The sequence below is a fragment of the Orbicella franksi genome, chromosome 12, assembly GCF_964199315.1.
Source record: "Orbicella franksi chromosome 12, jaOrbFran1.1, whole genome shotgun sequence".
Classification (NCBI taxonomy): Eukaryota; Metazoa; Cnidaria; class Anthozoa; order Scleractinia; family Merulinidae; genus Orbicella; species Orbicella franksi.
The window spans coordinates 23,819,868-23,888,844 of record NC_138156.1 but is presented as its reverse complement, the minus strand read 5'-3'; the positions used below and the strand labels follow the sequence as shown (position 1 = coordinate 23,888,844).

General features: G+C 38.9%; 8 protein-coding genes across 13 annotated transcripts in view; 5 read left to right on the top strand and 3 right to left on the bottom strand.

Moving 5' to 3' along the window:
- LOC145463649 (uncharacterized) overlaps positions 1-214 on the top strand; it is a 1,553-nt gene extending 1,339 nt beyond the window's left edge. Inside the window, exon 2 of the mRNA XM_081447401.1 lies at positions 1-214. This exon is cut by the window's left edge and continues 547 nt beyond it. Coding sequence (XP_081303527.1) covers positions 1-214 — 214 coding nt within the window.
- The window catches only part of LOC145462883 (DNA primase large subunit-like), a 10,321-nt gene extending 3,453 nt beyond the window's left edge, over positions 1-6,868 (top strand). The window contains exons 5-16 of the mRNA XM_081446528.1: positions 1,464-1,545; positions 1,717-1,812; positions 1,983-2,039; positions 2,162-2,242; positions 3,000-3,067; positions 3,227-3,302; positions 3,473-3,580; positions 4,028-4,102; positions 4,263-4,389; positions 4,894-4,976; positions 5,801-5,869; positions 6,250-6,868. Of these exons, the coding sequence (XP_081302654.1) occupies positions 1,464-1,545; positions 1,717-1,812; positions 1,983-2,039; positions 2,162-2,242; positions 3,000-3,067; positions 3,227-3,302; positions 3,473-3,580; positions 4,028-4,102; positions 4,263-4,389; positions 4,894-4,976; positions 5,801-5,869; positions 6,250-6,516 (1,189 nt within the window). The 3' untranslated portion in view covers positions 6,517-6,868. The remainder of the gene's footprint in view (positions 1-1,463; positions 1,546-1,716; positions 1,813-1,982; positions 2,040-2,161; positions 2,243-2,999; positions 3,068-3,226; positions 3,303-3,472; positions 3,581-4,027; positions 4,103-4,262; positions 4,390-4,893; positions 4,977-5,800; positions 5,870-6,249) is intronic.
- Positions 6,869-7,264: 396 nt separating this feature from the next.
- On the bottom strand, positions 7,265-13,850 carry LOC145462882 (putative lysosomal cobalamin transporter). Its single transcript, XM_081446527.1, has 15 exons — positions 13,687-13,850; positions 12,932-13,108; positions 12,303-12,366; positions 11,889-11,983; positions 11,367-11,434; positions 10,978-11,066; positions 10,730-10,803; positions 10,420-10,476; positions 9,975-10,261; positions 9,778-9,880; positions 9,569-9,673; positions 8,926-9,069; positions 8,644-8,767; positions 8,096-8,199; positions 7,265-7,540 (listed from the first exon to the last, which is right to left on the bottom strand). The coding sequence occupies exons 1-15, from the start codon at positions 13,744-13,746 to the stop codon at positions 7,433-7,435; spliced, it is 1,659 nt and encodes a 552-aa protein (XP_081302653.1). The 5' UTR covers positions 13,747-13,850; the 3' UTR covers positions 7,265-7,432.
- A 1,602-nt stretch (positions 13,851-15,452) lies between these two features.
- On the top strand, positions 15,453-19,309 carry LOC145463111 (uncharacterized). 2 transcript variants are annotated; one of them, XM_081446823.1, is made up of 5 exons: positions 15,453-15,554; positions 16,125-16,190; positions 16,335-16,379; positions 16,904-17,008; positions 17,808-19,309. In XM_081446823.1, exons 1-5 carry the CDS (start codon positions 15,494-15,496, stop codon positions 18,809-18,811), a joined length of 1,281 nt encoding a protein of 426 aa, XP_081302949.1. In that variant the 5' UTR covers positions 15,453-15,493; the 3' UTR covers positions 18,812-19,309. The 2 variants fall into 2 exon arrangements, with proteins under 2 accessions (XP_081302949.1, XP_081302948.1); XM_081446822.1 differs by having other exon boundaries at positions 16,311-16,379.
- Positions 19,310-20,045: 736 nt separating this feature from the next.
- On the top strand, positions 20,046-26,904 carry LOC145462584 (Golgi-associated plant pathogenesis-related protein 1-like). 2 transcript variants are annotated; one of them, XM_081446149.1, is made up of 6 exons: positions 20,046-20,786; positions 21,859-21,936; positions 22,486-22,521; positions 23,076-23,282; positions 23,971-24,086; positions 25,111-26,904. In XM_081446149.1, exons 2-6 carry the CDS (start codon positions 21,885-21,887, stop codon positions 25,396-25,398), a joined length of 699 nt encoding a protein of 232 aa, XP_081302275.1. In that variant the 5' UTR covers positions 20,046-20,786; positions 21,859-21,884; the 3' UTR covers positions 25,399-26,904. The 2 variants fall into 2 exon arrangements, with proteins under 2 accessions (XP_081302275.1, XP_081302274.1); XM_081446148.1 differs by having other exon boundaries at positions 23,064-23,282.
- Positions 26,901-31,988, bottom strand: LOC145462582 (uncharacterized). The gene has a single exon (XM_081446146.1). The coding sequence runs from the start codon at positions 31,962-31,964 to the stop codon at positions 28,206-28,208; it is 3,759 nt and encodes a 1,252-aa protein (XP_081302272.1). The 5' UTR covers positions 31,965-31,988; the 3' UTR covers positions 26,901-28,205.
- Positions 31,989-35,151: 3,163 nt separating this feature from the next.
- On the bottom strand, positions 35,152-43,837 carry LOC145462583 (solute carrier family 2, facilitated glucose transporter member 12-like). Its single transcript, XM_081446147.1, has 16 exons — positions 42,991-43,837; positions 42,221-42,308; positions 41,657-41,745; positions 40,752-40,868; positions 40,525-40,631; positions 40,288-40,371; positions 39,902-40,005; positions 39,556-39,664; positions 39,054-39,140; positions 38,573-38,659; positions 37,886-37,996; positions 37,736-37,778; positions 36,990-37,355; positions 35,961-36,083; positions 35,650-35,782; positions 35,152-35,290 (listed from the first exon to the last, which is right to left on the bottom strand). Exons 1-16 carry the CDS (start codon positions 43,043-43,045, stop codon positions 35,158-35,160), a joined length of 1,836 nt encoding a protein of 611 aa, XP_081302273.1. The 5' UTR covers positions 43,046-43,837; the 3' UTR covers positions 35,152-35,157.
- Positions 43,838-47,790: 3,953 nt separating this feature from the next.
- On the top strand, positions 47,791-63,911 carry LOC145462917 (substance-P receptor-like). 4 transcript variants are annotated; one of them, XM_081446588.1, is made up of 4 exons: positions 47,791-47,809; positions 55,692-55,813; positions 57,451-57,677; positions 58,326-63,911. In XM_081446588.1, exons 2-4 carry the CDS (start codon positions 55,786-55,788, stop codon positions 59,172-59,174), a joined length of 1,104 nt encoding a protein of 367 aa, XP_081302714.1. In that variant the 5' UTR covers positions 47,791-47,809; positions 55,692-55,785; the 3' UTR covers positions 59,175-63,911. The 4 variants fall into 4 exon arrangements, with proteins under 4 accessions (XP_081302714.1, XP_081302712.1, XP_081302713.1 ...); XM_081446586.1 differs by lacking the exon at positions 47,791-47,809 and adding an exon at positions 51,792-51,881 and having other exon boundaries at positions 58,326-63,845; XM_081446587.1 differs by lacking the exon at positions 47,791-47,809 and adding an exon at positions 52,803-53,112 and having other exon boundaries at positions 58,326-63,845.
- Positions 63,912-68,977: the final 5,066 nt, after the last annotated feature.

The window sequence follows — 68,977 nt, the reverse complement described above, 5'->3', positions numbered from 1 at the left end:
AAATACTAAACAATGTGCTAAAGGCTCCAATGTAGCAAAACATGCCTGGACCTTTGATCATACCATCGACTTTAACAATGCTGAGATAATTGACAAAGGCAACAGCCGCATTAGAAAGACACTGGAATCCTGGCACACAGCGAAAACGGTCGAGGCCGACAACAATTTGTGCCCTCTGCCGGGACAATATAACATTCTTTTAAACAAACACTAATTTTACACTTTTAGCATTCTCACATTCTTTCACACATATTCTATTTAATATATGCCATTCGCTTGTTATATTCAAAAACTTTTAGGTCTATTTTATCATTTCATTTTTGTCTGTCAAAGACAGCAGACTGGCTGTTGAAAGCTCACAACTTTACACAATTTTACCAGAGAACGTTTTTTACCTCCTTTATAATGAATCCTGGTATCGGATCTTCAATATTTTTACAAAGGTTTTTCATTTGAGTTTCACGCCAAAAATGAGTTGCGTGACTTGCAACTGGTGTCTCAGATTACCTTTGTGAGTCCTTGACTTGAATCGTGGAACATATTGATACCTTTAATAACTAAAATGTCCTGCAACTGTTGTTCTGAACAATCTCCTATGTAAGATGCTGAAATGCCACAGGAATTTAGGTTCGAGACCTGATCTTTCATGAGCGAAATCAGCAGAACCACATGCACCAAGACGACGGCATTGCTATTGCTACTGGTCTCTCCATTTAAACAATGAAATGCGTGTGGAGCTAGCTCTAAAGTTAAGCTCTTCCCAGTTCCGGTTGGGGCTGAAACTTGCCTCTTGGCAGGCTAGGCCGAAACAAACACATCTCTTCTGGACCAATACTGCACTTCCACTTTCTCTTCCTGGTAGTCACGCAATATAGAATATTCCGTGGCCTTTGAGGCTTCCTTGTTAATCACTTTCACAATCGACCCCAAGTTACGGCCACAAGTCACGTTTTGTTGACAGTTCTGTCCCCAGGGAATATACATGGCAACTCTGATTGGTCTAAGCGCAGCAACCTATTTTTGGGTCGCTAAAATTGGCGCCAATCAAGTATTAAAAGTCCTTCATGTGGTGGGTAATGAATAAACAAGATGAAGGACTTTTCTGAAAGTCTAGGGCAGAGCTTGCTTCCTCATACTGTATATACATGTAAGCTGTCCTAATGCACGTAGTTTGCTTTAGTTTTGGAAAGGGCAATGACACATACATGTGTAAGAGTATCAAACACAAATTTGTTATTGTCTTCATAAGATTCCATGTTGAATAAAGCATGTTTGTATTTGAATAAATTGAAGTTTCATGGTAATTCCTGACAGAGGAACCCCTATTAAGTAGCTACCTCTCATTTTCCCAAGGGTGGCTGGCTACTTGACAGGGGTTTGACTGTATGTTAATTTAAGGGCTTGAGTTTTAGCACTTTGCATGCATTGCATGCCTATTATACAATTTTCTTTTCTCATGTTAGATTTCGTCTCACAGAAGTGGCTAAAATTGACTCAAAGGAAGTGGATGATTTTCTTGAAGCCAATGGCTTGGACTACAAACCAGTATGCACAATAATATCACAAGTTATTTAAATTTTATTATTACTTTCAGAACTTGATATAAACAAATCTCTTTTTCTTTGAACGAGGGAGCTTGAATTGAGTATTCTTTATAGTAACGATACAAGTAGATGGGTGTCTTGTTTTTGTTTATGTTTTCTTTTTTGTGTGCAGATTGACCCTGCAGAAAGAGAAGAAAAGGAGTCAGAGCTGATGGATGCCGGCTTCAACCTCTCCCATCTTAAAGTTGTGGCTACTGACTATTTCAAAGTAAACATGTACTTCTTGTATTATTTGTCAATGTATGAACACTAGCTAGTGTAAAGACTGCTTTCCAGAGAACAACCACACTCACTTCCAAGTAAAGAGTTAAGATGTTGACTCTTCCGCATTGCAAATCTTCCACCACCTTCAAGAGTAATATGTTATTTTATTTCCAGGTTCCCTTTGTTGAAGCTCTTGATCTAGTAAGATCAAGAAAGGTTTATCTGGAAAATGTAAGTAACAAAAAAACGTGGCCTGTCAAAGTGATTTTGTACTTCTTATAATGATATAGCTTAGTTATTTAGTGATGTTCTCTGATTTGCTATATAACCTTTTTATCTTTGTGTTGTTGCAGGGTTTTGCATATGTCCCTAGAGATGATCTTGTATCCCTGGTAGCTAATGAATTTCGTATGCAATTGTCTCGGGCGCTTGCAGTAAGTGTCTTTTCACTTTACATCATCATTCTGATGGGTTTCTTGTTCCATTGTGTTATACAGTTGAACCTCCGGTTGGACCACCTCTCATCAGCGAACAGTTTTCCAAAATACCAAAAGTTTCCAAGTCAGATCATTATAATAAAACCTCTTGTTAGCGACCACAGTTGAACCTCCGGTTGGACCACCTCTCATCAGCGAACAGTTTTCCAAAATACCAAAAGTTTCCAAGTCAGATCATTATAATGAAACCTCTTGTTAGCGACCACCTCTCATAAGCGACCGCAATCACTTTTAGGGCTAAAAATTTGAAATTTTCTGTTTTTAACCTCATCATAAGCAACCACTTGACTGATAGTAGAGCAGAAATTGATAATAGGGTGTTGTAATATTATCACATTCCTGGGAAGTACCAGAGACAAAAAGTTCTTAATGGGAGTACCTTGTTTTTTCTCTCAAAATTGACCTTTCACATGAAAAAAAAACATTAGTTTATAAAACATTTAAAACTTTAAAGAAAAAAATGCACATACACTGCACTTTGTCAGTCTTAAAGGAGATGACCTTATATGTGTTATAATTACTGAAAATTAGAAGTGATATCCCTCTGCAGGTACCATATGAGACAAACTTTTAACGCAACGTCTGAGCTGCTCTCATAAGCGACCACCTGAGCTTGACATTTTAGGTGGTCACTTATGGGAGGTTAAACTGTACATTAACCAATGTGTAATGTACATACCGATGTTTCCTTTAGATGACTGCCAGGGCTTTGCCTTACTTAGAGGAAGATGAGAGGCTGCTACCAAAGTTGACAAACCTCAGGTAAAATGCAAGATAGTCGTTGTTAACTCAATATAGAACCCTGTGAATCAGACCATTGATGAGTCACTAAGATCTCACCATATTAGAAGAACCATTTCTAAATAATAGCATTTAAAATGTTATACAACACCGTAACATAAAGCAGCATATTTTATTTAGTCGACAGTATGTTGGACAGGACTACAGTCACAAAAAAACAGCAGCAGGAAAAGTTACCTTGGATCAGATAGATAGTGTAAGTGCATAATTTTTTTTTTTTTTTTTTTTTTTTTTTTTTGTACATTACTGTACCAATACCATGGAATACCAGAGAGTGATCAGTATCTTATTTCTCCAATGTTGTGACCCCTCATTCTTTCACTCCACTTAAATGAGAATATAAGCCTTATGATTCTTGACTTACAGTTGTCAAGAAGCTCCTTTCCTTTGTGTATGCGTCAGCTTCATACAGCACTGAAAGAAAATCACCACTTGAAGCACGGTGGCCGTCTTCAGTATGGTCTGTTCCTTAAGGTTAGTAATTTGTGCTCCTTTGATGAAACTCAGAGAAACTAAGAATGTTATAATAAATTATCATCCCAGGCTGTGCGATATTTTACGCTATAATCTATCAAATATTTTCACCTGTGCGTGATTGGTATAGGCACATCACATGACTGAATATTCCCCAGCTAGAACTGGGGAATTTCCAAGTGATATTCCCCAGTTTTCAAAACTGCACGTGTGGCAAAAATATTTGAAGGATAATAAACACAATAGCCTCCATTTGGTGTGAAAATATGCTGGGATATTTGTCCTTGGACATTATCTGTTCCTCAAAGCTCACAGTTTTCCTCGAGCTACGCTCAGAAAACTATGAGCTTTGAGGAACAGATAATGTCTGTAGAGAAATATCCCAGCATATTTTTGCACCACATGGAGGCTATTGTTTATATTTTATGTTTGCCTGTTTTATTGCAGGGTATTGGTCTCAGCCTGGAAGAAGCACTTATCTTCTGGAGAGCAGAGTTCACAAAACTTATGGATGTGGACAAGGTATTTTACAATAAACTTGCACCAAATTTTCATTCAAAGAAACGCCATCAGTTTAGAGAAAGATAATTTCTTGATCTCAAGACTAAAATTGGTCAACATATTTTAACGTGCTTGTGTTCATACTTAAACCAACAGCCAATAATCTGGTTTATATTTTTAGTTTGACAAGCAGTATGCATACAACATTCGTCACAACTACGGAAAGGAAGGCAAAAGAGCAGACTACACACCATACAGCTGTATGAAGATCATCATGTCAAATGCCCCTGGTCCTGGCGATCATCATGGTATTATACTTTTGAAGCATATTTTGGATCATTTTAAGATTTTTTTGCAAGATTTTACATCTTGCTTATTTATTTCCCACAACCACATTTTGTAAACACTGTATGGTTCCACAAAATGGTGAGTATCTACCCAACAGTAGGCTCGATTTCCAGCAGTTTTGGGAGTGCTTTTGTTAAATGGCTGGAAATCAAGCCTAACCCAACAGAGGATCAAGGGAAATGTTCAAGTGAAAAGGGCTTTCAAATACTTTTTTAAGGGAAGTATGATGCTTAACTGGAATGTCCAGAGCAGTGGAAGGAGATTCAAACTGAGAAAACTACCATGGGAAGTAGGGCTATTTTTTCTTCCAACACTGCCAATAATTAAGTTTCCTTTTGTTTGTTGTTGTTGTCGTTTTACTTGTTGTTGTTTCCAGGGTTTTTTTTCCCTATCTTTTTTTCCATTAAAATGAATGGTCAACTGAGGAATTGACAGACACATTTGTTATTACACTTTTTCCACAGGGTGCCCATTTAGACACACTGATGCTGATCTACTGCGCCAACGCTTAGCAGCATACAGAGTACCCAAGAAGGGTATTGACGAGGTAAATCAAAGTATCCTCTGAAACATGTAACTATGTTTTTTTTGCAAAACCTCAAATCATCTCAGATATACTCTGTATCCAAAACAACACAGCATACCCACTGGAACTGAACTTGTGTGGACTGTAACTTGTATTGAACAGTGATTTTCATTGCTACCATGAATGTCCATCAGGCATTTTTTTTGTTGTCATTGTGCAGTTCCAGAAAATATCCATACTCCCCCCACAGAAGGGATTGGAATTTCCTGGGGGGTGGGGGGATCTATGAGACCAAAAAAACTTAAAGAAATGTATGAAGCTTAACTGGAATTTCCAGAGGGGTGGGGAGGTGTTAGAAAAATCCCTTCCATGGGAGAGGTATGGATATTTTCTGGAACTACACATTACTTTTTCACAGCTTTGTTACAACCTTTTCCTGGTTTTTCAAACTCAAGGTCCAGGGAAGGAGCTAATATATGAAAGATTTTGCACATACATCATTTGCAGTACCAAACAATGGTTATAAATACAGTAGAACCTCATTATCTGGAGCTATTTTTTTGTTTGTTTCCCTTAAGAATTTGAGATAATAAATTGCAAGTTCTTACATGTAAGTATGCAAGTACCAACTTACATGTAACAATGTCGAAACTTTGTCTAGTGATGGCAACATAGTATGCTGCATCATAACAATTTCAAAATCTTGTGTACAACATTTTGGCATCACCTGGTCGCCATTAGATGACACAAAACATCCTGTACTAGCATTAATATTCCTTTTTAAATGTTTCTCTCTATCTTTTTTAATCACAATTCTTGTGTGTAATGATTTTTCTGGTTTGCAGATAATGGAGTTTGTGAAAGAGTCCCATTACCAGCTGGCCTGTACAAGATACTATGAGCTGACACATGGGGTATTATTTTCTCAAATATGTGATCCTTTACTTGAAGTATGCTTGAAAGTATAATAAAGGAGCTCAGTCATGGTATTTTGAGTTATTTTGGCCACATACAAAATTACCTTTAAATGGTAGGAAACCTGAAAATAACAGTTTAATAAGATAGAAAAACACCAAAGAGATAACGATAAACCATAAAGGAACAAAGATGGAGAAGATAACACAGATTGCAAACCATGAAATTGAGACTTACGTTTTCAATATGCGCAAACCGTGACCGAGTTCTTTTAATAGTGTCTACAGAGATTGACACTGAAAAATAATGTATTCATGTGGACATATTAATAATATAAGAGCCTCAAATTAAACGTTTTTCTAAAAAATTTTCCCAACAGGTAACAGCCAGTTCTGCTGTTCATCATCCCAACCAATACTTTGATGAGAGTCGTCAGTCACTACAGGATAGACAGGGTGGGGCATCACGGCTAGGAAGTGCTGCTCACAGCGGACTTGATCATGGGAAAGTTACTGTAAAGAATGAGATCAACAGTACCACAAATGTCCCTCAAACTGACACAGACAATGACCTGGGAGACATTCAAATGGATGATGATGATGACGACATTCTCGGAGAAATAGAAAAAATGGACACAATGGCATAGCTTGTGGATGAATCTTGTTCATATTTTAAATAACGAACTAATGGCACATTTGGACATTGTAACTTAACTGTAGCAAGAGAAGGAGTTGATACTATCTATTAGAGTTACATGGCCCAGTTAGCTGAGATTTATTCTGTGCTAAAAATAATGAGGACAGGAGATGTAACATACGCTGAATTATTTTATTTTTGTAACAACTATATCAGTGCTCTTACAAATTTGCTGTACAGAATATTACAATCTACTTTATAATGCACTTTGTTGTTGCATCTAGGTCTAATGTAAATTAACGTTTTTGCAAAGATTTATTTTTAAGTATTTGTTTAAATATTAAATATCTAACAACACATAACGTATACCTCCTTGAACAAAAAAAGGCAATCTAATACCTTTTTTGCATGTACAAACTTTCATAGATTGCTTTGTTTTGATTTCAAATTAGCATTTACTTGTAATCATCAAACAATTCTAGTTCTATATGTATTTCTGTCAATAATTGGGCAAAACACCTGAAATTTCTAATTCCCACCACAGATAGGTGCTACAAAGACAATTCAAGTGACCTTCGGTATTTCTCACACTTGGAATGATTTTTGCAAACTAAGTTAAAGGTTATTTTGATATGATTAATCTTATCTTTCACTTCACAATCACATTAAAACAAAAGCAATTTAAATGTGTGAAACTAAAATTTACTGCTGCTCATTTAGTTTTGCAAAAGATACCCTTGGCATATATACATGCCTATCTACAAGGTAGGTAGGTAGGTAAGACAAGTTGTTTGCAACACGTTCTTTTGCTACCTGACCAAATATCTTGAAATTGGAATGCATTTTGGTTGTTTTACTTGTGAGATGTGATTAAAACACAGCTCTGTCAAGATGTACTTGCACTAAAGTACAAATTAAACTGATATTTAAGCATTAACCAATTCCTCATCTGAGTCATCACTAGAATCCAGCTCCTCATCCACCACTGACTTGCGTTTTTTTGCTATTGACACCCCCAGGCCAATAATGTATATCTGTTGAAAAAAGAAAAATCACATCAATGCCTTTACTGAGTTCAATGCCACATCATCAAAATCTGATCCATCTGCTTATATTGACTTTGAAGTGTTACAGTTGAGGGCATCAAACACTTTTCAAAGGGTTTACAGCACTGGCGGGGGGGGGGGGGGGGGGTGGGCGGGGGAGTCTAGAGTTGAGTTCATATGTTAAACAAGGTGAAATCTTTTCAGCTAATTAAGAGTACTACAATATTGCAAGCTTCATGAGTCAGAGGCAAAAATTGAAATATACTAACTAAAGGTGTATTTCTGTAGTTTTGAGTTCAAACATTTACTTAAAGATTCCCAAATATGCTCAATGAAGAAATTCTTATTTATTTTCTCTAAAAAGAGATCGTCCACTTGATGTCCATCTGGCAGAAGCAAAACAATTATAAACACAAATAATTCCCATAAAATTATGTTGGTGGAGGAAATAATTCTGCACTCATATATTACTACTCAGTGTCAAAGGATTGTAACTTGGTATCTCCTGTTTGTAACATCTTCAGTAGTGTGTGAAGTACTTACTGCCAGAAAGAGCCATGTTCCCCAGTAATAGCAGGCACCAAAAAACCAAACTTTGTAGAAAAATCTGTTGAGTAACATGGCAGCTCGAGTCATGATGCATGTACCTAATAAAAAAAAATGACCACACTGGCTGTCAGCAAAATGTATCCTTGCACCTGCAACCAAAATTACTATTAAAAAATAAAATAATACAATGAAGACACTTAATCATCAACAATATAATGCATACAACAAAGATTTCAGGCAAGCAAGTTAAATGTCACCTTGTACTACGAAAGGAAAAAAGGTGTGCTCTAGTTTGAATCCTTTCCACTGAGGGTTATCGGCAACTTTCATCGCACAAGTTACCAGACAACATGTGGAGAATTGTCAAACCATGCACACATTTTGAAGTGGTCAGAGTCCTTTTATTTTGAATAATTTAGTGTTTTTACTATAAAATATACAAGTGTTTGCAGAAACAACATCCCAGTCAACTAATCTATGTACAGCAAGTGCTCAAAGATATATAGTCATTGTAAACAGTGAAAATACAGCTGTAAACAGACCTTCAGGGGCAGCAGTGGAGCAGACTTTTGTTTCAAATGTAGTAGTCACACTGCTATTTCCAGGCGCAGTGCCATTAGTATGAACTGTTGTGTTACTGCTGTGACCTGCAGTAGATGTTGTTGTCTGCAAAAGAAAGTATTTTAATTATGCTTACCGGTAAATACCTTTTAACCTATTGTAAGTAATTCCATATTCAGGAGCTAGATTCACTGAAAAGTGACGAGCTGGAAAAGAAAGATATCCAAAGCGCTATCAGTGATGTAACTGAAATATCAACTTACTCTGTAATGTTGGCTGCCATACATGACATACTGAGGAGCCAGTGTAAACAACATAATGTTTAAGAAAAGCATAGTCAACATCAACATCAGGACGAGAAACAGCAGAGCTTGCGGCATAGTCTTGCGGGAACGTATTTTGTAGAGCTTTAAACTGTGAGTTAAGGATGGACCTTACTGAAGGAGACATTGATATATGCACAATCTAAATGTATTGAATTTTACATCGTTAAGTAAACATTTTATCAAATCGGACTCTATGTTCATTTTATACATAGACGTTAAGTTTGTGGTTTCCTTAAAAAGGGGGATGTACATTGTATAAATACTTCACCAAAAGATGCTTGAAGGTCCACATGGATCGAAACCTTAAGATTTATGGATAAGGAACTAAAAAGGTTAAGTCTGCATCAAGCCAAACAGCTCGCACAGCCAGAGCTACACTAATCACTGCTTCTGAAGCATTTACCAAAGATTTTCTCCTTCCCTCGAGATGCTTTCCATCACAGGGAACCCACCAGCATGAAATTAGAAAGTCTTGCCAACAACAATGCCCAATTTTCCTGGCCAGAGCTTTTCCCCGGAGTCACCTCAAAAAGGGCAGGCACAAGTAAAATAAAAGTTTGTGGAAAAACTTGGAGGATACTCTAATCCAGCAGCAGCGTATGCTAATTGCTCTGATCCCAGACATGGTACAGTAAAGGAAGTAGAGAACAATGGCCACAAACAAGCAATAGTCCAGTGGAAAAACCTGAAAAATATATGAATGAAATGTGTAACAGATATCTTAAACCCAAGCAATAAAACGAAATGATACAAGAAGCTAAAAAAAAAATAAATAAAGGATAACAGCACCTTCTGTGCATAGACCATGACAATGTTGATAGGGTTAGGCAGCTGAGGTTTGGTAAGTACATAACCATACTTGTACCCCAGTGAATTCAGAGCCTTGTCCAAGCTAGAAATAGATATATTCCAGACGAACATTAATTTGTTAAATTTCTTTTTTAGTTGACTTTTAAAATGAAAAAAGAGTTTTTGCTGATAATTACCAAGTAAGAAAGAGTGAGACGATGATGAGCAGTCCAAGTAACAAGAACAAAACACCAAATACAACTTCAAATGGACGACAGCACTTGAGGCATTTGTTAAGCCAGCCAAGGTTTGCAGCCTGTAAATGTCTCTCCCTTCTAATGAGGAGTTTTTCCTCTCCCTCAAGGCGTGCAAGCATTCTTCGATCATGGCCAGTCATTGGACGCCCATCCATGTACTTGGCTCGGATCATGCGTGCACGCTCTTCAACTGATTCGCGTTCATGGCTGACCTCCAGATGTTCTTTCTAAATGCACATGATTATAAAAAATAAAAAATAAGAACAATCTAAAGACACACCGACTTCACATTCAAATCAGTTTTCATTTGTAGTTTAAAATGAAATTGGGCAATGACAAGTGCTTGAATGCATACTTCATGTATACTCATTACTCATATTAATACCTTTGAGTTCTTAAACCCTTTCAGCATGGAGAAGGGCAAGGACGTCATCCCATAAGCCTAAATAGAGAACAACGGATAACAAAATATTTAATTAAACTAAACATTAAGAAAAGTGCACTGATCACTAGTATTGCAAACTTGTTTTATTTTATGTCTTACATGTAAATGATGAATTCAGGAGGTTGAAAGTATAAAATAACCTATAACCTGATCATCTCTGAAAAATGGTGTTGACCGAAAACCATATTCTCCTAACTGGGACTGCATAAAGAAGACTTGAGAAATTAGTAAACCACCATAATGTACTCACTGTGTAGGTGATCATGATAACCATGCCAATGAAGGAAAGGAAACCCATAAGCAGTGACAGGGCAGTTTCACCATCTCATAAAGAAAAATAACAAATTAAAATACATTGCAATACAACACAAGGTAAACTTTAATTTACATTTTATTCTTTAATCTTTACTTTTGAGTCATAACAGATCAAAAATTGTATTTAACAAGGAATGACGTACTTATATTTCTGGAACATTAAGATTGGAATAAATTACTTACTATGAGCCTGCAATTCATCTTTTAAGAAGCTAATTTTCTTCTCCCATTGGGTTATATTCTTTGGAGGCTTTTTCAATGGTGCAAAGGCTCTGCAAATCAATTTTCGAATAATTCTTGAAATTTCTCATATGATTATTGGCTAACTATGGTGCAGTGGCCTCATGGTTAGTGCACTCGTTTCTAGATCAAGAGGTCTGGGTTCGAGTCCTGGCCAGGGACACAGTGTTGTGTTCTTGGGCAAGAACTGTGATGGACTAGCATCCCGTTCAGGGGGACTGAATGGAAATACTCCTAGCCGCTTCATGCTACAGAAATCGGGATAAGCTCCAGTAGCTATGAGCCAGTTGGCTCCAAGACTTCACTTATAGTGCTTATAGAATAATCCTTACCCAACAAGAAGAAGAACAATGGCAACTATCAAAAACCCAATGGTGTACTTCAAGGCACCACACATCCTCTGTAAACAATAAAGAAAATTTGTAGTTAGCACATGACAAGGAATATAATTCATGTTCCTTTGAGAAGAAAATTAACTGAAAGTCTGTCTTTTTCTGTCACATGAATCTTACAGACTTCTACCATCTCATTTTTTTCTACCAAAGAAATGCCTGGAATCTGCTGAGTTATATGTATGGGTTATTGACCAAGTGTGAGGTCAAGATGGCTGGACATTGGCCAAGTTCTTTTTTTGCGTGTTTATGAACCGAGACAGAGTCGAGGTCCATAAACTCGCAAAAAAAGAACAAGGCCAATATCAAGCCATCTTGACCGAACAAGCTTGGTCAATAAAGGATTTATTATATGGTTTTCGCGGAAATTTTTCTTGCGGGACATGGCAGGTAGTCCCGAGCAAGCAAGATAGCTCCATCTTGCCCGCTCATGGAGCTAGCCATATAATAAATTGTATTCACCTGTCTTGTTGTGGCATCCTCATCTTTTTCTTCATAGTAGAAGTACATGAATGGCATGAGTATGAATGCAAAGAATGCCACCAACGAGTACAGCACTGAAAAATAAAAACAGCATTGAACTTCACATTTGTTTAGTATACTTATTTGTTTCAAATTTTAAGATATTTCCAAAAAAGAAAAGAAATGAATGTTTTTAGCATCTCTGTGTAATCAAGTGGAAGCCCAGGTTACACAATAAATGCATAATACATTTTAGCAGGGTACTGTTTGATAAAGTTGGTGTTACGAAGACATACAATGCTCATGGTAACTTAGGGATAAATTTTATTTTTCTTCCATTTCTTAGCCTTGTGGAACCCGCTAAACAGAGCAACTCATAATTGATTTTATACAATAAAATATACCACACAATACCATAATATCCTACAGCAATTGTCTGCTCAAATTCATCTCTCATAGTCCCATTTGTGCTCCAATCCTGTCAAAAGAAAGAACAAAGAACTGTACTTTCCTTAACAAAAAAATGAACATCTTTTTTGTCAATAACCAGACATCCTACTCCCCCCCCCCCCCCCCTCACCCTCCACAAGGTAAAGGTAAAGTCTGCATATGAGTGAAGGGGTCCACCAGGCTGGAGCTTATCCTGGTTTCTGTAACATATAGCGACTAGGAATATTTCTACTCCCCCCTGGATGAAATGCTAGTCCATTGCAGGGTTACCCCCAGCATTAAAATTAATTTGCAGGTACCCATTTGTACACCTGGGTGGAGAGAGGTACTGTGAGAGTAAAGTGTCTTGCCCAAGAACACAACACAACATCCCCTGTCAGGGCTCGAACCAAGACCACTCAATCTGAAGTTAAGCACACTAACCATGAGGCCACCACGCCCCCACACGCAATGATACAACAGGCTTTGGAGAGATGGGAGGGGGGGCCAAATATGAGGGGTGGGGGTGAGGCAGATCATGCTTGAAGAGAAACATTTGTCTTTGGACAGTGCCTCAACTACTTTTCATTAGTAGCTTGGGGTACATAGCATACCTTCCAAGTTCCATCTGAATTTTTCATGTATGAAACTAAGAAGATGTCCACAGGAACAAGAGCAATAGTAAGCAATGTGATAGCCAGGGCCAGAATGCCAGTTAGTGTGGACGACACTTCAGACTGCGCATGATCTTGATAAAAACGGATGTAGAACCATGAAAAAATAAATGTTAACTGTTGGTAGAAAACAAAACAAAAAACATATTAGATATAGGGATAAGTTGGCATCTTGAAGTTATAATTTGCCACTCCAGTAAGACAGACTAGGGCAATGTCATCAAGTTTCAGTACACTAAGGAATAACCACTGTATTTTCTTTAGTTAGGAGCAATTGTTTAGTTGTAGTGTATTTTATGGTCTTTTGTATCACTTCTTTTGTAATGGCAGACCAGAACCCAAATTTTGCCGGGATTTTGGCACTTCTGCTACACAAATAATAATAACAGTAACCCTAACAAATCTTGTACACAGAATGGGCAACGCTGACTTAGTGTCAAGTAACTATCCAGTTTCCCGAGCTCAGAATCTTTAAACTTAGGTTTAGGCTTAAACCAGCTTCATGCCCAGCTTCAACTGCCAACTGGTGTCAACACTTAAGTTTATCGTACACGAAACCTCTTACTTCTAACCGTAACATATGACACAACAGTTGTAAACACGCTGGAAATTAAGTATTTAATATTACTTGTTTTGCTTGCTACTGATGGAAAACCCATCAAGAGTTTTCAATATTAATAACGTATTTAACTCACCACCACAACGACTGTAAATGGTATCCAACCATATGCTAACACCTCCTGAGGGATGGCCATCCCTTATTCTTTCAGAATGATTTAATTAAATTAATATCAAAGAACCCTACGACGTATTCCGCGTGTTCAATTCCTCAGACCTCAACTCTTGCACAAAAACAAAACGAAACAGAAACCACTTGAAGTGTATCCTGGTGCATTGTGGGAGTCTCACGGCTGGGATCGCTCGTTTCCAGTGCTTTTATTGTCTCGGTTGGTCACGGCCAGGGTACGAGAGGAAAGAATTATAAGCAGAGAAGCTACTACGATTATCAGTTGAGTAAGGCGGAACGAAAGTTTGGTCACCACGTTTTAACGTAAAAATCTTGTTGTTGTCACGAGCAACTGGCTTCGTATCTATTGGTAACTTGTCGGCCTTTGACGTCATTGGCAGCAAAGCGCGCGAAATTGTAGGCGACACGACAGGCGACCAACGGCCGTTGATATTGTTACCAATGGAAACGAGGTAAGTTGCCCGTGACAACACCATAATTTTAAGGCCAAAACTTCGTAACCAAACTTCCCTCGTGCCTTACTCAACTGATAATCGTAGTATCATATCATTGAAATTGTTTTGAACAAACGTAGCCTGGCATATCTTGAATATTTCAAAAAAAAAAAAAAAAAAAAAACAGCAGTCAGTGGTCGAAAATGCGTAGTCTCTTTACTGACCCTCTATTTTCTACAAAATCATCGACCAATGGGGCGGTTAAAATAAACCCCGCGGGGAATAGAACGAGCGCAAATGTATGATAATGGGAGTAGACTAAAACAGCGGAAAGTTCGAGATAAAGTTCAGCGGCACTATTAGCCGAAAGGAGTTGACGCATAGTTCATCAGGTCAAAATACCGATGGCGAGACAAAACGATGTGTCGCCGGAGTGTACCAAAAGAGACACGATTCGCTATCCACCTTAATTTTGAGCATTTATTGGAAATCCGGTCCTATCAAGTCAGTGACTTGATATCACAGAATACGAGGAAAGTCACAGGTCTCACAAGGCTTTTTATTGGCTAATTGTGGATTCGGGTATTGCAGTAAGGTAACAACTAATGGCAAACTAGACATCTGATTGGTTGAAAAGGTATAGACTACAGTTGATCGATAGAAGAACTCAGAACGCACCTCTTTCTGCATTTTGGCTAAGCTGGTGCTCAATATTCTCTACTGCCGCCTCGTTGTACCAAAAGAAGAATTTAGTACGTGAGAAATTAATTTGACGTGATTACTAGTGAGTAGTCTTTCAGTCGTCTCAATATTGTTTTCTTTGGCTTCGACAAAGTGAGCAATACTTAGGTTTAAACTAAACTGAATTAAATTTATTTACCTTAGATATTTTAACTGCTCAGACCTGAAGGGTGGTTTCTTGCTTTTTCTAAAAGGAACAACACTCCACTGAACCATTGAGGAATAGTAAACGAATTATGTAAAAGAGGGTGCGTTTCCCGGGTTACGTTTATCCTTAATCTTGCAAGTCGTGTTTTTTCACACGCGGCTTGCAGAGTGGCGGAGCATTTCAACCTAATAACCTGGAAAGCTGGTGGCAGCACGGTTTGTTATGACCGTATCAATGAACACTGAAACAAAAAGAAAACAGTAAACGAAGCGTGAAACTGGACTCCATTGATTAATTTTTAACGCGATCAGGTACTGTTCTCATTATATCATTATTGTTCAGCTTTGTTTGTTATGGACATCAATAAGTGATTCCAGCAGTTCGCGCCTTTTAAACATTTCCTTATTCTTTCTTTTTTTCGAAAAAGAAAGATGCGAAGGGGCTGGAAATTTGCTTTAGTGTTGGTATTAACAACTGTTCTTTGTCTCCAATGTAAGTATCCCACAAGCCACGTCTTGTAACAACACAAAAAGTAATTTGGTCAGTGTTCTAGCTTGTCAGGAGAAAGGAGGAGGAACTTGTTTTCACCTGTAAATTGCATTCCACATGAATCGACAAGTTGTGGGTGTTTTCGTTGTTAGTAGGCTGGTTATGCTGTTGGCTAAACATTGGAAAACCTTTTCATCTTACTTCGAGTGAATCAGAAGAAAGAGTTCAGCGGCATTAGCAATGTCTGTAAACTGATTAGCCGCTTCAGTCGGGAATGGTTACACAGAAATGTTCAGTACAGTACGCGTCCACGAAGAGTATTTAACACTGTCGCTTGAGAGACTGACTACTGCACGACGGCTAGTGTTGTATTAATAGATACGTCCGTTCAATATTGTTACAATTTATATGGGATTAAAACTACTTAGGAAACGTGAATTGTTTCACTGCTCGAGTTAGTCGACATTAACTGAGACGATATAGTCTCTTATTTTTACATTTAAAGTACAAGAACAGTCGTAACAAGATAGAAAGCCCCTTACTAACTAACTCTTGTTTCCTTTTTCATCGAAGGCGCGAAGTCCAAAAAGACGAAAACGAAGTTACTTAGAAAGTTATGGAATATTGGACATCCAAAAGGTCGGTGACCTCCAACATTTTTTGTACGTACACCTCTTTTACGACTATGCGTAAAACCATAATATGATATGGAATTAATGTAATTCTATAACATTCTGTCTCTTTGTTTCACCTTACAAGCCGCTCATCAAAAAACTCTTACAGGACAGAAGAAAAACGCTGTGCATCCGTCAATGGACCAAGTTGCTGGTACGAGACTTCTGTACCTGTGACAAATTTGAATTAATGTTTGACTAACTAGAGGATATAGAGGTTCATAAGAAAAAGTTTGTGTCATTTTCTGTGCTAATTTAAGGCCACTTTCTTTGGGATAACTGATTGCTTATTGTATTATCACAAGTTGAAGTCAACTTCGGCAAACAGTTGGGGACATGTTGCAGCGACAGTTTTCTTCGAGGGACAAATTGCGAAAAAGTTCTTTTGCGGTGACGAAATTTTTTCCCCCCGCAACAGGTTTGAATTCCGGGGACATAATAACCGCAATTTTCAATGTAGCATCGTGTGCACCGCTCTTGCAAACTGTCTCCGCTACAACAGAAATGAACCAATGTCCGCTTCGTGTGTACCAGCTTGCATTGCATTCTGTCCCTGCAACATACGTCCTAAGCGTGCACATGAAGGGAGTTGTCCCTGGTTAGCGTCCCTGTAACATGTCCCGTAGTGGCTGCCGGCTTTTAGAGTCTCGTAATTATATCGCAGTTCTCATTTTACAGTAATGCAAAACCCAGAGAGTTTACAACCCAGCGAGGCAGAAGAGCTGAACCAACTTCAGAACTATAACAAGCAGTATATTAACAACGAAATGGCAGCCGAGACAGGTAGTCAATAAATTACAATCTAGAACACAATAACTTTTGCTGAAATTGTGGTTGTTTATTCCGGAAAATCTTGATCAGAAAGTAAATGGTAAGACAATTTTGGCTAGACCGACCGGGAAATTTCCGAAAAAAGCGGTACGCCTTGAAAGGTAGTCCAAAATTTCCAACCGAAATTTCCGAGTGGAAAATGTGCCTATCATTTGCAACTCTTCACTGCCATTTTTGAATTAGGATTAGGTTGAATTTCGAACTCGCCCGAACGCAACTTAAGGCCATTATGCAATTTTGCTTACTATTTGCACAAACCGTTGGCGAGCCGGTTTTTCCGTCTCCGTGTAAATGGTAAACAACTTTTGTCACAAAACCGACAGCCCTGCCTAGCCACCAGTAACGATGCACTCTCAAAGCCGTCATTTATTTCGTGTAATGGTAAAGGGACATGCCTAATAGCAAAACTCATTCTAACTCTAGAAATGTACAAGTGAACGCTCGCCGGTGCCGTGAACGACACTGCCTTAGGGTTCAGTTAAGCTGATAGTAGTATTTCAGTCGGTTTTTTATGTTGCAATCAACCCAGCACTTTAAACGACAAAGATACGGTATGACCGCTCGCACAGCTTTATTTTTGAACTCTCGTCGACGGGAAGGTGGCGATCTTTGCCTTCAGATTTCTACTCCTATGGCCTTTAATTAATTATACGACAAAAATAAATTTAAGGTGACCCATCCCTCACGTATCTAACATGCTACATGGTTATAAACCAAAACCTCATTTATTTCTCTTTTTCCTGTTTTTGAGCTCTGCTGGCAGACCAAGGGATTGATGACGATTCAGCCTTAAAAATCTCAAACATGGCTGCTTTACCCAATGGAATGCCACCAGGAGCGAATCCTGCTATCAAAGCCAAAATCAGTAGTAGCAGTGCTGCTCATGCTCCAAAGGAGACGTCCACTGACCCCTCGCAGGCTTCACCTGGCGGCTACGATCCCAATGCGTACTTGTATGACGCAAACTCGTGGCCAGAGTACACCATCCATGATTCCGACTACAGCAACTTCCGGTCTGTCGAGATGAACAACATGAATGGTGAAAATACTGATATGCCAAATTATGAAAAGATTAATGGCAGACGTCCGGCCATGCCGGGTTATCAGAGTATGGAGAACGAGGGGGAAGAGGAATTTCAGGGACCGAAGTTCTCGCATGAAAAATCAGATTCTACTCAGTTCAACGACGAAGTCAAACAAGAACATGGAGATGAACCACAGAAAAAACCACCAAGCAAAGGAAACCAAGCAGATAAAGTTAATAATGAAGGTGCTGTGTCCGCCGCAGGCAAAGCAAAGACTGCTGCTGACAGTGGAACTAAGGGAGTAAGTAAATCTGACAGCAACTCAAAACCAGCACCAGGTTCCGCTCAGCAACCACCCCAGGCCCCAGCAGTGGTCAAGGCTGTAAACAATGCACCAGCAGCTAAAGATGCATCTTCCCAGAAACAGCCACAGTCAGCACCCAAGGCCGCCCCTGCAAAGCTTGACGCGTCTGTAGCTCAGATGGCAGCTTCCTTACCTCCCAAAGCTATTGCCTCCTTAGTGAGTCGTCTTGTAGGAAACGGAAAGGCTGTAGGAGCTGCACTAGGTCAAGTTCAGGGGCAACATCAAGGTCAAGGTCAAGGTCAAATCCAGAAGAACGTTGCCGGAACTGTGTCCCAGGCTCCCATTCCTCAAGATATCAACCCGGCGGAGGAGCTAAGCCAGGCAGCCACACAGCTACAGAAGGTCACCAAACCAAAGAAGCACTAAAAGAACAGTTATTGATTTCTTGTAGTCTGCATTTCATACACCGGAGAGAGAGACGACGGAGTGTAGAGCAAAATGAAACCATTATAAGTAGACTTTATATTTCAACCAATCAAATGCCGTGCCGCGTATCTCTCGACACCAGGTCTAAGAGTCAGTTAATGTAGACCTGCTCAGTACCCTAGTCTTTCAGATTTACTCTGTAAAATGATTCTAGTTTTTTGAAAGATGATTTGTACATTTAATTGATCGATCATTTTTGATTGACATAACACGCTAAAAAAGAATTAAACATGTATTTGTTCAATAAACTTGTTGTGATTTGATTTCATAAACGAGACTGTCGCAGTTCTAATAGCGCAGCTGGAAGGATTTCTCACCTTGCCGAATCAGTTTAGCTGGTACAATTTATATGGACAATTTACGCTACTGGAACGACAACTCCACCAGCTCTCACTGTTATGTGGAACTTACTAAAATGTCGGGCGAAAACAGCAACTATGTTCCACTGTTTCGTTTGCGTCGATACTAAAAATCTATTTACCTCGCCAATTCTTTTCTCTTACCAAGTTTTCACTTTCTTTGGCACTTGACCTTTGGAGATCTGGTTTCTGGCCTGCGAACCGGAAGCAATGTTTGGCCATTTTTGACTGCAGTAGGCAAAATAATGCGTCCCTCTCTAGTAAAAGTCTGCTTAACTCATAAACATGCCTAATCAAATACGGAATGATGATCTAAATTGCTGATAACTATTGTTAGTTACTCTTCATTACACCTTGATTTTTATGTGGCGGCAAACTGAGATGAGAAGTATACTTAAGATTTCATAATTTCAGTTGTTTGGGAATTTTAATATTACTTTTGTCTTACCGTATTTTACTGAGATTAAATTTCGATAAACATTTCAAAATAAAAATGAGCGATAGAAATTTTACACAACGTTTCGATGTCGTCGTGACATCATTATCAAGTGACAAGAAAATAACGGTTCAACAGTGTTATATATGCGGTGAGAGGCGTGATTGTTCATTAACACATTTGTTTAAACAAATAGTTTCGCGCGGACGGAATCCGATTGCGTGTTCAGGGTAGGTTTCTTCTTTCTAATAAACAGCATTTCGTAAATCAAACATGTTAAAAAACAAATATGTTAATGAACAATCACGCCTCTCACCACATATATAACACTGTTGAACCGTTATTTTCTTGTCACTTAATAATGATGTCATGACGACATCGAAACGTTATGTAAAATTTCTATCGCTCATTTTTATTTTGAAATGTTTACCATATTTTCTCGATTAAACGCCGGGTCTCGAATAAAAGCCGGGTCTCCCACGTAGATTCGTAAATAATACCGTCAAGGAATCTATATTCGAGGTATAGTAAGCTTTAGGTATAATTATAAGATATTTTAAAGCTCTAAAAACATTGAATAAAAACTCTCATAAACTCCAGGCTCGAATAAATAAACGCCTGGGGCGTTTAATCAAGAAAATACGGTATACTTATATACGACAGTCTTTTGGTAAACAACTATTGCATCCGAGGCCCTAGGTCCTTTTCAGCTGGTTGGGGGTGTGCGGCCCACTTCCCAAAACCCGTACCCTATTTATGACCAAAATCTGCGATTTTTCCTACCCTGTTTATGACCAAAACGGCTGAAAAACCCTACCCTTTGGGGCCGCACATAGCATTATATAGCCCATATAAGGGAGTACCCTCCCCCGCCGGGGATCGAACTCTGCCGTAAGAGATTCTCAGTACCCTAACATACGGATCAATGATTCGCTTTATTCTCGACTTCTCGATAATCACCAATAATAATTTGATGATCTCATTTTCCATACTTAATTAGTTTATCACCAGACTTGTTCGTCCGAAGCGTTAACCCTTCTGGGTAGCGGCCAATATGGCTTAAATTCTCCTGCAAAATGCGTTTTTGTCAGCGGGTTTCTCAACTCATAATCATCTAGAGGTATGTTCAGAAACATTTGATTTGGTTTCTTTTAGTCTTAAGTAAAATAGAACTATCAAAAGGTTTTCTTCGCTTCAACGAAACTGAGAACTGCAGTCGAGTTTTAGCACTAGTTAGTGGAGATCTTTGTTCTATTCGCTATTATTGGTATAAAAACATGTTCTTTATAATGAAATCGAGTTCATGACCTTTCGTTTAGAATTTTCTTTATATGTTTATTGGCAGGTTTTACTCGTAAGCTGAAAGTAAGGAGAAAAAACTTTAAAATCTTAACCGGATGAGTGAATTTAAATGGCAACCGGTTTCTTGTGTGAACGTTAAAGATACCGATTCATCTCAACCCCCTAATGATCTTTTATAGAAATACTAGTCACCTGAAACCAGCAATAACATAAGCTACCGAAAATTCGTTTTTGCTCGGAGATGTAAGCTAGTTATCACCGGCCAACTGGAGACAAAGCACTAATAATTTCACGCCATAGGAATCTTGCTGTCTCGACTAAGCAAGTGTCCCGGTTAAGGGTCAGTTATTCTTGATTTGAATAGAAACTGAAAGTAACTGAAATTAAATCCAGTATTTTTTTTTATCTGAGCTTTGACATTATCTAGAATGTATAAGTTAAAGACCCCACAGTCCTGCCAGCTGATGCGGGGAATTGTTTTCATCTCTATTTTTAGCGAAAAAAGGTTTCCACTCTCTGTACTATCGATCTACCTATTGGAGCATAGAGATCAGGGAGACGACACATAATCAACATTGGCTTCAAACTGTTTCACCAAGGATGCTATAATCTGTGTTGTTTAATTCTCTCAACTGCTTTGTATGTTGACATGTGAGCGTCAAGTTTTCTCACTTACCGGCTCAGCCTTAGTCCTAATTAACAAGTGACTCGGTTCACTTGCTTAGGAACCCGCCGACGGAAACTAAGCGACCAAAACGACCAAAACCTTCTTTGTGTACAAGAAATATGAAAAAGTGTTCTCTTTAAGTAATGTGCGTTCTCTTCGGTGTTACATGCATGGTTATTCATGATGTGTACCAATCATGATGCGATTTGATGTCCTCTTTCAGATTGTCCTTCTCAAGCCAAGACAGAAATGTTCAGGGAAAGCTGGGTTGATACTCTTATATTTCTCGTGTTATTCTGGAGTAAGTAATAAAAGCTGAGAATATATAAATATACAGGTCATAGCGTAAGTTTTAAAAATCATAGAAAATTTCATTTTTTGCTTGTGTCGTTAAAACTGTCTTGTGAAAAACAGAACCACGGCTTGTATTCTAAATACTTTATTACCTTAAAGCAGTTTAATCAGGACGGAAGGAAAGAAAACGCCAGGGATTTCCCTCCTTTGTTTGTTGTCGTTGTTGTTATTGTTGTTTGTTTTTGTTATTTCTTTTGTTATCCGGAAAACGTTTTAATCAGGGTTTTGCCTTAGAGCAGACGCGGTCTTTAATTTCCGTGGTTAATCAATTCGCCAGTCACTCGGTAGGACAGCTCCTGGGTAATCAATGTACTCTTAATGCTTCGATTATCAACACCGTAAAATAAAAGACTCCAAATAAAATAAAAAATAGCTATACCAACACAACGCAAAGCAAAAACCAACAACTGTTTGGGAAACACCAAGTAACTTGTGTATTCATTTTAAATCTGATCGCTTGATCCTTGTCTTTCTGTTGTGTTTGTTTTTCTCTCAGTTCCGTGTCATGTTGGTGTTAGCGACAAAGTACAAGGTACGTTCTCTCCGGCATTCAGTGTTTTTTTGTTTCATAAGTCTTCAGGGTTTCAATTGGTGGATAGACAATGTGGTATTCATTACAAACAGTCTACCTAAGGGTACTTGACGATTATAGCCTTTTTCGCAAAACGCTTCTCAATAAGCTCATTTGAGCACAATTTAATTATTGGACAATTAGAGCAGAGATAAATGGGTTATTAATATTTTGACCAAACTTGTTCTGTCAAGATGGCTGAATGTTGACGAAGTTCTTTGTCTGCCTGCCTCTATGAACTGAGAAACAGTCCAGGCACATAATCTGGCGAAAAAGGACAATATCTAGCCAAATTGACCGAAAAACTCGTTCAATAAAGGATTTATTACATGGCACAGAGTTCACTATTTTCTTGTGGAAAACTGCGGGCAGTCCCGATCAAGTGTGCAAGACACCGCCATTTTTCCCGCTCTTGGTTTATATCATCTCGCTTGCTCACGGAGCTAGCTATAAAGTGACACATATATATTACTAGGTGATATGCTTCTGATTACAATTTAAAGCTCTTAATTCAGTTACACCAAAGATTGCTGCACAGCCTCACCAAGCACTGCAGGCTCATAACAGGTACCGTGCTCTGCACCATTCTCCCTTTCTAAACTGGTCAGAAGGCCTTGCTACTGAAGCTCAGGCCATAGCACAGAGTTTAGCGACACAGGACATGCACTCTGGAAGAAAAGATTCTGCCACGGACCTAGGTCAAAACATGGCTAAGCTAGCAGGTATGAACATATAAACAAAAAAAACGACGATTAATGTGCGAAGACAACCTCGTTCCCAGGCTCTCTTTCCTTTCAACGAAAAAGAGGGGCAAAGGAGAGAGAGCCTGGGAATGCGGTTGGTGTGAAGGCTTTCAGAGCGGAAAAACGCACTGCGCAGCTTTCTGTGCAACCCTAGCACTGCTTGCGGGCTCAGATTGGCTGCAACGGTGGAAAGAATGGCGGACTGATGATGAGGTACGCGAGGACGTCGTTCGGTTGATTTATTTATACTTGGGCAAGCATGAATTTTTTTCGTCATTTCACTGTTAAGAAAACAAGGCTATCCCTGCCTGCTATGAGGTTCCATTTCTTATATATTCAGTGGTTTGCATATATGGATGCAATATGTAAAGAGTGTCTGTGGATAAAATGTGTCTTTGCACCGAGATTTCTTGTAGACCGCTTGGAAATAAAGGGTTCGTAAACGTTCTTAATGTTAATTCTGTCCCAAAAAAATTGATTACCCGTGACATGATTACCCGTGACCTTGAGTGTCCCTGACATGATTATTGTATAATCTGCAGCTAGATGACGTCACAGGTGCTGATTTCGAAAATTCACTGTACGCTTTCGGCCAATCAGAAAAGAGATAGTTAGTTCAATGTATAATAATTACTAATAGTTACTATGTTATTTTCATGTAATCAAGGTTCCATGGCATGTGAGGACGCGGGAGAAATCGCCACAAACTTATGGTACAGCCAGGCCAAAAACTACAGCTACTCAGACCCAAGGCTCAATGCTGACACTGACACTTTCACTCAGGTTAGAGAATATTTTAACTTTTCCTTATTCAGAAGAAGGTAAGACTACTCCCGTCTATACACCCCAACAGGAGCCCCTCACTGAGAGCATACAACTCCCATACTAAACCTGTGTCATGGCATTTTTTTTAGACTAGTCTATTTTTAGAGAAACCAGAAACTGCAAAGTACCGCATACGATAAACGCTGCCAACGTAGTTTAGACTTCTTTTCCCATGAAATAGGTCAGTTCCGGTCTACATGAGAGCGCATCGGTAAGTAACAAAATTATTTTTTTTTATTAATCTTCTGGTGAAATGATGACGTCACTGAGTCAAAAATTAAGTCCCTTCTTGTGATTGGTCACTGAGGTTCCTACGGGGGTCTGAATTCGCGGTAAATTCAAACTGAAAATAGATCGGTCTAAACAGCAAATTCATAATTATTATTATTATTATCGGTCTGTGAAAACACGGTGACAGGAATATGGGGTAATTGTACGCTCCTAGTGATGGACTCCTACCCCAGGCCTTATATTTAAATGTGACAGCTTTCTATTTTTTGTTGGGGAAGATTAAGGCGGGGGTAAACGTGAATTTAAGTGAAATTTTAGGAAGTTTAAAGAGAGATTAAAAGGAAAAAAAGGGGTTTGGAACACTACCAGACAGTTGATTGCCCCCAAAAGGGCTCCCCGGGTTGGTGGGCAACTGTTTGGTGTACGTCTACCAATTTCTAACTTCAAATTCTAATTTTAAAACAGCATCAAATCTTCAAAATTTCATATTTCCATAAATTTTACTAGTTCTTTGAGAAAAACTATTTATCCCCAAATATACTCAAAAATCACCAAAAAATTTACAAAACGGCCGAAAACGTAGCTACGTAAAATGAGCAGAGAGATTTTTCACTGCTTGAAACGTGAACGAGATGTTTGCATTCAAACCATATATAATACCCAGCAAAAATACGGCCTTTATGTTAACCCCCGCCTTAAGTGTTACATATTGTGTTATTAATCAACATGTTTTCTTCATTGTAAATCCAAGGTAATATGGAAGGACACAAAGGAAGTTGGAATTGGATGCGCTAAAAGCTCTATTACTCAATCAGGGCCCATGTACGTCGTAGCTCTTTATAAACCCGCGGGAAATATCCCGAAGCTTTTGCGTCAGAATGTGTTTGAGCCCGGTCCGCGTGGGAATGATCCAGACGTCTACTCCACACTGTTTAGACGGCATTTCGAAAAGGCGAGGAGCCTGGGACGAATTCAACGAAAACGTTGGCTCGAGGGCGCAGAAACGCCGGTTCGAGAGCGGAACAAGTTGAAAGACTAAGATTTATCGGTCCAGCTCTTTCTCCTGTAAATTAAAGGTTGCCTTGGATGTCGTAAATAAGTCAGGGTGACGAGAAAAAGGAAAAAAACCTGCATTTTTGTCGTTTTGTATGGCTCTTTTCATTGAAATAGTCCAGTGTAAGCAATGGGAACAAGCCCACGGGACTCCAAAGGAGAACATTGGCCAGCATGACGTCACATGTTTACGTCATATTACCTAGTGAATAACCACGGGTTCCTTCAGTTCTCAGAAACATTCCACGTGTGTCTCACAACCAAGTTGTGTATTTGTAATAAGTGGTGAATAAAATTGAAAACTTTTGTGTAAACAGCTTCACACAAAAACTGCCACTCCATGAAGCCATGCAACACAGCCTCGAATTGACTAACTTGACTTTTTCTTGAATTTTAATAAAACCTTCATATTTTTGTTGTGTTCTGGATGTGGTAAACAGTATGAAAGGATACAGTGGTCTTTACCGCAGCTTATCGCTGTGTCATTTGAATTTTTGAGGAAACAAAGTGATCCACGATTTTTTTTTATTTTTTTATTGTTATTGTTTTTGTTTTAGTTTGGTTTCTTCGTGTTCTTACAATCTTTCTTGTATGGTCCAAACACTGGACATGTTTGGTTGTCGATAAAGTGTTGAGCACACACCCTGACAATGAGAAAACTGCGGAACGACTTCGTTACAGGAATGCAAAACCCCTTCATAAATGGGCAGAGAACCTTAATTTTCATCGATGCTGAAGACAGTTTTTTTTCCTAAGACATCTTGAAGAAACCAAGCGTTGTTAAGGAAACTATTTTTTTTTGTGAACTTTACGGCTTACTGGTTAATATAAAATTGAACACTTGCTCATTGATAAAAAAAAATGACATTTGATTTTCGCTAGAAGTCGAACTCTGAGCTGTTTTCACTAACCAACGAGCCAGCAATAGTAGAAACCTGTGAATTGATATGATAAAAAACATACATGTCACAATCCAATCTTTCTTAGTGACGGATTGGTTAAATCTTTATATTGCAAACACCAATCGATTGTTTGGCGCCATCACCTCAGAAATCGTCATTTTGCATCCAGGCCAAGGGGCCTGGACCCCGTCTCTTCGGCCAACTCTCTACAACTGTCTTGCTATCCTACCCACAACCTTTTTTCACCAACTCCGGGGGGTACTTCCTATAATGGCTTATGCAGGGAGGCTCCGCCCGAAAGGGGTGCCTTTTCCAAGCTTCAGGTAAGTAAAACGACAGGTACATGAATGGGCAGGGTAATCTGTTATTTAGGTGTTTAAAGGTGACTTAAAATTATAATACTTCTAACAGAAGCACCTTACGGCTGTGTCATCTAATTTATTAAGCTTTACACCATAAACCTCTTTTCAAGGGTTTAGAAACGAGATGTAATGTAGTAGCTTTGCTATTAAATGGTAGACAAAAGGGTAAGGGTTTGAACATTGGGGCGCAGCCTCCCCGTATAAAACTTTGTCGATTACCTTCCCCCCCCCCCCTACCGGGCACCGGCCCTTCACCTTGTATGCAAGACTGAATCAGTCACTGATAGCAATGTCGCTGATCGTGCAACAACAAAATCACGTCTGGATTAATGGGCAGAAATAAATCTCTGCAAAAAATATCAATCTAAACAGTATTCCCTTGTGATAACTTGTGGTACATGGTTGTGTTACAATTTTAACCTTGGTTCAGTTTCAATTTTTTCTTTGTTTTATACTCACCAAAACAAAGAAAAAGTTAATGTTGAACCAAGGATAAAATTGAACCACAACATAGCCAAAACTATTTCGCGAAACAAAGCGATTTTTCTTGTCGTTATTTCTTTGTTCCTGTAATTAAATCTCTTAGCTTACATTAATTGAAAATGAAGTTATTGCACACAAGCAAATGCTGGCTGGTTTCTGTGGAAACTACTTTTTCCATCTCAAGAAATTGAAAATGTCCTAGAGCTTGAAATTTTATGCCCCACATTAAGGCTGATTGTTTAGTCTTAACCCGACTGCTTATACTCTTGGCCATAACAGAATCAGCTGGCCACGTCATAATGGCTCCCGCTTCAGACCCTTTTTAGTCGATACCTCTTACTAACCGAGTTCGAGGGCCGTACTGTAAGTTACGGACCGAGTTTTTCCCCCATCGATTTATGGCCCAAGCGCGAAGCGCGCGGGCCATAATTCGAAGGGGGAAACGAGGATCCGTAACTTACAGTACGGACCGAGAAAACGAGGTTAGTAACATATTTATTATATCTCTATTGTGTGTCTGACGGGATCGGGAACGATTTCTATTCACGCGGAACGGCTTCAAATTTCTGACGCACCTCGAAAGCAAAACGAGTCAATTTGAAATCAGTGTTAAGTGACTCTTAAGTCGTTAGCAGGTTTCAATTCACAATTTCAGAAGTAAAAGAAAGTTTTAAACTCTTACTTGCTAAAGAGGTTAAGAACACATGGCGATAAATCAAACATTTTGACAACAAAAATAGCTTTAAATTTTAGCGGGCCGTACAGTAGAATACGGCCCGCTAAATTGACCAATCACAGCGCGCATACTAACTGAGAGATATAACAAAATTTAAACTCAACTATGATTATTCCAGTAAAGTAACAGTGACAGAAGTGTTTGCAATTATCAATGAACAATGTAAAATAGCACAAACAGTCCAAAAGCTGTCGTGTCTGCTTGTCAAGAAACACCATCTTCAGTGCTGGGTCACTGAATTTTGGCGGAAAATCGGAAACCCTGATGGTTTCGGACAGTAAATTCAATAGTGCTGAGGAGGAGGCCATTTTTACCTATCCAAGGCTCCTGATCCTGCTTTGTGCACCACCGTTTCTGAAGGAAAGTCTAGGTCTTCGTCGTCTTTGCACCACCCACTGTCGCAACGCACTCTGGTCTTCCTGTACAAAACCCAGGCTTTTACAGCAAACGGGCCATAAGCCATGATTTGAATGAGTACCCTCAAGGCGGCTTTGTGGCGTTCCTGGATATCATCGTTTTCAGTGGCTGAACTGAAGGCCGCCATGATGGACAGGTTCCATAAGAGGAGAGCGTCTGACCTGTTCGCCAAGACGTAATTACATGCCTCGCCATCTTTGCCTTCCTCAGATCTTTTGTAGGGTCTCACGTAGGAAAAGATTAACAGGATCGTAATGCAGGTGACCTCCAAAAGCGACCGATTTACGGGACCAGATGGAACATACGTGGCTATCAGCAGCACGACCAGGCGACAAATGAAGTAAAAAGCTGCAAACCATCGATGTTGGTCCTTGAAGCAGCTCTGAAGCACGTCAAAGATTGGTTTGAAGCGGTTTAGGTTTAACACTGGCTTAAGGCACCGCGTGAAGAAAGGTCGGAACATCAGAATCAACGGAAATGGAACCACGAAGAAAACAAGGAATAAGACAGCAATACTTCCATAGACAGCATGCTTGCCTCTAAAGAAGTCCGTGTGCCCACTGACGTATAGCACTGTCTTGTCACCAATAACTGTAGGGTGCAGAATCTCTAGGCATGCTGAAGTGATGCCTGTGTAACAGAGGACAATGATGGTGCAGATGGCGCGGAAGGGTGCCTTCACTCGCCGACTGAAGCACCAATTTGGGTACTTGCCCACTAACTTGGCCAGAGCGACAACCGCAAACAAAACGAAAGCAGGCGTTAAAAGCTGAATGAAAAGCTTATCTGCGTAATCCAAATGAGACGAAAAGCAAAAGTGAGTTCCAATCCACAGGCGGAAATTGACCAAATTGAGGATAAAGAACATAAAATAGTCTCTGAACATGAATTGTTCTCCGACGACTTGCCACATCACTTGGTAGAAGTACAAACAACCATTCAGCCACCCTGTGAATGCGTCAACGTCAAAAATCATTGCTAGACTTATCACTCCAAATATTACGACCAGGTATATTGGTATCATAAGAAGATAGCCATACTTTCCACACTCAAAGCAGCTACGGTGACCAAACACCACGCTGAAACCCGTCCGGCATTTCCCACACAAAATACTCCCCGGCTCTCTGTTACCTGCACACATTTCTTCAACGATAAAGACACATTCATCCTCAGCAAGTAACAAAGCATGACCCTGAGGGCAGTTGCAGAGGCCATGTGGACAACGATAAGAAGTAAAGTTCCCATCCACCATTCCAGCCCAGAAACCACGTTTAAGATAAACGGTCTTTCCACTTTTGTCGCATCTTGAGACACCCTCAGATTGCTCGTGGCACACGCAACTTCCATCCTTGAGATAGAATCCAGGATTACAACGTTTCAAAGATGTCACTTGAATGTTCCTCTGCAGAATTTGTCTTCCGATATGCCGAAGAACCACTGTGAATTCGCCTCCAACGTCGCCTCCCAGTTTGAGGCGAGAGATGTTTCCATCAGCTACAAAGAGCGACGAAGATGTTTGTAAATGTACAGAAGTAGAATCTTCTCCTTTCGTAGAATTCATCACTGAGACTTCTATAATTCCACGAACAGGATTGTTCTTCTCGTCGCGTAGCTGAACAACTGGGTTAAAAACTTCACTTGGGGAGACATTCCAGTCACCCCTCCTGTAGACGATATCCACAGGATTCGTGACGACTTCTCGTTTATCAGTTTGATTTAAACGTCGCGACGACTTCTCCGACGTGCGGATGTATTCAATAAACTTCCAGTCCAATACGGAGTTGTTTAGTCGTGTCTCCCCAGGCTTACGGCATTTTTTAAGACTTGTAACAAAAACAGAGTGTCCGGAGGAATTGTCGAGTGCTTGGTTATCTTGAAAAATTACTCGCGTGTCCCAGTCATCGAAGTTACTCCAGCTATCCTCGTAACCAAAGAAGCAAGCATTTGGGTTATCTCCAGATACACCATAGCTAATCTGCGGAGACCCAGGGGTCTGGATGAACATAGCTCCCCCTTTATCTGAACATGAGTTCTGCTTGAAAAAGAGTCTCGATTTCTTCATCAGTATAATCCGTGAATTTCCGTACATTGCCACTGCTCCTCCTCGAAATCCTCTGTTGCCAACAAATTCAACGTTGCCGTGAAGTTCTAGTGTTCCACCATCTAAGACAAGTGCGGTAAAATTGTTGTTCCTGATGGTTGTGTTTCCTCGAAAAGTGATCGATACATCCACGCTGTAGATCGCCCCTTCTCCGATGAGAACATTTCTTTCATGAATTTCGACTTGGTTGTTTTCCACTTGACTATGGTTAAAATCGACATGAAACGAAATTTCGGGGCCGATGTGATCTCTATTTTGATTAAACAGGAACGCAGCTATGGCCGATCCAACAGTTCCCTTGTTTCCCCTCCACTGACACGATTGGAAAGAGAAAATACTTTCGCTGTTGAACTTGTGTTTGCATTTGCAAAAAATAGAGGTGCCATAGACAGAGACACCCCCTCCCCACTGGCCCCAGTTATCTCGAAACACCGAGTTCACGAAACGAACTTTGTTCAGTGGAACAGAGACACCTGGTGTTAGCATGTTCCCTACACGAGCTCCTCCACCAGCCGAGCGTCCAACGTTACCATCAAATACACTGTTTTCGACCAGGAGGACGTTTCTGCTACTCGCATCAGCAAACTCGACCATCAGGCCCCCTCCCCACGGTGCTTTGTTTGCCAAAAACGTACAGTTTTGAATGAGCACTGAGGAATTGCTAGCATAACCCACCATGGATATTCCCAAACCACCTCCTTGGCCGCTGAACGGATTCTCAAACCTTTCTTGGAAATAGTCCGGGGAAACCGACGCTCTGGTAACTTCGTTTCTGAGAAAGCTGCAGTTCGTGAAGGTGTAACGGTTGCCATGGATATAAGTGTCATGCTCGGCTGACGTCACATTCGTGAAGCTTGGACGATGCCGAGTGAAGTTGTTTAATTTCAGGAAAATACCTCCACCGGAAGTGATATAATGGAACCCGTTCTGTTCTTTTTCTGGCCTATGGGTAGATTGAATAGGATAGGCGTCCGAACCTGCTGTGTTGTTCTCAAAAATACAGTCCGTCACTTCTAACACGCCTCCGATTTCGTAGAAATTTGCCGCGTGACCTACCGAACCTGATATCTGGACGCTTCGCATCCAAATATTTCTGCAATAGTCAAAATGAATGGCTGTCTTGAATTTGGAAAGAGGAGACGAAATAGCAGCCTCTTGCCATCCTCCGCAGTTCAACAGTTTGAGACCTTGAAGAGTTATGTTTTCACTGAGGAAGAAGGCGAGGCTTCCATTGGGTTCGCAAGTTATTTCGACGTCGACATTCGAGGCAGATTCGCCGTATCCTCCAAATATGCTGAAATGTTTCACTTTCTCAAAAGTAAGACTTTTACGAAGATTGTACTCTCCTTTGTCAAGTCGCAAAACCGTCGAATTAAACCCTGAAGGCAAAAGCAATTCATAAACATACTCTAACGTTTGACACGGATCATTTCGTTCCCCACACGATCGCGTGTCGTTACCTTTCGGGGAGATGAACATTTCAGATTTCCGTGAACTCGCTGTGCTCGCAGAAAAGACCAGGCAGAGGAGAAGAGTAAATATATGCTCCATTATGCAGCTGATTATACAGGAATGGCTTGACCTCAGACGACTCTTTGTATGAAGTTAAACCCAGGTAAATCGATCGGAGATATTAGATTACGAGATGACGTAAAAGTATTATGGATTTCCTCCCTTTCTTAGAAATAGCCACCTCCTTACAATTTATCGATGAGCAAATGTTTAGGGAAAAACTTCCTCGAAAGGCCGGATAGAAAGTTTATTGGGGTATCTTGTTATTATTTATTTTAGCAGTTATCCGACTTATGTTAATTCTGAGAATTTGGTAGCACGTCAAGGCAAGTCTTCGGCTGTTTGCAAGGTTGTTTACCATTTACCCTCAGAATCCGGAAATTTCGGATGGAATGTAAATGGAAAGATTAATTTTGTCTTCCCCAACGGAAATTTTCTCGGGAAAATGGGATTTCTTGAAAGGTAGACCTAAATTCCCAAGCGGATTTCCAAATGGAAAATGTGCGTTTCATTAGCTAGTTTTTACTAGTTGCTCTTCTTTATTGTTATCTTCCAGGAAAAAGTCGTGGAAACGGAACGAGCGCATTTCCATTCCATCTTCTCTTAAAATTTCTGATTTTCTTGACTTGATTTTCTTCCTGTTTTTTTACCTCAATTTCCTGTCTTCTGGGGTCTGGTTTCCAAGTTTACATTGTTTTCTCAGACGTCTTGTCGCGTTAGCTCTCCTGTACTTTTGAGTACTTTGCCAAGCAGTGGCTCAAAATAGAACACGGGATCACTCTCGATAACATGAGCTCTTCTTTTCTTTCAGCATGAATACTACAGAGAATATGAATGTATCAAAGAGCCGGCGATTTGCAGTGAAATTTTGGTTTCAAGGTAAGTCGAATAAATAAAATTACAGATTCAAACAAAGGGCACGAGCTAAGGGACCGTTCATTTCTGGTCCCAGTGGAGGGAAGGAGGTAAACATTCTGGAGACGTGCAATTTTTGGAAGGGGGGTCTTTTTTCCGCTTCATCGACATTTCGTACTGACCTTTTCCGTCTGATAGGGTAAAATGAGCCAGAAAAGAGTGAGAAACAGGGCGCATCATATTTATAAACTCTCAGTAAAAAGCAAGTGGCCCGTCAAAGTTCAAGGCTGGTTAAATGATCTTTTCCACGCTTCGCTAATTTCAAATAAGGAACACTGTCATGCAATCTCGTTTCCGGACTGCTGGTCAATAGACAACAACGGGATCGAAGAGTCAATGGGTACGAAGAATGGTCGTTATGGCACGATGCTCACTCTTATGAACAAGGCATAGGGTATTAATTTTATAAATTTATGAAACTTACTACAGTAAACACCCGCGTATAAGAACCTAGAATTTTTGGGTTCAGGCTGAATGGGTTCTTATATTTTGGGGTAGTTTTTCCGAACTCAGGCTGATTAGGTTCTTAGTAGGTTCTTATTTGTAGGAGTTGTCATAGTGATACCATTCAGAGAGCTACTGTAGTACTAGTATGTCATAATGGTTGAACATTTGTATTTTAAACCGCAAAAATGCCAAGCCTTATTTTTTAAACAATAATAAATTCAGTATCATAGGCTACCATATTTATAGTTGTATTTGATAATAATGTAAATTGTTAACAGCAATATAAATATATAAATAAAAACAGCAAAAATAAATAAAAACCCAATTTAGGGAATTAAAATTGAACCAATTTGAAAATAATCAAATACAATGTGAAACAAAATATTAATTTTCTTGCGTATTGAAATAAAGATGCATTGTACTGTACATTAGCTTTTGTATGAATGTAAAGTCTCAAAAGGTATTCCCAGAGTCCATGATTGCAAAGTGTCTAAGTATGTCCATGAGCAAAAGTCAGGGCACTCTACAGATTCAAGTCCCAAGGCTACACCAGTATAATTCTATACAGTATTCTATACTCTGTATTTAAAAGATTTTCAATTAAACAAATAATTTTCATGGTGTTTCTCAGAAATTTCACAATTTCTATCAATTAAAATCCAGTATTTTGGCTACAAAATAAGAGTGTTTTTTTGTATAAGAACCTATTGTTCTTTGCCAGCCTAAATAGGTTCTTATATATTTGGGTATTAAAATGCCCAATTTCAGCCTGTAGGTTCTTAAATCACTAGGTTCTTATACGCGGGTGTTTACTGTAATAAAAACACAAAAATTAAGTCACACAAGGTGAGCCATTATACAACGGATTTTTAGCCTGTGGTCAAAAGTAGAAGACCTTAACCCTACTAGCAGTGTGCCTAACTATGAAATGTGGTAATTCTTTTCTTGCAGTAAGAGGCCAACAAATAAGAAAGACGGTTTGTTTTAATCATTGGCTTAGGTACGTTGGTCCACATCTCAGAGTAGTCACAACTGGCTCTTGCCAATTCTCCCGCCTCAAAATGACAGGAAAGCGCTAGCAGCCGGGCTGACACTAAACTCCCATCTCAAAGCGATTAGGAATGTAAAGCTAGTACTTGGATGTTGCTGTTTCACATGTTGTGATGACTATCGACTGTTTTCTCCAGCCGATGAAAGCGTCTCGGTCGGAGCAATATAGGCGGTAGTACTAACAACCTGTTTGCTTCAGGGGCGTGGCCAGGATGTTTCAAATAGATAAAATAAATAAATATACATTTATATAGCGCCATTTTCCACTAATTGTCCATGGCGCTTTACAATACTTTAAAATTAAAATCCTAATTCTTTAAAAACCTAAAATCCTAAATCCTAAAAGTTAAAATCCTAAGAATTAAATACGCTATGTAATACAATTAGGCTACAAATAAAAAGTAAAAACTACAAATCAAATGCACGCTTAAAAAGATAAGTCTTAAGATTAGCCTTAAAAACTGCCTCTGATGATGAAAGTCTGATCTGGAGGGGTAGTTTATTCCAGAGCCTTGGTGCCGCCACGGAAAAAGCCCTTTCACCATACGTTTTAAGATTTGCTCTAGGTTCATCAAGCAACCTGTTGTTTGAAGATCTTAGTGTCCGACCAGAAATGTTAAATCGCAGTAGGTCTCTAATGTAATCAGGGGCCAGTCCATTCAAGGAGGATCACACTGTATCAAAGTGAGGGTACTCGCCAGATTGTCATGTTACTCTGTTACAACAAGGCTATTCAACGTTCCTACTTTGACTATAAATTAGATTAGCAGTCTTGCTTAAAGAGACCCTGCGATCAGAGCTTGGGTTAGGAAAACTGCAGTCAGCCAGAATTGGCAAGGAGCATATCAGAAGTAGATCCACTCGGTGAAGGTCTGGGCCTCGATTCCCTTAATCTTCGTCTTCCTCCCTTCTTACAGCAATTGAGTTTCTTTGGAAGGATTTGTCGAGGTTTTCTGAGAGAGAGAAAAAAATTCAAGTATTGTAAAACGGAAAATACACAAATAAGAATAAATGGGCAGTGTTAATCGAATCATACTCATAATAATGAACAAATGTTCCCAAAAGCTTAATCAAAGAATTATGAACACAAAACGTACAAAAAAAGCGTCTCTGTAGGGGGACCCGGGAGAGTAGCACTGACGAAACTGAGGCACTGAGGATTGTAGAACTTTCTACCATCTAAGCCTTAATATCATGCGACTGTCTCCAGGGTGACACTTTATGAACAAGCAGTTGAAATTAATCTCGATAGCACCCACCTCCCCCTCTCATCACGATTAAGACCCTGTGGTGATGGTTACGTTCTAGTTACCTGGCGTTCAGCTCAGCGGATATTTGTTCCAGTGTTCTGTTTTTCGTCTCAGGGACGTATTTATAAATGAAAAGTACAGCTACAATGCATATCACTGCGTAGAAAATAAAGGTGAACGAAGTTCCAATGCTGCCTGCAAAAAAATAAAAGCGTTCGTCTAAAACGATTTCAATGATGTCGTGATTTGCGAATATTTGATTTTGCATTAACTGATCAGAGGCTTCAAGACGATCTCGTTCCTGAGGTTATCGTTCGCCAGTAGGGGTGAGGGGTCGGGGAACGAAATTGACCGAAACGACCACTGTACTTACTGAGCATGTCCAGAAATGTGAGAGAGACCAGCAGGTTGGTTCCCCAGTTGAGCACAGTGACAATGGAGAATGCCCGGCCTGTGATACCAGCTGGAAATATTTCACTCAACAACAACCAAGATACTGTCGAGGAAAACTCGGTTAGTAATGAATTACCTTTTGCCTTTGTTTCAAAATGAGACCTTGTGCACAACTTTTCAGATAAAAATGACTTGATTTGCACGAAAATGAAGGCGCTGGTAAAAATGTAACTGTAAATTTAAATCTTATTTATAGTGGCCAGGCACTTAGCTATACAAGCACTAAGCTTAGTTAGTTTACAGGCATGGCACTGAAACAAAGGAAACAAATATTTCAAATAAACGTAACGTAGTGAAAAATCCCAACTGGCAGGAGGCAGACCAGTTCGCTATTTACAAAACGTGACCGAGGATTTGAACTCGGGACCACCGAGTAACAAATCGGCTACTGGCAAGGTGGAGGCCTTGACCTCCGGATTTCAACACCAGCGCCCTAAACCACTCGACCACGCTGCCTCCGTATGAGTGAAACACATTTGAACAAGAATGCTTTCAGACAGCCTCGTGAAACTCTTCAATGGCCTGCTAATGATATTTAGAGTATAAACAAGGTAATAGGAACACTAGCCTGTCACAAGATAAACAATACCAGTAAGACTTAATATACTTTCCACCGAATCAGTGAACCGACACACGAAACGTCCACACTTCAAATTCACCACTGCAACAATCAATTTATGGATTTACTAAAATAAGTACAGTTAGACACAAAAATTAGATAATGCTAATTACGAAAAACGTCCGGCAAACTTAAAATACAAATATAAGCACGAACTGGTGAAACTAGAGAATTATATAGAAGTGTAACCAAATAGGTTATAACCTTCCTAACTTCTATCTGATAAGTTAGCGCAAGTTTTTCAAGCTACGAGAAAAGGTGCTCAACGCGGTGGTGTGATGTGTGGATACCAACCGGAAAAGGTTCTTAGTCCCCCACCGACTGACTTACCTGGTCCAAAACTGAACGAGTAGGCCCCAACAAACAGAGCAAGAGCGCAGAGAGTGAAATAACGCAGACCTTTGTTAGCTGTGATCGCTGTTGATTCCGTCTGGTTTAACGATACTGTAGAGTTTACTGTAGGCAAAGTGCGCGAAATATACGTTGAATTCATAATTGAGCGCGTTGGAGCTGTGGTAGTGAGGATATGCGGTAAACTGGGACTTGAAGGTGAATTTGAAGATTGGAGTGGTGTGGTCATATTAAAGTGGCACTCTCTTGTTGGATGTCCAAGCGATATATAGTGAGCAATGGTTCCTAATACTAGTATACTGACAGCCATTATGGATACTCCAATGAGGAGAAACCGGCGGCGACCTGGGAACAAAAAAAAACTGTCTCGGTGTTTGCTGTGCAAGAAATTTCTAAAAGGAATTACATTTTGCAACACTGAAGTCTCGTAAATTTTAATGGAGTCCAAGCTATGAACTCTCCTTTCCACTAATCAGTTTTCTCCAGACAATTGTTTCAGTAGTTCGTTATATATTTTCATTGTCTTCGAGTTAATTTGCATCCCCCCCTGTTCCGCTCCCCCTCCCCCCTCTTCGGGAATCCCCCTGTTCCGGAATCCCCCTGTTCCGGAGTCCCCCTATAAAAGCATCTAACATTGAAAAGCCCTCGTTAGGCGGAGAGTCAAAGTCTGAACTGCATTGTAATCTGTAACTCATTTATATTACAAAGACAATAAAAATGCTTACCCCCTCTGTCCACAAAACTGAGGGATATTACTGTGGCAACAAGCTGGTGAAAGAGAGGATAAAGACAAAAATCAGAACACATAGAAGATTAATTTCAGTTGAGTAGCAAGAGACCCAGTTCAAGCCTAATACTGCAGGCTCAAAGCATACCTTAGCGATACCAATTCCCAAACTGGCTAAGGTGGCGTTTTCTCCACCCTGAAAACCAAGCGCTTGGAAGATCGTTGATGCGTAATAAACCACAGTTGGCTGACCCGAGAACTAGAAACCAGACAAACATCAGTATTACAAACGTGATATAACCGTTATTTCTTTTCTCGCCGCTTACTGCTGTAAAACAACTTCACAAGTAGTGTGTGAAAAGGCTCAAATAACGGGCATGCGAGACTGCGAGCAGTCTCTCTTTTGCTTAAAAATCCGTGGGGAAGGACGCAAAACAAGTGAATGTGCAAGCGGCTTCGTATTTCAAGCTCGCACGCTCACGACCGCTCACTTGTGTTGCGTTCTTCTCTGCGTTCTTCCCCACGGATTTTCCAACAAAAGAGAGACTGCTCGCAGTCTACGGGCGTGCTTGCTTACAAAATCGGTTCCTTTATTTATTAATCCTTTTTTCCTTCAAAACTGGGAAACATGGTCTAGGATTAAAGACAACAGTTTACTTCCTGAACGTAGCCGTTTAGACCTGTCAATTAGGTTTTATGACTTTTTAAAAAAAAAAAAGCCTTGAAGTTTGTCTTAGATAGTTCGAAAGAATTTTGGCAAGCCATTTTTCTGTTGTTGGTTTGTTTCGTTGTTTGTTTTGAGGTAAGAAGTTTTAAAGTTCAAAACACGTCATACTTGTTGAAAAAAGACGACTCCACCACCGACGAACATTCTGCTTCTCATGTTATCTATGCTACTGAGCAAGTCAATGAACTTGTAACGCTGTGAAAAAAAAACATTAAAAAGAGGACAGTTTCACAGCTGTAGCATGTTATTTGCAACAAGGCTGGGAGAAAAGTATTGCTAACGGTAAATACCCAACGTTCAATAATGTAACGATCTTTCCAAGTGTAATTATTGGTAAAAGCAATAAGTTATTCCGCCAATGATGTCGTGGACCAGGGTTATGAAGCATGTCAACAACGCATGTACAATGTGAACTGAACTGATTAACAGACGTTTTTCACAAAGAACGCACTGAAACGCCTGTAATGGACATTGAACCTCTCTAGAGCTTCTCATTCTTCTTTTATCAAAAATAGCCACAAAATATGTATCAGTATTGTAAATGGCTCTCGTTAAAACAAGAGTTTTGGTGGTAAGTTAACACACATACATATTCCACTCTAAGGCCAGATTTGATTCTTGTAAGTTCCTCATATGGGTCACCTGACCATTGTAGCTTCTTAATCATTCTGCAAGCCTAAATATTTATACAAAACAGAACAGTGTGTTAACAGAAAATTGTGGTGGGTAAAATATATTTGATGTGGAGAAAACGAAAGGAAAAGCTTGAGCACAAGACAACAAAAAACAGCCACTGCATCTCAAGTACACATTTAGCTGGCAATATATCTAGAGACGAAGCCACATCAGCCTTAGGTGGTTTTCATGCAGGTCCTCTATCCTGATCAAATTGGAATTTGGAACGAAGAAAATCAGAGTATCCAGAGAAAAACCCTCGGAGCAAGGCGAGAACCAACAACAAACTCAACCCAGGCCAGAATCAAAGCTGGGTCACACTGGTGGAAGGCGAGTGTTCCCTGCTTCGCGGGCAATGTGAAAAGGAAGCAGTTGTTCAGTGGGTTTGAGACAACATCATCACTGTATGACAGTACCTTGTCATCTTGTCCATTTGCTATGAGCCATCTGGGACTTTGTGGCAGAAAGAACATGCCAACGCCTTGAATGAAAGCCGGGATTGCTGACAGCCCAAACATGTAGCGCCTTCAACAAACAAGATAGCAATAAATTACACTTCAGAATGAGCACTTAAAGAATTTACTCTGCCATTCACAAATATCCATCCTAGATGCAGATGAGGCTCTATTACAGGTGCACCCTTAATGACGGACACCTCCTATACATGTACCTCCCATCTCCAGTCAAGTAAAAAACTTTGTAATCATATTTGCCCTCTAATGCTGAACAAAAGGAATATGGGAGATTCTTTATTGAACTTACCAACCATTTGATAAATCAATGAAGAGAACATTAACTGAGTAAGCCAACAACAGACCAACACAGATGCCAACTTCATTGAGTGACACCAGCAAGCCACGCCTTTTCTGTAAAGAATGGTAAATTTTTGATTAACACAATTTTACACCATTTTACTGACACGATTTTACTTACTGCTTCAGGTACACGTGTGGCAACGTACAGAATAGAGAAAAGAAATTTGAATGGATTATTCTATCTATGTGCCGCCATATTATCATAACATTCCAAATTAAAACAAAGTTATGGCAATTAGTAAAAGTTTTTGTTAACTCAACACTTAAGATCCCAAGTATTCATCAAGTACTGTGTATCACTTAACCAATATCAGCCATTGGACTGCAACTTACTGCCGGAGCTATCTCAGAGATGTAAATGCACTCCGCAATGGCAGACAAGGACACCCCAAAACCAACGATGAAACGGCCAACAATCTGCAAAGAATTTAATTATGTGTTGACTGATAACCTTTTTTTTTTTATCTTCAACCGCACTTAGTAAAACTAGCAATGAAGTTATTTGAAGGCAACAGATTTCAATCAGCAGAAAATCAGAATGAAAACCTAATATGAAGTTAAGGTACACACCAGCACTGCAAATGATGGTGCCAATGCCAACATTATGGCTCCAACCAGGAACACTACAGAATTGATGACAATTGCTAGGCGTCTCCCAATAAAATCTACAATAAATCCTGGTGGAACAAACAATAAGTAAAATCAGGAGATAGGTGCAGACAAACTACAAGAATCAGAGCAACACTGCTTGAGACTATGGAGTATCAATGGTTGAACTGAGCTTGCAGAGTGCTCACCTCCAGTGAGTGAAGCCAGCACAGCTCCCATCAGCATGGAGCTAACAACCATTTCTTGATTAGTGCAGTCCAGCTGGAATTCAGCCCTCAGCTGAAGAATGGCACCTGATACAATACCTGGAAAATACTAGCAAAATTATGAATTTTATCACAGAATATTAAGTAACACTTGTATCTATAGACAGCATTTGAACTTTACACAACTCACCACAAGGGTTGCATAATTTGCAACTAATGTGCTCTAGAGCTGTACAGAAACATTTTCACAAAAGTTTACTTGAGTGTTTTTTAGTCAAATGAGAAATGGATCAAACATCACATATAAACGTACATTAAAATCATTCAGATGCGCAGGAAACACATAGAAGTACAAATCAAGAAACAACTTGAATTGACCCCAGCAGGCAAGAATAAGAGAAAATAAACAGCTAAATATTGATAGACAATAGCAGGTCTAAGTTGTTAGTGTTTGTCAGTGCAGGGTTAAACTTCATTTAAACAAAATAATATTTGAAATCAGAATTTAAATCCCAGTTTAGACCATGACGTTCTTTACTGTAGCCTTAACTCCATATGTTTAAGATGAGTTTAACTGACCTATGTGGAGTTGCAGTGGCCCCATGGTTAGTTTGCTTGCTTCTGGATCGAGTGGTTCAGGTTCAAGCCCTAGGCAGGAACACTGTGTTGTGTTCTTGGGCAAAACACTTTACTCTCACAGTGCCTCTCTCCACCCAGGTGTATAAATGGGTACCGGCGAATTTTCTGCTGAAGGGTAACCCTGCAATGGACTAGCATCCATCCATGGGGGAGTAGAAATACCCCTAGTCGCTTCATGCTACTGAAACCGGAGATAAGCGCTAGTCTGATGTGCCACTTGGCTTGAATGCAGACTTTACCTAACTCACCTATGTCATAACCAAACAGTATTCCTCCCAGTGCTGCCATGCATGCAGCCAGTGTTAGGTACAACAGTGGGTTCTGTGGACAGCAGGTGCTGCCAACAAGAAAAAAAAACCCTAGGTGAATTTAATGTTGTTCACCTTTTGTATTCTAGCTGCTAAACATTATAACATAGTCACTGACTGTAATTTTTATTGATCACTGCTCTTAAAACTGGTTTACATTTTCCTTCCTATTAACAAGGCACTATTTTATGAGTTACAGGTGCATGAAACATTGTGGGTGACACGATGGCATTGTGGTTAGCCTCACATTAAAATATTTATAAATACTGTAAGTAAAAAGGCAAAATAAACAGAATGAATTAATGAATGAATGTTGGACTGGGCTTCAGAGCAAGAGGATCAAGGGATAACCTGCATCATACTAGTATCACATCCAGCTGAGCCACTCAGTTCTTGGAAAGTTTTGGATTTGAGCATAAGGGAAACTTAAACATGTCTTCCATGAATCCTTCTGTTCTTTTCTTTTTGAGACAACTGGAAAGCAAAGCTGATGTTAATCAATACCTCTCAACAAACTGAGGTTGAATCAGCTGTAGTTGCTCCACCATACCATTGATCAGAGGATCAGATGATTCAGGCTCAAGGAGGTTTGCTGTTGAAAACAAAAAATTATTGAAAATAAGCCCCTGATGACCGACTCCAAGGGAAACACAGGGATTATTTCCCAAGACCCTTAATGTTCTCCAAGGTAGCATTAAAAGGAACATTTAGAGTCAAGGGGAAATAAAACCCAGCATTTCATGTTATCTGAGTGGTCTTCAGATCAGTGTTGTCAATTCACTAGGGCCCCCAGAATAATATTGCACTCTTTTCGCAGCTTATGACATTTGAAGACTGCACACTGCAAATGTCCCACACTGCTCTTTTACTCCCATACTGCCACTGTCATCCAGGTAACTAAATGGGTGCCAGCAAAATTATCTAATGAGGGAAAGGGACCCATCAGGATAGGGGAGCGGTGGAAATACTCTCCATCACTTAATGTTACGAAAACGAGATCGGATCCAGTGGCATATTGGTCTCTGGGTGCAATGCAAACAGTTGTACACCACTGTCGACGAGTCTTGAGTAACGCTCCGTTTTAAAGTTGAAAAGTCTCCAGAGCAATGCAGAGCACTGGACTCAAAATTTGCCTGGTCCACTGCGAACAACCATAGCACTTGACCTATGTCAACGTCTTAAATTCATGGGCACATTTGTCATCTAAACTCCTCATCTACATCAATGGGCCTTCATCTCTGTGCTAAGACCATTAATATCAGACGTATGCTTACTTGTATCTCTTCCACCGACGTAAAAATCTCCTGCATCGTCAATCGAAGGTTCCATCGCTTCTTTTAATATGGGGCCGGTGAGAAATCTACGTCATCTCCGCATTAAGTTGGATCTTTGACTGAATTTCAGTGAGTTCATTTCAAATACTTAAGTCGCTTCTCGTTACTTCGGCAGATAACCTCATTACTTCGCATTTCCGCCATGGCACGGTTGCCCAGTCCTTTCCTCCTCTAGCCTCATTCTCAAGACAATAATCAGACAAAAGGCGCGGGAAACCGTGACAGTGATCAGCTGAGAGACAGCAAGCCACAAGCCTCTCGGATCTAAGCAGGTAAGAGCAACGTGGGAAATGTTGACATTTGCTTAAGTTTTTCCTCTTTTACTGCTGTAATATCTCCCTTAAGCTTTCAAGATTGAACCTGCTCACATCTAAATCCTGGAATATCAGGACGGGGCCCAAATTTTCTCTTCTGGTTCAAGAATGTCGATATAATTGAATTTCTATATATAAAACACTTCGGCTCATGCAGTCTAGTCAAAGTTACGATGTCACAAGCAACTAACATGGTCAACAGCTTCCCAAATTTTGTCATAATTCGTGGGTGCTTATTATTTACAAATTGAACAAATAGAACTTTAAAAACCTTCTTCGCCGTCAATAAAAACAGGTTTGATGGATGGGCTTTCTAAAGAGTTTATCACTTACATTAAGAGTCGATTCACAAGGCCATCAGTGTCTTCGCTCCAACTTTTAATTACAGTCTTGCATGACGATTGATCTGTCAAAGTTTGCAATCACCTTTTTATTTTTCTTGCGTCCTTGTGTTGATTTATATACACCTCTTTTCATTTTGGAACCAAACACATTTACTGTAGCCCGCTTTAAAAAAATTGGTTTAATTTTGAATTCTGCTGAAAAGCCATTAGCCTGAGCTGACGACTAATGCATATGACTTTTCAATAATTCATATCGGGCGCGTTAATTTCCTCAATCCACATTTCATTACATTAATTCGTTTATTTTCGCTTCGCCAATTTATCTTCGGTTCTTTCTTAAAACTCATGACTAACACGCTATTAAACCAGTTCGGGAACAGAAACTAGCAAAGAAAAACAGCTAACAGTTTTCGGTAAGTTTTAAACGAAATGATGCCCTTTGGCGTAAATTGCCCATGTGTAGTAGAGTGTGCAATGTTTACTGCTTTGTTCTGTTCTGTTATACCTTGCTCGTCATACATTTTAAAGCGGACTAATGTCTCCCAGGTGAGGCAGTGTTCTGGCAGACATCTTGACTGGTAAGTCAAACGCATTGCGAATAAGTTGCATCAACACAGAAACATTGAGTTGATTTTGGCCGGGTCATGATTATTTCCTTGTAATAAGTTTAGCCACGTCCTCTAGAAAAACTTTACATCAAGCGGAAAGATTATTATTCTGCAGAGATTTATGAATTCATATTTATCGTAAGCAGACGTTAGAAAATGACAAATTGGCTTCACGTATCAGCAAGTTTAATCAGACAAAATTCAACAGAGTTTTATTTAGAATGCTACCCACTGAAGTCCACATGCTGAGAGAAACCACTGGTTCTGAAAAACAAGTGTTGATGTCACTTCTCTTGACTATAGCCTTCAGAGCTGTTTTCATCAACATTTTTAAATATTTGTTTGTTTCAAGGAGTGCTAGAGAAACGTCCTGCTATAATAGTTATTGTTTTCATTAAAGTTGAGAAAATAAAGGCAAAAATCAGCGAAAATCGGCGTGCGCGAGGAACAGATGTTGTTCAGTGCAGCTCCCAATGAATGAGTTATCTGATCACGATCTGATCATCACAACAATTTCAATTCTGGCATTAATTTATTAGGCGTGAAAACTTTTATCTCAACTCATTCTTAATATTTAAGGAATATCCTACTATTAAGTGATGTTATCTTGATGTTTAGGAGCTAACGGTATATATAAGAGATCATTAATAGCTCACTTCGTTGCTGATTAAAGCTCACTGTACCGAACAAAGCAACTCTTAAAGTAACGCTTCCTAAGGGCAGATAAAGATTCCCCGATAATTGCTAGCGATTTGGATATAAGGTAACATGAAATGTCAGTGCTGAAATCATACTTTATTGAATAGAAAGAACCAAAATCGTATTGTTTGTTTTCACAGGAGAAAAGTTAAGATCAATCTTTTGTGTTCGGTTTGTTTTGAAAACAAGAGCACTCAACCAGCAAAACACCCAACTAAACTGCGCATACATAAAACCGACCCCTCAAGGCTGCGCGGAAAAAATACAAAATTTGCACAAAGACAGCACGTTTTCCTGTTTGAAAAGGAAAGGATGTTTATTTTTCAACACTCTGTTAAATACTGATGAGGAGTTGCTTGACAAGTGCTATAATGAAGATTTAAGGGAAAACATTGTGGTAATCCTTCGCATAAGTAAGTGGCCTGCACTTGAAATCCAGATTCCTAGCTCAGCAGGGGATAGTGGATTGGTTGCTTTGCTGTTTATAGTAAGTCAACACTAAAGTAATATTACTTGCTTTAAAATGTCTCAGCCTAGCATTCGAATCTTAACTCTTCGTCCGTAAAAATTACGTTTTTCCATCTTCAATTTGTTTTAAGTTTTCAGTTCAGTATGTACTGCAGCTTTTCATCGTCAGCTGGGAAAATCACAAACGTCCTTTTCCCTCTTTGTTTCCTTTTTTGTAAATAACACTTATTACGTATCCGGTGGCATACTGACACTATGACAAAACGAACTGAACATGACAGAAAATCGATAAGTTGAATTATGAAAATAAAACGGCCAGGCATTCAGTCAAGCATGAATCAAAGAGAAAGTAGATATAATAGAAATAAACAACAAATGCCAAAGAATAAGAGTAAAATGCAATTAAATCGACAAAGACGAAATAACATACACATAAATGCTCTTCAGTCTAATCAAAAAAGGGTTGCAACAGTGATGATTTTAGATAACATTTTGCACCTCATTAAAAATTCTCTTTTGAATTTATTTTTTCTCTAATTAGAGCAACGTCTTATTTGAGTTCATCCACTTATAGACTATTAATGGAGCAAGAATCCCGTCCACTGTTCTCGGCTTCTCCTTTGTCTTCCAGTTAGTTCATTCAACATTGGAATTTCTACTGTAGCCGAGTTTGGTGCCGCACCGCAGATTGTGTTTAGAGCTACTTCAGCAATACATTGTCATTAACCGTAAAAATTGTAAGAATAATATTCTATGGTATTCATTTCGTTTATCGATGTACAGCGGCAGACTTTGTTGCAATCTATACATACAGTTTCTAAGTGCATAGCCCCGAGTGGTTCAAGATTGTATTCCTCAAATGGGGCGTGCAACACGAAATGACGAAATGGCAAGTCAATGTGGAATACGGGTGTCCGTAGGGGTTACTCTTTCAATTATTGAGAGTAAACCGCTGTCGAGTGAGTGATATTTAGGCTAACCTGAGTGCTATTTGGGCTAACCGTGGTGCCATTTCGTCATTTCGTCATTTCGTCATTTCGTGTCTTTAACACGCCCCCTCAAATGATAGTTATTCGCTAATTGTTTGAATTTCTTTTTGTGTCAGAATTGGAAGTGTTTGTGATTTCTTTACAATATCCTGTGGTTTTTGGGAAGTGAAGGTATTCAAAACACTTTGTCATGTATTGTTAGCTAGCTGAATACAATCACCTAAAAATGTTAGCATCAGCTCTCTCAGAGCGACATGATGGGGCAATGTTCTTAGGCTTGTAAGACCTGTTACTGTTAATGCGAATAAACCCAGCAAAAACATGAACAAAAACGATTCATACCGTAAGTTCGCAGGGTTAAAGTGATTCCTTCATAATGTCACGTCGGAAAAGAATGGTGGAGATTTGTTTCCTTTCCAGTCCATCAGACGAATCTTGACAAATTGATCTTTTGTTGTCGTCCTCTTTCATCTCTATTTTATTAGTGTTGTCAATCAGTCGGGGACAACTTATGCACTGAAACGGACACTGCACACAGAACTGAGCGTGAAGTGTGTGTAATATCTTATTAAAGAATGCTTTTAATTCTCTGCTTATTTAATATATTAAACCAAATGCGTACACACAAAAGCTGCTTACATAACCTATTATAAGCTTTATTAGGAAGAAATACATGAGGAGTTGACGTGCTGGGAAGCTAGACGTCTAAAGCCAACGAAGCTCGTTCAAATATGAGGTGTTCCAGTTCAAATCGAATTCACTGAGGATTGTGTGATCGAATTATTTTCTTCGTCCTTCTATGACCACAAAGACAAAGAACGGCGTTTTAACTCGTAATTGTGCAAATAAGCAAATTGCTCTCTAATGCAACCAATCACTCATTTTCCGGTAGAACACTTCTAAGCCGATATGATAACCGAAAGTAACTTCAAGTGATGGAAAGCCGAACTTATCAATTTCACCCCCAGACTGCAAAAATCATGTTAGTTGAGTTTCGGTGACAGACTTAGAAGCGCTTGAGAACAGGGAATAAAACTCCAGGGAGACTGGAGTACTCTTCTCAGGAATGCTGTTGATTTTAGAGTGGCAGGCTTTGGCAGAAAACATCAATTCAATAATGGGCTTTTCATTGTTGTAGCATTCTTAAGGGAGTTTCCAAGAGCAACTCTGACATTTGCGATATCGTCTTTCGTAAACGCCACGACCCTTATTCTAACCTCTAGGCTTTATCTTGTTGCCAAACAGCACCGAGACATCCCAGCTACAAAGTCGTCGACACCGTGAGTTGAGTCAGTCAAAATTTAATCACTTTCTAAAAAACACATACTTTCAAGACGGTGAGTTTCTTGGTCTTTATTTGTTTTTCCATTGGCACAAGTTTTCGCAGATAGTTGTCAGTACATGTTATCTGGTTTATCGCTTATGAAGCAGAGATCTTCTTAGCATCTGATGTTTTTTATGTGCGTAACTTGAAAAGAAAAACTCTATCTCCTCAAATAAAGCGCTTTTTTCGTAGATAATGTTCTTAAGGTTTCTGGTGAGTTTGATTTAGTTTAGACACACTTTAGTTCTCGGGCCTGGGACTTGACTGCGCAAGTACAAACCTCTGTCAGTAGTGACCGTGCAGTATTCTCCGCGCTGTCTCTCCATCGATCTATTATTTCAATACACTTAAATCGTAGTCAACTGTAACAATCGAGAACAGCTACCTGTAAAGGTTACTCCTAGAACTAGAGAGTAGTATAAGCCATTATCTATTTATCTGTTAACCACGGCTCTCAATCCATCGTAACTACTTTGAAACTGAATATGTTCATCATTAAACGCAATATATACTTGTCACTCTATTGAGAGCCAAACACTAGCGATACCAGCCAATAGTTTTTGTCACTTGACCATTATAACCTGCTGAGGGTCGCGTTCTAGCTTGGAATTTTTGGGGGTACACAATTTATGTCGAATTTTGAAACGAAGCGTTTGAAAGCCAATCTGATCTTAATTAAAATACCAATGACCTTCAAACCGATTTCAGTTCCGCCTGATCACTTATCTCAGTGGAACACTTCTTTAGTTCTTTTTCTTGAATTGAGTCAATCGCATTCTACTTGATGGCGATTTGTCTGAAACAGTGACTATTTTCATCCATCGACTATCGCAACTCCAGAAAAATTAAAAAAAAAGCTATACCTGTATTTCTGTATTGTCGACTTATGTGCATGGTGACCCGGAGCTTCATCAGACACACAGGAAAGTAAGGATTAACTTAATACAGAGATAACGTTCTTATCTTATTTTTTATGGCACGCAAACACTCCAAAGTGTTTTTAAAATATACACCGAAGCTATAATGAAAAACTGTTTTCTGAAGGAAAGATAATGCAAAGAGTGAGATAAAGAAAAGTCTACAAAGTAAAAGTAATTTTCGATTGCGTGCAAGCTTTTAGATCTTCGACATATTCTCTGTTTTTTTTTTTTTTGTTTTGTTTTTTTGTCTATACATGCTCCGACAACACGTGCGCTTGAAATAAGTTCAAGATAACGAAACATAACCTAAAGTGCATTTATAGAACTTTTCTCAAAGTTTATTTTTATGGAAGTCCCGCTGGAATGCCTTTTACAGTAAATAAGTTCAAGATACGAATGCTTTATAGCACACTCTGACGTCTGAGAAGGTCTATTTTATGGTTCATTAGTTGAAGAACAGAGACGGGCTTTTTAGTACAACTCGAAAATATCTTCAAGAATGTGTTGTAACTCTTTTATCAGTCGCGCGCATTAGTCTTTTAAGATCTTAGTAGTGTTTAACCTCAAGCATGTTTTAAGCGTAACTCCAGTCTCCGTAGCAGTGGTTAGAAATTTTCCGCTACTTGTTCGGCTCCGGTCTCGTTCCTTCCCAAGAAGAAACTCTTCCATGGGTAAGCGCGGGCTCACTTCCCGAAACAGCGGCTGGTAATGGACCCTAAGTTAGCTGCTGAAGAAACGGCCTTTCCCCTGGAAACTCTGCCAATAAACCGTTATTATCATTATATTATTATTATTATCGTTGAATAACATATAAAAAGAAAGTGAGCCAGACTGATTCCTGCACAGTTTCTAAGGACACAGTTTCTAAGCATTTAGCTTTCCATTACCTGAGGTTATTATTTCCAGAATTTTAGGACTTTTAGCCAATGCATAATCAAATTCTTGTTAATTGCGGTTAACAGACTTATTACTGTTGGGTTAGGTGATACCTGCATGTATCTAACCCCTAACCCCTTTACTAACTAAAAAAGAAGCCCAACTCTCTAACAGCAGTACCACACGCTCTGGAGTTAGTCAAAGCGAAATTTTGTCACAGTTTTTAGCACAGTCAAATAAGAAGTATTTGAGATATGTCATGTGAGATCAACAGACCCTTATCACACTTCACACAAGTGTAATTTAAGTATAATTTGGCTACTCGTCAAGATAATCCTCAAAGTGAACACTTTGAGCTATGTGTAATCACTTTGCTCTGAAAACAGAAGACACAGAAGAATGCCCACTCCCCAAATCAATGTTTCATTAATTTGTACTTGGACTATTCTTTCATTTTCCATGATCTCGTTCGCATGGCGTAATGCTTATGATCCTGTTGACTTTCGGAAATTTGCTAAATTCATTTTGGCTTGGCTATTTCAGTCATCAGGTTAAATACGAGATTTATTCACTTTGAACGCAGCATACTGCCATGCATGTCTGTTTCATTTCATCTTCCACGTGTCCTTAGAAATCCTCAGAACTTGCACAAATTATCTTTCTGGTATGTCTTCAACATTGGAAGTAAACTTATATGAACTACAGTAACCTCAAAGCCGGCGAGGTTTTTCATTTAACAAAAAATAGTCGATGGTGCTCCTTACTGAACTCTAGATGTCTTTTGTCCTTTCGTGTTTTTAATTGATTTTCCTAATCCATTATACTTGACCTTTGGATGCCCATGAAATTTCTCGAATCCTTCTTAAGATTGATCAATTCAAATTGCTGATAGCTAGGATACATTTGGCTCACTGATGAATTTTCCAACTACAAGCAGTTCGTTATCATGACCTGGAGAGCTAACAGCTTCCTTCCTACGCTCGAGTCAATACTCTTCCGGCCCACCAACACCACCAACTTACTCAAAGAGATGTTTAAAGGCAATATCTCCCGGGCTACTGATGACTTTCGTCACTTGCCTGAGTAACAGTGCATTGAGCTGTAAGGAGAAATTGCATGTCGATCTACTTTTCATACAATTATCCTCTTCAGTTGGACGTTTATCCTTATTCAGTATTACATATATCGTTGACCTTACTATCAGTTACAAGTCAATTGCTCACTGTCGAGATGGTCTTCCCGGTTTCAATTCCGCTTTTAGGATTAAGACTAAGTCGTGACACCGAATAACAAATGTGGGTTCTTGCATTTAAGTTTAGACTGCCGGGGCTGACAGACAGGAGAATTTTCGGGGTAAGCATTCTGATCTGTATTCTCTCCCACTCCTCTTCAAGCACTCCGACCCGACAGTATGTCGGCAAAACAAGCAGTGGAACGAAAAGAACAGAGGATTTACAAGGGGCTAAATACCTTTACACTATCTTCGATGATACTTTTAGAAAGTTCAATCAAAATGTCGAGTGCTTTATCCAAGGAGATTTGAGTTGAGCTGAAGTACGATCCGGTTTTGTTTCCAGGAGGAAATGTTTAAGGCCATGGCGTTGCAACCTTTTTACTTTGAATACCGTGCTCGCGTTGAAGATCTTACCTTTTTAGTCCTTTTAGTGTAATATGGAGCAATCCTTTATGACGGTACCATATTTTTATTTTATTTGCCTTACAATTATCATTAACGATGTAGAAAACAGAGAAACTATTTCGACTAACAAGCAGCATGTCCTCCGAAAATAACTGCGACTGCACCCCCCAGAATCTTATCAAGGAACACTGAAGTCGGCAAATCATATAACATTCCATAGATCAGATATTGTCAGGTGATGTTATGAAATTTGGAGGTATTTTAATGTGAGCGTGGGCAGGAAAGTTTCAATGATTGGTCTTATCTCTGTCCGATTTTAAGTAGCACGGCAGTCTTTCTTCTACTCTGTATGACTCCACAGTTTACCTGATGATGATTTTTTAAAGGAACAATTAAGAGAGGGATATTAGGAACATGTGTTGCTGGTGACGCAAAAATGACGTGTTCGTAATCTCTTGACAGTTCCCACTTCTCCTTTCGACGGATTAGAGGGCAAAGTGTCTCCGTTCTGTGCAACTGTTGGGACTAGATACACGTTACAATCACGCTCTTAGATTCGACAAAACCAAGCAGTTGTTCCTGGCTAAGGGTGATTCCTAATCTGCAAAGCAACCGGGGAAGTCTTCAGAGATTTAAAACATCACTGATAGGTAATGCAGCGCGGCTATGTGTAAACACAGTTTAATGTTTATTTGTTTATTCTTCACAGTTTAACGGCAGAGTCCTCATGTTAAGATTATATTTAAAGTGTTTTCTTTCCGTTATCGACGTTTACACTGCTAGAGGATGAACCGTTGGACTGACTTTCGCTCGGGTTGTATTGCGTTTGAGATTTACTCAGTGAAATTTTACCCCTCGTGAAGGTCATTATGCCATTTATAAAGCCAAACTTGACTTCTAGCCTTCTCCTAAAAGCGTCAGTCGTGAATATCATAATAATGATTGAATAAATCGAGGATTTCTCAATCCTTTTGTGATAAAACACCCGGTTAAAAAATTATCGAGATAACGCCTGACATGAATGAAACGGGTTTTAGCAATAACTGGCTGGTCCAACTTTTGACTTTGGGAAATACTTTGCCACAGGTTAGCGACGTTTGTTGCTTTTAACATTTTGTACCTGGTCATAGCTCGCCGTGAATGTATTCTGTTTCTAAATTGTAATTAGTTAGTCATGGTTGATATTCTTAGACCGCGGTAACAGCAGCATTCTGATGTAGACAATCAATGGAAACGTTTAAGGGGGCGGTATCTACTTAACTCCCTTGGGTGCAGCCAGATCTAACACGATGCTTATGATCTGAGCTGCTGAGCCGGGTGCGTGCAATGTTCAGAGGGATCAGACCGTTATAAATAGTACATTTGTAGCCGAATCACTTGTACATTGTAAATCGGCGATGAAATGCTCTCTCGTGGAGATCTCAGAGTGAGTTTTCCGTCATAGATTCTCCAAGCAGATTAAACTGAGTCTCCAGTGTCAGCAAATGATGTAAAACAGGGCTGGCTGTTGGTGAGACATCCCCGATCAGACTTCAGATAAGGAGCCCTACTCCGACTGCGATTTTATTTATCCCTGTCAATGAAAAAAAGAAAATAAGTAAACCCTATAAAAGGATTAAGGTTAATTTGTTTTAGTGTGCCAGGCTCTCTATCCAATTAACAGTGATTTCTTCGATTCCGCCTGCATTTGGTGGTCATTGGCTGCAGATAAAAACCATTAGTTTAGAGGGAGGGAATTTGCAAAGTGACGATGAAAAAATAACACCTGGCCGCGGCGGATTGAAAGAGCAGATCGAGTAGACAACACACCGAACACAGCCGAGCATAAATGTACCAGCTTAACACAGTGATCTGATCACAGCTAAAACGTCCGTCACAAAGGTGAAAATTTATCCTTAAACGTTTGTTATTGTTCCCGCCGCCACAGTCAAAGGCATCTTACTCACAACCGACCCTGTAAACCAAAACAATTCATGGTGCGATAGTTTAGTCGCGTCTAATTTTCCTGTTTTTGTGACCCTCATTTGATTGTCTCGTATAAAATATTAAGACCCTGCAGAAAGGTTGAGTGCGAACTTCACACAATTATTAAAATTTTCGCTAAAATCTACACTTTGAAAAAACGCTTTTGATATTTGCATGCGCAATTATCACCGTTTCAATGCCATAAACCATATGTTTTTTGATTGCGTTTTTCTTTCGACAAGTCTGTGTTTGACTATTCCTTCTGTTTGTCAACTGGATTTTTGAGACGGAGTTAACCTGGCTTGGACTTCCTCGTGGTAGAACAGAGGATTGTGCAAGCAGTAACCGAGTGAGAACTTTATCACGCCTTATGTAAACACTTCACAGTCTCGCCTGTTCCCTTTCGTACATCCGGCCAAACCTTTGTGATTTGTGTTCCTCGAAATAGCAACTAGTAAGGTTTAAATACAGGCGTTTAGTGTATGTTTGTGAAACTCTTTAAAGAAGTCTACTATGGTTAGGCGAAACGCATCAGAGAATAAACAAGTACAACAACTCGGCTCCGTCCACACTACGCCGGAGAAATTTAAAAACATCAGTTGAGGAAAACTCATCCGGGAATCACACGGTTATCGTGACGTCATCGTTTTTGAAAAGTCCCGTTTTCAAAATGTTTTCCGTCCCCAGTAAAACGCAAAGCCGGCGTTTTCAAGTTCCTCTGGTTTGAAGAGCGTTTTCAAAAAGCTCCGTTTTCGTGACGCATTGGTGGGGAAGGTAGGCCCAACCGTAGAAAAAAAGCTGTGTTTTCAAATTTCTCCCGCGTAGTGTAGACGTGGCCTTAGTTTGCAGAGTGCTACTCACTAGTTTAGTATTTTTTTTAAAAAATTAGAATGCGTAACAATAATAGCAGAACCGGTGAATCAATAGACCTTTTTTAGCTTGGGTGGTTTGTTTACTCCTTACAGACCACGTGATTATCTCTGGAGAATTTGTTCTTTTATCCATCTAAAAACTATTCATTCATATACAGGCGACTTCTTGAAAAGTTGAAAACGAGACATCACATGGTCTGAAATGGGGCAACAAACCACGCAAGCTAAAAAGGTCTATTGCGAAGTTAATATTGTTTTCAATATGCTGTCTAATCAGCCTCATGCCTCCGTAAATTTCAACCTGTCACATCTAAATTGTATCGATGTAAATAATCTGTCCTTTGTGTCCCCAGTTTTGCGCACATCATTACTAACCGGCAGCCACAAATCAGTACAAATGTATCGTTCAATTCCATATCATAAGACCGAGAGAATGATGTTCGAAACATGAACCTTGCGTTTCGTGTTTTGCTCGATTAGGGATGTCTGGCTGTAAATTTTAAACTGGAAGGCCTACGAGAATAGTTTTAAATTATTTATCTACTTCAGTACACTCTGTAGAGTTCGCGAGATCTTTTCCCACATTACCGTTTAAAATGAATATGTATGCCACCAAACTGCTGAGTTTTAAGCAGTTTTAGCCCTTCGGAAAAAAGACAGCTGCAAGAAAAGGGTTGAACTAAGAAACTCCCACTAACAATAAATTGGTACGCCATCAAACTCCACGACTATCACAAATATCAGTGTTTTTAAAAATTGACTCCCGAATTTAATTAAATTTTCCATCTATTTTGACAATGTCGGAAGAGATAGTATCTTTATAATGTACCATGTCAGTTTCAGCTCACCATGTGCTTATAAAACAGCGATTTATCACTGCATATTGTCCTATCTACTTTTGATAAATGAGCGTGATATGATATCCTTTCGTTGCATTACTAATTACTCTCGCTGGCCCTGCAGTAATGACTATCTTTTTTTATTCCGTTCTTTAAATTGCCCTTTGCTATTGTTTGGTTTCGAATTTGCATAAATCACAAGTTAATTACACCAGAAAACTTACTGCTAAGTTTCTTTCCTTCAAATTTTTAGCTGGGTTTTTCTTTTTGACAGCTACCCACTAACAGTCTCTTTATTCCGAAAGTTTTTAGACGTCTGAATTTTATTTCGATTAATTAAACGAATTTTATTGCGTACTTTGACGAGCTGTCTTTCTCAATTACCTCTCTGCAGGCTACTCGTCTTCGTTCGCTAATTTTCAAACGTATTTATTCTGTCTGAGCCATGTAAGCCATTTTTTATCACAAATAATAATTGATATGCCTTCAAGCTATCTCGGCGACCAACTGATGCTTCAGTATCGTACACTGCAGTTGTCTGGAGACGCACCAAGCAACAAAGCAGCCAGTGAATCTGTCAAGAGCAACTGACAAGCGTGTTTGCTGAGGGGAACATTTATCACGGAAAACCCACGCTCTTAAATTAGTTCAGCTGCTGAAATTATTAATGAAGGTGGTAAACCTCTCATTAATCTGCCATAGTATGTTCTGCATGGTCGTGAATAAGCACAGATTTGTCTTCCACTGATGGCGTAATTCATCGCGTCCACTGTTCTGTTTTCAGATCCAAACCACAAGAGAAGAACACTTGAAGAAGTTTTGATCAAACGTTCGAGAATTCGAGATCAGAGGCGTAAGAGGGTCCAGACGTTATCATCATGGCAACAAACAACACATCAGCTGAAGGTGCGCTCCTATATGTGATTACATCAGAGTTTATACTTCTCCTCTCATGTTTTCCACGAAAATCTACATTTTTTAGCAATGTCTTAGTTTTAGTTTTGTAATAGCTACGTTATTCGAAATCCAAGAGGAATTGGTTCTTGGTACACAATTTCCACCAAATTGGATCTGAAGATTGAAATGAGTCAGTTCGGTTTTAGTAATCTGTGCCCGGATGTTCGTTCCGCATAGAGCTGAAGGGAACAGTCGACGAAAGCGATGTTTTCTGAGACAAATCGTTTTAACAGTTTTTAAAGTGGTGTAATAGCTCTTTGTAGCTGCGTCTCTTTTGGGTTGATAGTCAGTCTTTTATTCCCAACTTAACCTTTAACATTAATTAAAACTCCATTTTTTATCTCTAAGAAAATAAGATCACAGTCAAGTGTCCCCCTAAGGCAAACTGCCTCTGATGTTTTTCAGATAAAATTCTAGTTTGCTTTAAAATATACAAGGCGTCGAGTTTGTCTAACTCCATTTGTGCCAGTGTCGCTGTGAATTAAATTTTAATTACACTTTTGTCATGAGGTGATCAAATTATACATAAAACTACAGAATTTTTGTTCAGTTTGTTGTTCCTTGTCATTTTGTGCGGTCTAAGAGAACGAGAACTTGACGAATTTGAAAAACATTGATGTATCTCCCTATAAGTTGTGTGTATTTTTTCCATAAATTTTTTTGGTACTAAAACAAAATTAATTTCATTACCATACCCAAATTAAGCGAGCGGAGACTGTCATGTTTCTGTGAATACTCATTACAGCCAAGCTAAAAAAACTGACAAGTCTTGAATAATTGAAACCTTTCCGAGCTTTCCTATAGAATACCTCGCAATGCTAATAGGTTTGAGTAAAATGAAAAATCTTGTCGTGTTCTCCATCAAAGAAGAAAAGAAAAAACGTCCATTAGGAACATTCTTAGCAGCTGCCGATAAAAATTGTTTCCAATCCCAGTTGTCTTTGAATTCACGCTGGCTGTTTCAATAAAAACGTTTTTGTTAAATCTACTTATTATTTTGGATACTACTTATCATATTGGAAAAAGTTTCTCCTGTACATATTTTAGAGAGTGAAAGTTTCTCGAGCTCATTTCCGATATTCTTGTTAATAAAACAAGGCAATAAAGCTCGCCGACCACTATATTGATGGAAAACTAATGTTTATGGTGTTTAATTTCAACGGAACAATGTTGTTTCGTGCTAGCCACAACACACTGGAAGAGAGACAAATCAGTTTTCTAAGTTTGATATTCTTAAATTCTCAATTTCCAAGCAACGTTCTCAATGTTAAATTCAGTTTACTATTTTAAAAATAAACCGGCCAGGGCGAAAAGTAACATCGAAGAAGGTGTGCTAGTTAATTACTGTGCAGCTGCTAATCTCAGGTGGTTAGAAATATTGATTTGATTTTTAAAATCTTCTCAGCGTTCAGTTGTCCTGCCCTGTCTTAGTTTCCAATCAATTTCCCCTTCTTTAACGCTGCTTGAACCTCGGCGAAACAATCTTCCTGATTTGTTTCGAAAGCATTCTTGTAGCTAGGTGAGCTATAGCGAAGGCCTACTGTTAATTTATACTGAATGGTGATTGGTTTAACGTCTGTCGTTAGGTTGGGCAAACTCTACAGCATCAACTGTCACAGCGAGAGTTAATGACAACGCCACTGTGTGGATGACAATAGCCTATGTCGTTGTCTTTATCTTCGGTTTCTTTGGTAACGCGTGCATCATCTACATTGTAGCCTCTCATAAGAGAATGAAGAGCACCTTTAACTTCCTGATTGTTAACATGGCCATTGGAGATCTTCTTGTTTCTCTTTTTATTATGCCTTCAGAGGTGAGTAACAGATGTCAGTCAAGTTTAGCCATAAGATACAATTTTAGCCAGGTTCGTTATATGAAAACATGATTCCAAAGGCTAAGAAGCTCAATAGACCTTATCACGGTTTTCGACACCATCTTGACTGGTAGGCAAAGCGGTCAGAAATTACTGTGTTTGTATGGGATTACGATGGCAAATAACTTTTTCCAAAATTGAATTTTACACAATTTGGGAATCGTAACGTTGAAAAACTAGGTAGAAGATAGCTTTCACCAAGTTTGAAGGATGTAGCTTGGCTAAAAGACGCTCAGTTAATTTTTCTAATTTTCCATACATTTGTCTGTAATTTTTTTCCCGCGCCGCCGCGTCTACCCGCTAACGAGAATTTGCCTGAGGATGGTATTTCGATCATGGCCTTAGATGTCCTGTAGGACAGGTGAGGATAAGAAGTGAGTAAAAATAAGTAGGGATTTCGGTCGGGTTATTAGCAAGGTAGAGGACATCTCAGAATTAAGAAAAGGTCGAGCAGCTTGAAAGTTGTTTTTAATCGGTCTAATAGCCACTACTTTGTCAGGTTTATCTAATTTTTATTAGAAAAACACTGACATGATTCATTGTTGGCAGACTTCACTAACATGTCCATGCACCTATCTGTTCTTGTAGGTTAAATTTTTGTACGCTCGCCAGACCTGGATTTCCGGTGGGCTGGGGTCAGTCACGTGTAAGTTTGTGAATTTCTCAGGGGTTCTCTCCATCGCTGCCAGCATCATCACACTCGTGTTCATTTCGCTGGACCGCTACTTCGCGATTCTTCATCCATTTGTCGACGTCCCCGTCATTCGAAACACAAAACTAGTGACGTCCGTGATTTGGATTTCATCATCGCTGTATTTCTCGCTGTACCTGGTTCTCTTTGATAGCGTGCCCGCAACCGATGGTTCCCGCTGGGACTGCAGAATGGTTTGGAACTATCTGTCGAGCGACCGTAGCAAACAGTATGAAGTGGCTAGGGCCTATTTTATGACCACGTTTGTGGTGCTCTATTTGATTCCTCTTGCTATCATCGCAGGGTTGTACATTCTTATCGGTCGTCGCCTGTGGTCACGTGAGATTCCAGGAGTCACAACCGCTCATCAAAAACGTCAGAATGAATCGTCTAAGCGGAAGGTATTGCGCATGCTCATCATCGTGGTGGTTACGTTTGCTCTTTGTTGGCTGCCGACTCACATAATGCATTTACTGGGATACTTTTTCACTGACACATATAAAGCTTTGCTTGCCTTCGGACACGTGGAAACCAGTTTTTACTTTTTGTCACACGCCAATAGTGCCATCAATCCGTGCTTTTATATTTTCCTCAACGAAAGGTTCAACCGTGAATTCAAAAACATTCTCAGATGCTGCTTCTGTCGTCCACGTAAAGAGGATATAAACTCGGTACAATCAGTTTATCAGAAGTCCTCGGCAACCGAAGGAACAATGCTCGTGCACCATCATAGCACTAGCACGTGATTAACAGTACTCACACCAGCTCACACCAAGAATTCGATGGCGTGACCAGTACCGCGTGACTTAGCAGAAGGGTTCAGTAATGTTTCGTGGTTCTGCTAATCACGTGGTAAAGTTCATCAAGTGTTACACTGTTTGTCTGAGCTTACTAGGCAGACAGAAGAAGACATGGTTCTCGTTTGCCGTTGTTGTTGACTTCTCATTGTGTTACAGCTGTGCTTCTTCGCAGCCTGCTTTCGTTTCATGTAAAAACAAGGTACGTACCCTGTCATTGCCTTCAAGAAACTTTGAAACGCAGGAGCTTTCTTTGCTGCAATGCGAGTTCTTCAGGGATGGCATCGATTCCTCTCGCCAAGTTCAAGCGCAGCGTTTGGTTTTCCGACCTTAGCAGATGTTCACTGCACTGAGTCCTCTGACTGTTTTTGTCAGTTAGGTTGCTACACAGTGTAAAGTTCACACGAGAGGAAAACTTATGCATGACTAATACTTTGATTCGATAAAAAAGAGTTGGTAATCTTTTAAACCAAAAGAATTTCTCTTTTTCATGAAATGAAACTGTGTAAGTATATCATACCAGCCATTATCATTATCAAGAAATGAGAAAAGGTGGTCTTAATTTTCCAAATTTTGCCACAACAGTTAAAGCGCTCCGTTTAAGCTGGATCAGAAGACTGTTAGAAAAAAAAAACCCTTCTACTGATGCTTGGAAAACTATTCCAATTGCTTTTTTCGAAAAGTATGGAGGTCTCAACTTCTTACTCAAGTGCAATTACAATACAAAGAAGTTAGACAAAAGTGTATCGTTATTCTACTTAGAAATGCTAGATTACTTTAAGGAATTACGCCAGGTCAACCAAGATAGCTACGAAAGTGACCTTATTCTTTGGAATAACCAAGACATAACCATTGAAGGCAAATCGCTTTTTTGGAAGTGGTGGACCCAAAATGGAATTTATTACATTCAAGATATTTTAAATGAAAATGGTAATTTTCCTACTTTTGAAGAATTTAATCGAAGGTACAAAATGTCTGCAAATTTTTTAAACTTTTTTCAAATCCTTGCATCTATTCCACCGAACATTTGGAACATGCATTTCTGGAGTGTCCTGCTGGCCTAAACTTCTTTCAAAAAGTTCTTACATGGTTTAATAATGAGCACAGAGTTAACTTTACACCATCTAAAATACAGCTACTATTTAAGGACTATGATCTTCTCTCAAATACAAGCCCAAACCTCACCCGGAAGTTTGGGATTTTAGTAGTGCAAACTGAAAAATATTATTATTATTATTGCAAAATGTTGGAAAAAACTTTCAATTTTCTTGAATTGAAGTCAGCGCTATCTTTGCAATGGAAAGCTGAAAAATGGGAAATTTAAATTAATTAATTCAATTTACATTATATAATCAGTCTCAGTGGCAAAATCAGTCATTAGTGTTTTACTACTATTGTTATAACATGAATGTAAGAAGCATCAGTAATGGTATTAGTATCGTAACTTAAAAAGGATTAATGTATTGTTTTGTAGAGTAAATTATGCAAATTTTAGTATAGTAGGTAGCACGTGTAATTACATCGTATTGTTAATAAGAGTAAATAGTGTTAGTAGTTGTATTACTGTTGTAAATAGTTATCACTTCTGTAATTAGTAGTTGTAGTACTGTTGTAAAATAATAAAAAAGTAATAATGTTAAAAAAAAATACCAGCCATTATGTACCAATAGTACAGTATGTAAGATAACGTAGCCGAAAATTATAAAATGGTCATTCTTGTGAAGGACTGGTGATGTCTGTCAGGCAATAGTTTGCTGTATAAGACTCAAGGACTTCCCTCATGTATGCTCACCGCACCTTAGATTTGTGCCGGACTTGTGCAAAAATAAAATATTGAGGAGATTATTTGTTAAAAATGTGCAGGCATTAAGTGAAGGAACGAGTGACACAAGCCATAGACCTTTTAGTAATAGAGGCAACCAGATCACAGCAATCAAACATAACAAGATCTTTAATTGCAGTGAACCAGTTGCCTGCCACCACGGTAGCCGCGCCGCATCAGCCATTAACTTGGTTACACCAGGTTTGATGGTAATGGCATATCATCCCTGCCCAGTGTTTAACTTTCAACAGTGTATTTAGTGTATTCGAAACAAATATGATGCCATGAACTCTTAGTGACAGTCTACCGAAAACCTTAACTTGTATTGTGCATGCCGTTACGTCATTAACATTGTATTTTATGTCTCGTTTAAGGTTCAGAGTAGAATCTACAACACGATACAAAAAATTGGAAAATTACCTGTATTGGCTCTACTTTCCTTCTCACATTCCCCTTATATGCTCAATGCTAAGGCCCAGGAAAAGATTTAAACTTCTATAATTTGTTCATTTAAAAACTGATAATCATGATGGCAGAAAACGAAAACTGTTAAACGCCTCGTGCGCAGCGTACTTTAAGTTCAAATTAATGCAAACTTAAGTTTATTACAAGTATACTGTATTTTTACAACCTTTCTAGCTAGTTTTCGTCATCAGCTGTAGTTAAATTTCAAATAATTAATTTAGAGTTATAATTAAATTATGGCTTCTACATTAAGACAATTACAAAAGAATTTCGAATAAATTTGTGAAGAGCGCTTTCTTATCACTGTCGTGAGAAATGCCGTTTGTTGAGCTCTGTCAGTGATTGGTCGAAAATTTTCGTTCAATTTTCTGTGACCAATGAGACTAAAGTTGTTGTTCGTCAACCAGATCATTTGCAAAACCATAAGTATTACGAGTCTGCTCACGTGAATTTATCTGATATCAGCCCTGTGTGTTATATCTGCGCTATATATGTTATGTTTCACGACAGTCATAAGAAAGTATATGTTTGGAACTTTCATGTTTTCGAAGCCGTATTATTGTATCATTGTCAAACAGATCTCGACTTTCTTCCCCTGGCGTATGTTAAATAACTGAGCGTTCAACATCCCTAAATTAAATCATTGTTAATGTCAAATAATGGGAAAAGGTTTTGAACAGGGTTGGCTTTTGAAATAAGGGAAGCGACGGAATAAAAATTGTGTAATTGCTAACCTGCGATTTTCTCGCCGCGATGAAAATGAAGATGGCCTGAGCACAAGCAATCTATTTTTATCCTGATGTAGTTCACCGGGTTAAAATACTTCCAGTTAACAGGCTCTATACTCGTGTTTTTTCCCATTTATCATATTTATCTTTGGGCGGTGGTAGAGCGCTAAGATTTATTTTTAAATTTAATTTTAACCTCACGATCTTACTGAATCTCCTCACTTCCTTTCTAGACGACAATATAAAGTCGAATGTGGCTTTTAGAAAGATTTCACGCCATAAGATTTCAGTAACTCAAAACTCGATGTCTGTCCTCTAGTACCAATGAAAGTTGGAAATGTGCAAAAGAAACTGGTCATTAAAATATTTCGTTTCTTTAAAGCTTTATCTATACAGCGTCAGTCGATGTTGTACTTAGTTCATACAGGCTTTCTAATATATTTTACTCCGTAATTTCATGTAGCTCTTTGAAATCGTTACGGACTCGGTTTGGGCGGAAAATTACAGCACATTGCTTTTAAGGTGCACAGTCCTTTTCACTCCCAAGAAGAACCCTAATTGATTGAATGGAAATATCTTGTTTTTTTTTTATTATTAATATTTTCTCCGTTTCTATTTTGTTCCTTATCTTTTAGAGGATGTGATGGGCTTGTATTTGGAGGACTATTGCGTCTATTAGTTAATTTACCACACTTTTCGTCTTGGTTTACAACTGGGAAAATCTAGATAATTCTAATAATCCATCATTGATATCATTACTCCATGGAGGCCGAACAAGTGTCTTTGTATCAGACCGCATAAGTAAATGTGCCAAATATTACAGACTCTGGTACATGAAGCAGATTTTCGTGATCAAAAGAACTGATAATTTAATAACCCGAAAACCATCCAAAAGCCCTACCCGTTAATTTTCTCGCCGCTTTGAAAGGCGACAATTTATTTGATTTTATTTCATGATCAAAAATGCAAATTCATATTTCCTTTCTTTAGTTCATTTTCACCAGGCCTGACACAAATACAGGATTGGCAACTTTTATCCTGCTTGACAAACAAACATTCGCATGTAACAATAAATAATGAAGCGAAAGTTGGATTTTCCAGTGGGAAATTCACTAAGTTACGGTTTTCCCACAGACATCGCCTCGGAACAAAAAACTATATTTGCAGAGCATAAGCAAACACCAAAGCAATATACGAGTTTAATATATGACTCCGGAAAACCTAAGGACATATTATTCAATGGATATTTATTCCGGATTTGAATTCTGCAGCTTTTCTTACAAATTGAATCAAAGAGGCGGGTTGCGATCACATCATTCTGTTTGCCTTTCATATTAAAACAATGAAACACCTGTCTTCTTAGAACCCATAATTCAGTACAACAAGAACAAAAAAAAAAAACTTGACAAAGTATCACGCACTAAAAACAACGCCGCTGGTTTAAGATTGTAATACGAAGTGCCATCTCAATTCCGTTTCGTTTTATAGAACTTTAAAAAATTGACATAAATACCGCGCGTTTGGAGGCGGCTGTTCCCAAACTGTGGGCCAACCATCTCAACGTCGACCATTGAGGTTTAATTTTCAGCGCAAAAGAAAATTAACTAGACAAAGTTTTTATCTCTTACATGTTGCTTTTAAACCGTTATCTATGCGTCAAATGAGATGATTGGAATAACGCAATAATCACAAAATAAACAATTCTAGATAAGAACGCGTCATTGAGCAGATGGTTCACAACTGTGTCTGAGAAGCAAGCAGTGTAAAATACAGCAAATTTTTAACTTGTTGTCTAAATCAGTAAAGCAGTTACTAGATTAAAGTAGTTATTTTAGGCTATTCTTGACAGTGATAGATTCATTCGATAATTAAATCTCGAGTTCATAATGAACAATAGTTTGTAACTTCTAAGGCGGTGGTACCGACTGTATTTCGCTTCATGTATAAACACTAATTGACTTTGACAGAAACCATGTTATTGGTTTGAACACATTTCAATCTTGTTAGGTCAGTTGACCGTTTATTTTTCTCTTTTTTCATAGTATTTATGTTGTGTTTCACTATTACGAACCATATTCAGCAACTGAGTTTGTGGTAGAATCACTAAGTAACCCAGCCACACCCTCCAGTTCAACTTACGCAACGAACCGGCCGTTTTCACACTTTTCAAACCTTTCCAAAATAAATTGCATAATTAACAACCTGCTATTTCAATGAAAGGCCATAAACTTTATCTTATTACATTCCAACTGTATTCGGGCAACTTTATTGAATCCACTTTGATTATTACTTTGGAGAATTATTTTTTTTCAATTAGTTAAGGTTTATGTCAAGGTCTTGGACCATAAAATATCTGAGTTTTCTTTCAAAACTTTCTGATGTCAGTATAACGGACACTAACATTTTACAGTGCGCGGAAACCGATCATGTCTGACCCTAAATATAATACTTAGTTAGACAAATACTGTGTTTAGCGGACTTTTAAAAGCAAAACCTGGTTAAGCTGCTTTATGCATGTACAGGAGTTTTAGCGTTGTATGTTGAAATTCAGATAACAGAAGACTCTTGCAATGCAAGGATTATTAAATGGCACAAACTAGGCGGAAAGCTTATAAGTGAAAAAAAAACACTGCATTATATTTTTCGGCTTTCGTTTACAATTAGCTAACAAAATAAGTATGACAACTCTCTGATGCAAGGGTTTCTTGCTAGGACTAATTTTTCAAAAGTGTTTCAAATTGCGCATGTCTCTTGAGACATTTAAGTTTACCAAAAATGATAAAAAACAGCTCTGAGTTGGGAAACTCGGATCCTTAAGAACTGCAGTTCACCTCAATTGATCTTGTGGTCTTAGGGATGAAATGGTCTGGCATTGGTTGAAACTTTAATTGGATAAATTGACGAACTGTTCATTTCGAAGTTTCAATCATGAATGACTCTAGACATATTTACTTAAAAACCAACCAACTGAAAAGTTCATTTCCTTGTTCCGTTCATCCGCTGAGTTGTCGAGTCCTCTCTGTTCGATATGCCACTGAAAGCTAATCAATTCAAGCAAGTATTTACTCGAAGAACTGCTAGATTAAATACTGTTTGTAATATTTGTGTTCCAATTCTGTGTCGCTTGGTTCACCTGCCATGCCTGGGTACGCTTAGTTTTTGTTTGTTTAAATGAATTTGTCGGCAACTTTATACTTGACCGCTTTGGAACCACAGGCTGGTATTTTATGAACTTCCTAATCCGTTTCGTGCAGGAGACGATCTACATGTTATAATCATTAAATGTTCCAAGATTATCAAGAGCCCTTTGTTCGAGTTGACAGGATCAAAAAAGACTAAAGGCTTGGGTGGGGTCCAACTTACTTTCACCTCGCAGACAAAACGAGAAACTGTATCGAACGGGAACGAGCAAAACCTTAAAATATTATTTTCACAATTTAATTAATGAGGCACAATAGCCTAACCACTTTCATCAGTCGAGATGAGTTTTCATAGTCATGTTTTTAGCGTCACATCTAGTTACATGACTTGAAACTCGCTTCGCCAGTCATTCTGATCAAAGAAAACATTATTGATAAGAATCAAAACAGTCCTGCTGACCTAAGCAACACAATCTCTCTGGTTTTATTTCGACCAGAACAATTGAAAACTAAAAAAAACATAATTGGTTAAGCACAAATGCATGACAAAGCTTTTTGTAATCTATGTGCCGAGATGGACGAAATCACATTTGCCTTAAAAAACAATCAATAGCTACAGACGAAAATGCTACAAAATTTATCAGCTAGAGAGCTCTTCAACAGTTTGCGACCATAGTAGATTTTATGACGGCAAAGGATAATAGTATGAATATCACATCAATTCGTTTTATTCTGAGGATTATCAACCAGCCTCGAACTTCACCTCAAAACGGGACCTCAAGTATTGAAAATGACATGGTGCTGTACTTAAGCCAGCGCGTACGTAAAACAAAAGATTAAGTTGTACATACTGAATTGATACAAACGGGCGAACGAAACAAGTTAAAACTGGTCAAGCCCGATCAATGGACACTGGTTTCATATGAATAAAGTCAAGTTTTTGTCAAGGAAAGTTATCTAGAACATTGCACCTACGAAGGTAATTAGCAAAATTTAAGCAAGAAGTTGGTCATTTATATATTCTGCCTTTCAGCGAACCCAAAAGATACCTTTTCTTGTGGCTAGTTCAAATCACACAGTTACAGATATTCATCTATAAGGATCGTGTATGGAAAAACATCAAATACATAAAAAAAATATTCAGTTGCTCGCGCTCAACTTGCTCGCTGGGCTGAATAACAACAGCCCGGTCCAACTGACTGTTGAGAGGCGTTCGCCAAGCAACTGCACCAAAATATGTGCCACAACTGAACGACGTTAACCGAAAGACAAACTTGTCACGATGGTTATGATAAGAGAACATGCGTTCAAACAAAAAAAGAGAAGGTACAACTAACTAAACTCACCTTACCTCACGGGTGAACAAACCAATGGATGTTTTCCAAGATTCATTTTTCTTCCTTTCTTTGCAGTCCTGGCCTTACATCTTTCAGTTGCGATGGCGTTGATTTAATAGCACAAACATGGCAGCAAACCGGAAAAGACCAAATGAGCGAAGTTTGCGATGTAATTAACAAAATGACATTAGTTTCTTTAAGCCCACATAAAATTTACCGAGAGTGTATCAATAAGTTTCAATAACTTGGGCCTGCCTGCATCAATAGACATCTGCCCTGGCTTTAATTAGATCTGTTAGCAGAGGTTTTGCAAAAGTTGTTACAACGCGTTTCAAATCTCTCTTTGAACTCTGCTTTCAAAAAATGTTTCTTTTTATGAGAAATTTGTGGGGAAGAACTAAGATTAATTACAGACGTTTTTACTCGTCTGCAAACGGTGATGCTACTAATAAAAAGCTTGCTAATTAACTCTAATTGCCTGACTCGGAAAGTAATTCCAAAACATCGTACCGACTGCTTCGAGTTTTTCCTTTTTCTCTCAATTAACAATAATTTATTTTGTTTTTCTTAACCTAAGATATTGATTTTTGCCTGTTGTATAGTGCCATGGTATGCTTTCTGTCAGGTCCTGTAACGAATGGCCAGAAAATTGAGTGACTTTAGGTTTGAACAGAGAGAAAGCAGCAAATCGACTTCAATAAGAAGTGCTTTTCACATAGCACCTGCCATTTCATGCTGACAAACGTAAAAGCAAACTGTTTTGTGAAACGCCAGCGACGTTTTACTTCTGTGTGACTCCACAGGGTGTCCGCACGAGAGCTAATTTTCAAACACACCTCTTTTTTGTGACCATACAACTAAACACAAATTCAAAACATGTAGGATTTGTTTTAGGTAGCTGATTCACCTTGGCACCCAGTAATTAAGTTAATACACCAGTTACATTGATCTCAATTAATAATATGCCCGCTGAGAACAGTCATGTCAGGGCGGAAATAGCAGATTCAAAAACTTCTACTGCAGACTCGAAATGTAAAATGATTCAATATTTCAGTTAAATTATATGATGTTTCGACACTAAGGAAGACAATTTCAATAGTTTTTCTGTACAGTCAGTACCTGGTGAAAAGGAATGATGTCAGATTTAAAATTTTAATTTTAATTTACACCAGAGAATAGTCAGCATGGTTAGATATAGTTGCCACCTCACAAACATGCAGGGCTGTAACACTGATTTTAAATAAATGAAGGATATTATTATTCTATTTCTCAGAATCATGATCAACTGATTTAATACTGAAATAGTCGATCTAGTCTTCTCTGTGATCAGTCCTTGTACTGAAACGAACTGTTTGCCTAGCCTCGTTCCCAAGGGGTTTTCCCATAGAGGGGAAAGACCTGGGAACGAGGTTGACTGTTTGACTTGATCAAGGAGCCTGGTGCTGCATGCGCAGTAATTCTGTATTGTATCTATACGGTTATGTGCGTTATGTAACCCTAAACGTAATGAACCTCTATTGCTTTGCATTGGAATTTGAATCAACCAATAGACCAATTTCTTATATTAAAATTCAGCCTAAAACAATAGACGTCAGTACGAGGCTCTGAGGAATAACTACAGAGTTTGTGGGGTTTATTCCTCAGAGCTTCCTACTAAGGTCTATTGTGTTAGGCTGAATTTTAATAGATCAAATTGGTCTATTACACTAGTATAATCTTCGTAATGTGAAGAGCTATTCAAACAACCGTGAACACTTTGATTTGATTCTGACAGGTCAATTGTGTTCTGACCAGTCACAATAAAGTTCAGGACACGCTTTAATTTCACAACTGCTAAAGTTGTGTGCATAACTGCGATGATCGATCATGTCTTTATATCTTTCTCCGCAGTTCAATTACATGATCTTTCATATATTCATTTGCAAACATCAAAACCAGATACAAAATTACCTTAAGTAATTGTATTTTTCCTTGCTACACAATAACATTACATAAATTTTCTGTTGTTCACGGTTTTCTAAGTTTCACCGTGAGACTATTAATGTATTGAACTTGTTAGTAAAAAATACTATACTGCACCCAGGCGTTCTGCAAACTTCTCAGTCTATTTGATCTTGTTTTCCTTGAATTTAGTCTCATATGGGAATTTACCAGATACATAACTTGCAAAAATATTTCGTACGTTAAAATTTCGGGCATTTTATTTCGGACTTTTAATTTTCAGACACTTTTTTCTCATTTCGGACAAATTTCGGACCAA

What these genes read in the sequence shown, in the direction of transcription:
- LOC145462583 (XM_081446147.1), bottom strand. Translation starts at nt 43,045, where the DNA reads ATGGAACCTTCGATTGACGATGCAGGAGATTTTTACGTCGGTGGAAGA. An exon ending in CAACCTCAGTTTGTTGAGAG is followed by an intron (nt 41,746 to 42,220) that starts GTATTGATTAAC and finishes TCTTGTTGGCAG; the next exon opens with CACCTGCTGTCCACAGAACC. An exon ending in ACTGTTTGGTTATGACATAG is followed by an intron (nt 40,869 to 41,656) that starts GTGAGTTAGGTA and finishes AGTATTTTCCAG; the next exon opens with GTATTGTATCAGGTGCCATT.
- LOC145462584 (XM_081446148.1), top strand. Translation starts at nt 21,885, where the DNA reads ATGTTCAGGGAAAGCTGGGTTGATACTCTTATATTTCTCGTGTTATTC. An exon ending in ATTTCTCGTGTTATTCTGGA is followed by an intron (nt 21,937 to 22,485) that starts GTAAGTAATAAA and finishes TTTTTCTCTCAG; the next exon opens with TTCCGTGTCATGTTGGTGTT. An exon ending in TGTTAGCGACAAAGTACAAG is followed by an intron (nt 22,522 to 23,063) that starts GTACGTTCTCTC and finishes TACAATTTAAAG; the next exon opens with CTCTTAATTCAGTTACACCA.
- LOC145462582 (XM_081446146.1), bottom strand. Translation starts at nt 31,964, where the DNA reads ATGGAGCATATATTTACTCTTCTCCTCTGCCTGGTCTTTTCTGCGAGC.
- LOC145463111 (XM_081446822.1), top strand. Translation starts at nt 15,494, where the DNA reads ATGCGAAGGGGCTGGAAATTTGCTTTAGTGTTGGTATTAACAACTGTT. An exon ending in AACTGTTCTTTGTCTCCAAT is followed by an intron (nt 15,555 to 16,124) that starts GTAAGTATCCCA and finishes TTTTCATCGAAG; the next exon opens with GCGCGAAGTCCAAAAAGACG. An exon ending in GAATATTGGACATCCAAAAG is followed by an intron (nt 16,191 to 16,310) that starts GTCGGTGACCTC and finishes TCACCTTACAAG; the next exon opens with CCGCTCATCAAAAAACTCTT.
- LOC145462917 (XM_081446588.1), top strand. Translation starts at nt 55,786, where the DNA reads ATGGCAACAAACAACACATCAGCTGAAG. An exon ending in AAACAACACATCAGCTGAAG is followed by an intron (nt 55,814 to 57,450) that starts GTGCGCTCCTAT and finishes GTCTGTCGTTAG; the next exon opens with GTTGGGCAAACTCTACAGCA. An exon ending in TTTTTATTATGCCTTCAGAG is followed by an intron (nt 57,678 to 58,325) that starts GTGAGTAACAGA and finishes CTGTTCTTGTAG; the next exon opens with GTTAAATTTTTGTACGCTCG.
- LOC145462882 (XM_081446527.1), bottom strand. Translation starts at nt 13,746, where the DNA reads ATGGCCATCCCTCAGGAGGTGTTAGCATATGGTTGGATACCATTTACA. An exon ending in AGATGAATTGCAGGCTCATA is followed by an intron (nt 10,804 to 10,977) that starts GTAAGTAATTTA and finishes TTTCTTTATGAG; the next exon opens with ATGGTGAAACTGCCCTGTCA. An exon ending in AAGGGTTTAAGAACTCAAAG is followed by an intron (nt 10,262 to 10,419) that starts GTATTAATATGA and finishes ATGTGCATTTAG; the next exon opens with AAAGAACATCTGGAGGTCAG.